Below are 59223 nucleotides of genomic sequence, written 5' to 3'. Positions count from 1 at the left end.
TGTAAAAACAAGCCATACTATCATATGGGCTATCTTTAATAGCCTTAACAATATTTGTACCATTATCTCTAGCTATTAAATGAATTTTTGAAGGTGATATTTTAAATTCAGCCATAATATCTTCAATCAATTCAGCAATATTTGCTGCTGTATGCCTCTCAGGAAAAGGAGCTACTCTAAGTACAACAGTTTTCTGATTAAATGTATTGTCTAAACAGTGACCTGTCAGGCTAATGAAGCTTTAATTTGAACTACTGGTCCATATATCAGTAGTAAAGTTTATGAATTCAGCAACTGAGTAAACATGGACAGCCATTTTTAACATAAAGTATAAAATAATTTCAGCAACTGAGTAAACATGGACAGCCATTTTTAATATAAAGTATATACTAATTTTTATTATTTTACATACCCTAATGAAACAATGCAACTTTTTAACGTCTAATTTCATTCCCTAACGAACACTCCTTTGACCATATTGCGCATGCGTAACGCATGTGCAGAACTATTTGTTAACTTTTTTAACGACTAACTTTTTTAACGCAACACCGGTTCTTTGTTCTATTATTCGAAATCTTTAATATAAAAAATAAAAACCAGGCTGTTGATACTTTGAAAGGATAACTTTTAAACAAAAAAAAATCACTTTTCAAGATGGCGAATATTAGCGATTTGTGGTATATTTTTGTACTTTCAACTTCAGATTAGAGCACTTTCCGTTGGTTTTGAGACCCATGTTTTTATACGATTCTTAATCAGCATAAAATTCTCTATCAGAATCAATTGTAAAATTAGGGGGAGGGGGGGGAAGAAAGTGGAGTAGCGCCTATTAAGCGTGCGTGTACTGCAGAAGAGTTCACAATTTTCATTAAAAAAAGCATTAAATTTGTGTAAAACGATCTTTGCTACCCTCCATATGTCAGAGATGAGCTTCAAGGTACAGTTTCTCAGAAGATGATGCAAAGCATTCATTCGATCTAATAAAAGAAGTTATTGAAAATTTTAATGGTGATGCAGAAGTTTTTTATCCACAATTTTACAAAGTTGCTGGTCAGAAAGGTTTTATGAAAAATCTCACAGATAAAACCTCAACTCTTGTAGGATATGACCTTGCAAATCACATTTTGGCTCACATGACTAAGTCTAAAAATGCCACCTCAGTTTTAGTTATTGGACAGGCGAAAAACACGAAAACACGGAAGCCGTGTTTTCCGTGTTTTTCGTCATTTGTCGTGTTTTCCGTGTTTTCTGAGAAATCCGTGTTTTTGTCAGATTTACCGTGATTTTCTGTTGTTTTTTTTTAATTAACTCGCTCTATTCTCTTACTTACTTGCTGTTAGTGATAACTGCTTGACGTCAATTCATCTGTCATTTCCGGTTAGTAATTACCATTTTTTCGTAAACAAGTTGCGTGTCAATCAATAAACATCTTACTTTTAATTATGTTGAAGAACGCCGTGAATGTTTCTTGTGCCGAGCGCGCAAAACAGTATCCCAAGGGAACTTTGCACGCCGACGATGGCCGTCTCTTTTGCACAAGTTGCATTTAAGGCGGTATCTGAGTCACGTAATGCACGAAATCTTGCTCAGTTTGAATTAGTGGAGGCATTTACTGCAGCTAACATACCGCTAAACTAACTTGATCATCCTAAGCTAAAGAAATATTTACAGACGAATGTGAAGAACCTTGGGGCACTACCATGTGCAAGTCACCTACGGCGCGATTATCTACCGAAAGTTTTTGATGTTACTCATCATGAATTGAAAGCCCGTGTTGAAGCACCATCTTAAGTTGTTGTAGCCACTGATGAGGCCAGCGATTCCCAAGATTGTTTCGTTCTACATATACTGTTTATGCTACCAGTAACAAGTTCTGATGAAACGCAGATGAAGGCGGTAATAGTTAATCTGGTCTACTTAGAAAACGTTAATCCACAGTCAGTCAGTCTGGCAATTATTAAGACCCTGAACAAGTTCAACGTTAACTTCAATAAAGTCAGTGCATTTGTTACAGACAATGCCAGTTACATGACGAAGACTATGAGAAATCTCCAAGGGATACTCCCCCACTGTGTTTATTTGTCATGTAGTGTTTTTAATTCAGTAAGCTAAGAGCTAAGTGAATAATTTCAATTTAGAGACTTCAGCAACAAAGTTGAACATAAAATCTTAGTTAAAACGCAGTTTTTGCTTATTGAAGTTATTTCACTATGAATAAAAATGTGGCATTTTGATGCCGTGTTTTTTACGATCTTTATTAAAGTAGGCCGTGTTTTTCGCACTTTTTCACCGTGTTTTTCGCCTGTCCCTATATATTTCCTATATTTTCTATATATATATTCAATCAATGATTATGTGATTTTGTATGATTTTTAGCACCTTATAGTTAGGGAATGCTTTTTTTAATTTTTGTTTCAACTTGTTACTTATAAATTGGTCTTATTTATTTACTAAGATAAAAAAAATTATCTATAGTTGCATACTAAATGTAGATGGTTTTTTACGAGCAAAAGTTCATGCAATCATACACTTTTCTTTAGTTATTGTTGTTTTTTGATAGCCCCAGGCCCCGATTTACGCGTTTACGAGGCCTGTTAGTCAGAACGAATTACATTTTAAAAATGCCACTAATTTTTCTTTAGAGTTAAGGTAAATATAAGTTTAAATGTATTTGTTCAAGAAAAATCTGAAGTTTTACAATAAGGAATATTATCAAAAAAACATCTGAAAAAGGAAATATTTTTCAGGAAGGTATAAAATTTTAAGCTTGAAAATTACATGCAACATGATTTTCGTGTTTTTCAAAAATGCATTATTTCGTGCATGAAATAATGCATTTTTGAAATGTTTTCTTTTCATCTTTAAAACTGCGTTTTAAGTGCATTTTTAAAGTACAGGAAATAAATTAATATTTAACATTTTAGTTGAGATATTTAAAAATAGTTTTTTTATATAAGAAAATTTGCAAATTTGGAAGACCTTAAATTGAATGAATTTATACATTGTGTTTTTTCAATTAACAGAAATTTTTTCAAAATTTAAATTTCTATTTTTATTCAAAAAAAAGTCCGTGTTTTATTTCATAAATTTTCAGCTAGTGGCTTAGGGGACGTCCATAAAGTACGTACGCAGTAAAACCAATGCTTTTGGACCCCCTCCCCCCTTGTACGCACTTGTACGCTTTTAACACCCTCCCCCTCTGCGTACGTACGCGTTATTTATTAAAAAAGTATGACCTCCCCCCCCACCCACCCAAAAAGAAAAAGTTTTCAAATCATTAAATACAAAAAAGATCAATTTAGCTATTTATATTTCCACAAATGATGACTTAAATAAATTGAAAATGCTATGGACAACAGGCATGAACTCTGCTTCTAATCTTTCATTAGTAATCTCCTCACTGACTTCTTCACTTTCACTTAAATCACTCTCCATATCAATATTTATTTTTTATTTTTTATGTGCTTTCTTGTGCCGTTTCATTGCTGCCTCGCTCGGCCAGTATTTATTGCATTTGTCGCAAATTCCGTTTAAAAGCTTTTTTTCCAATGAAGGACAATACAGATCAAATGGTATAATTTTGTACTTTAAGCCTTCTGTAGCACCTTATAGTTAGGGAATGCTTTTTTTAATTTTTGTTTCAACTTGTTACTTATAAATTGGTCTTATTTATTTACTAAGATAAAAAAAATTATCTATAGTTGCATACTAAATGTAGATGGTTTTTTACGAGCAAAAGTTCATGCAATCATACACTTTTCTTTAGTTATTGTTGTTTTTTGATAGCCCCAGGCCCCGATTTACGCGTTTACGAGGCCTGTTAGTCAGAACGAATTACATTTTAAAAATGCCACTAATTTTTCTTTAGAGTTAAGGTAAATATAAGTTTAAATGTATTTGTTCAAGAAAAATCTGAAGTTTTACAATAAGGAATATTATCAAAAAAACATCTGAAAAAGGAAATATTTTTCAGGAAGGTATAAAATTTTAAGCTTGAAAATTACATGCAACATGATTTTCGTGTTTTTCAAAAATGCATTATTTCGTGCATGAAATAATGCATTTTTGAAATGTTTTCTTTTCATCTTTAAAACTGCGTTTTAAGTGCATTTTTAAAGTACAGGAAATAAATTAATATTTAACATTTTAGTTGAGATATTTAAAAATAGTTTTTTTATATAAGAAAATTTGCAAATTTGGAAGACCTTAAATTGAATGAATTTATACATTGTGTTTTTTCAATTAACAGAAATTTTTTCAAAATTTAAATTTCTATTTTTATTCAAAAAAAAGTCCGTGTTTTATTTCATAAATTTTCAGCTAGTGGCTTAGGGGACGTCCATAAAGTACGTACGCAGTAAAACCAATGCTTTTGGACCCCCTCCCCCCTTGTACGCACTTGTACGCTTTTAACACCCTCCCCCTCTGCGTACGTACGCGTTATTTATTAAAAAAGTATGACCTCCCCCCCCACCCACCCAAAAAGAAAAAGTTTTCAAATCATTAAATACAAAAAAGATCAATTTAGCTATTTATATTTCCACAAATGATGACTTAAATAAATTGAAAATGCTATGGACAACAGGCATGAACTCTGCTTCTAATCTTTCATTAGTAATCTCCTCACTGACTTCTTCACTTTCACTTAAATCACTCTCCATATCAATATTTATTTTTTATTTTTTATGTGCTTTCTTGTGCCGTTTCATTGCTGCCTCGCTCGGCCAGTATTTATTGCATTTGTCGCAAATTCCGTTTAAAAGCTTTTTTTCCAATGAAGGACAATACAGATCAAATGGTATAATTTTGTACTTTAAGCCTTCTGTAGCACCTTATAGTTAGGGAATGCTTTTTTTTATTTTTGTTTCAACTTGTTACTTATAAATTGGTCTTATTTATTTACTAAGATAAAAAAAATTATCTATAGTTGCATACTAAATGTAGATGGTTTTTTACGAGCAAAAGTTCATGCAATCATACACTTTTCTTTAGTTATTGTTGTTTTTTGATAGCCCCAGGCCCCGATTTACGCGTTTACGAGGCCTGTTAGTCAGAACGAATTACATTTTAAAAATGCCACTAATTTTTCTTTAGAGTTAAGGTAAATATAAGTTTAAATGTATTTGTTCAAGAAAAATCTGAAGTTTTACAATAAGGAATATTATCAAAAAAACATCTGAAAAAGGAAATATTTTTCAGGAAGGTATAAAATTTTAAGCTTGAAAATTACATGCAACATGATTTTCGTGTTTTTCAAAAATGCATTATTTCGTGCATGAAATAATGCATTTTTGAAATGTTTTCTTTTCATCTTTAAAACTGCGTTTTAAGTGCATTTTTAAAGTACAGGAAATAAATTAATATTTAACATTTTAGTTGAGATATTTAAAAATAGTTTTTTTATATAAGAAAATTTGCAAATTTGGAAGACCTTAAATTGAATGAATTTATACATTGTGTTTTTTCAATTAACAGAAATTTTTTCAAAATTTAAATTTCTATTTTTATTCAAAAAAAAGTCCGTGTTTTATTTCATAAATTTTCAGCTAGTGGCTTAGGGGACGTCCATAAAGTACGTACGCAGTAAAACCAATGCTTTTGGACCCCCTCCCCCCTTGTACGCACTTGTACGCTTTTAACACCCTCCCCCTCTGCGTACGTACGCGTTATTTATTAAAAAAGTATGACCTCCCCCCCCACCCACCCAAAAAGAAAAAGTTTTCAAATCATTAAATACAAAAAAGATCAATTTAGCTATTTATATTTCCACAAATGATGACTTAAATAAATTGAAAATGCTATGGACAACAGGCATGAACTCTGCTTCTAATCTTTCATTAGTAATCTCCTCACTGACTTCTTCACTTTCACTTAAATCACTCTCCATATCAATATTTATTTTTTATTTTTTATGTGCTTTCTTGTGCCGTTTCATTGCTGCCTCGCTCGGCCAGTATTTATTGCATTTGTCGCAAATTCCGTTTAAAAGCTTTTTTTCCAATGAAGGACAATACAGATCAAATGGTATAATTTTGTACTTTAAGCCTTCTGTAGCACCTTATAGTTAGGGAATGCTTTTTTTTATTTTTGTTTCAACTTGTTACTTATAAATTGGTCTTATTTATTTACTAAGATAAAAAAAATTATCTATAGTTGCATACTAAATGTAGTAAATTATCTATAGTTGTAGTAAATTATCTATAGTTGCATACTAAATCTTATAGCAAAAGCCTATGCGTCAGAGGTGAAAAGTTTGAATGGTTTGATATGTTTTTAAAATATCGAGACGGTTCCATCGCTTTGTAACCATTCTCGCAGTCCTCGTAGATGGCCGGAAATGGAATGAAACGTTGGGGGATGGTATTCAGCCAATTTGTTTCAAACAATGAACAACATAACTTGTCCTGGCATTTCACAATTTGTAGACAGTATCGCGATTGCTGGCAATGTTTCTCTACCCAAACAGGATCAGGATTCGGCGGTTTATATGCTTTTCCAACTGGTACTGCCCGGCAATTAACAAGGTAACCGTCGATGACGGTTTTCTCCCAAACTTGGGATAAAACGTCAGCCGCTTTTTGGAAATTTTCTACCTCCAGTTCTTGGTTGATTGTCTTCCCAGAATAATTAAGGTGATCGCCAAAATAATCATGGGGAAGAACTATTCCAGCCAAATCACGAGAAAGAGGTGCCATTCTTCTTTCAATGGGGTTGAAGGCTGAAAGCCCAGCTGCATTCACACCGTGAAGCAAGACATCTAAATCCAGCAAGCAGAAAAGATCAACAGCAGTTGCTAACGTTTTAGGGAAGCGTGGTGCCTCATCTTGAGCTCCATCAGTCTCCATTAACATAATTGGTTTACGTCTAACCATCTTGGTTTCAAAAAGCTCCCTAACATCAAAAGCATGTGTAAAAGCATTCGATGTATCGTGTTTCCCACTTCTTATGCGTATGAAAGTGTCTCCACTGTAGGATACATTTCCATTATTGTTAACTTCGCATACGCCATACACCGATGGGATTAACTTGTGCTATGGGCCAACGACAAAGTCATGATCCATAAGTTTGACCTTGTATTCCATATGTATCAGCAACGGCGCTTGAAGCCTTGCAGCAGTAAGACCCAGCGGTACCCTGGCTTTATCATCATTGGACATGAAAAGCACAGCTTTTGGTCCAAACAATTTGCAAACTTCAAACATGTCATCAACAAAAGATTTGGCAAACATTCTATCATCATTTCTTTTTCGCAGTGAATTTTCTGGACGTACTAGCTTCACAGGAACTGTTTTTGCATGCTTTTTTCCTTCATCAGTGTTTTCACGTCATGGTAAAAGACGAAGGTACAAACCACTTCTACTCAAGTTGAAGCCTATTTTCGTCAGCTCTTTCTGAAGATCATCCAAAGTGGAGACACTGCGAAGACATTCTGTTCTTCGACGCTCATCTGCTGCTGATGAATTTTAAAAAATTTTTATGATTGTTGATAAAAGTTCTGGTTGATCAATTTCGAGCCGTGGTCGTCCAGCATGGTTTCGCATAAACTGTTTCAAAGCACTTGATACTTCAGGGTTGTTTTGACAAACTGTTTCGATGCCCTCTTTAAGTTTTTGTCTCCGTTTTCTTTGTCGTGCCGATTCACGAATCAATCTGAAAACAAAATATTACACAAATCTTTGATTCCGTTATAAAACCTTCTATACTTAAGGTTTCCTGGATTCTGCGAACTTTGTAAATCCTCAATTAGAAGTTCTTATTGACAATTTGAAAAACAAATGTAGAGAAAATGGTCAAGTTGTCCAATTAAGATGAATAAAACTATGCAATTGCAATATAGTTGTACAATGAGTTTAATTACCAATTCGGTTGAATTCAATACATAGAAAATCACGAGAGAAAAAGTTTGTAAATTATTACAAAAAATGGCTTACTAAGTTCAATCCTTTCAGGTTCTGTCGTAGTTGCGTTCGGAAAACTTTGTATTTTATTTGACGAAGACGGCACTGGATGGATATCTTTTTTCTTTTTGCTAGGCGGTGATAAAGCATTTCCCCAGAATGACATGATTGATCCTTTTGACTTTTTTGCTTTCACTTTTAATTCGTTTACTTTTTTTTCATACAAGACTGATCATATTTTACTATTTTCCACAACTCCTGTGCGTGCTGATACTGCTTTTGTTTTTCAAGTGTTGAATATGCTTTCTTATACAACTCAAGGAGTTGAAGATACTTTTTCTCATTCCCAACAAATTCGTTCGACATCTTGGGAGTAGTGATCGACCGGAATTCGGTTCGGATCCGGTTTCCGGCCAAAATTACGACCGGAACCGAAATTCCGGTTCCTGTTCCGGGTATATTTAAGATTTCGGTTCCGACCGGATTTCCGGTTCAAAATGCTACCGAAAATATATATTATAAAGCTTTATTTAGCATAATACCGTTATGATCATTTTGATAAAAATGATTAAAAAAGTTTTTAAATTAGTTGTTAAGCTTGAGAATTAATGTTAATAAAATTTGGCTTTGTTTGAAAACTAATTAATTTTCTTGTTTAAATTAACTTTAAATTAATATTCATATCTTGTAATGTTTTTATCGCTATTATTTGAGCTGAAGTTACACCATTCTGATTCTTACCAGCTCATTTTCTTAAACATATTGTCATGATCCAAATGAACAATTTTGAACCTCCTAAAGATGAATTTGGCTCCTGCAGCTCATCTTTTTCGCACATTGTAAAAATTATTGCGCAACTTCGAACAGGGGAAAACGATTAATGTGCGTTTTGACAATCCAAAAAATCATTTAGGTGTTAAATGATTTTTTTGGATTGTCTAACTGCTTCTCTATGCCTTGGGTTTCGGAAAAACTTTTTTAAAAAATGTAAAATTTTAGTTATTTTTACTACATTAATTTTTGTTTAAATTAGAACTAACTTTTTAAAAATATATTACTTATTTTCGGTTCCGGTTTCTGTTCCGGTTTGGATTTATTTTCGGTTCCGGTTCCGGTTAGGAATATTTAGAATCTATTACCGGTTTGGTTCCGGTTCCGGCAAAATATCTGTTCCGGTCGATCACTACTTGGGAGTAAACAGTTTTTTTTTACATGGAAATAAACGATTTAATCATAAGATTCAGTGTCGTTAAAGTGAAGAACGTAAAAAAATAACCCGACTCAAATTAATTGCAGTTACATTTCGCAATGAAAGGTGTTGGTCTCTATTAGCATTAAAATTGTTGTTTTTAAAAATAATTGTTTTTTATAATCAGAAAAAATACATTTAAACTTTAATAATAATTTGAAGTAGTACATTGTTAATAAAAAGTTAATAATAAAATATTAATTTAAAATAATAAAAAATTAACTTGTTGCAACGTTTTAATTGAAAAGATAAAAACCAGGTTGCGTAATTTAAAAAAAAGATTTTTTACATTCGAAAAGTTCATTGCTTTTTATACAGATCAAGTTTTAAAAATAATTCCTGAGAAAGATAGTCAAACCGCATACGTACTCGCTGTCTTGAACACTCCTTCTCCCCTTGTACGCATTTGCACGTTTTTTGGTAACCCCCCTCTCCCCATACCTGCGTACGTACTTTATGGATGCCCCCTTACTTTACATGTATTTTTTGTAGACACATAATTTTGATTATTTGATACTCTATAAAGAAAATGGGATAACCCAAACACTGTTTACTATTTTGTGACTAAATTTAGGTGGTTCTCTTTTGAGATGATAAAGCAATTTTTAAGCAAGGTATGGATACATGGCTAATTACGCAATGGCGATGGTTAGATAACCATTTATCGAAAGTAATAAATAAAAAATAAAAAAAAAGCAATAAATAAAGAAAATTTTTCGCAAAATAATAACTTGAAAAATTAACTATTTTCAAAATTGAGTTTAGAAAATCAAAAATGTGATAATATAGTGAAGAAAAGCTTCATAGCAGAGCATAAAATCCTCTTGTTACTTGCTCTTAACTAGAGCATACTCTCACATCTTAGAAAGAGTAGAAATCACAAATTGATCCGTTAAGAGCAAAATCCTTTCAAGGAAAATATAACAACCTCGTACAATCCTTTTATAATGTATAAAAAACATTAATAGTTGTTTTCAAAACTTTTACAAAGATCACAAACTGATCACAAACTGCTCTTTTGCTTTAAAAAGTTCTAACGAAATGTTTCATCTGCAATATTTGAATTCGTTCTTTTTGCTTTTGTTTCCTAGAAGTAAAGTTTTTTGTAAACGAAACAATACAAATTAAGTATTGAAATAAAAATGCTGAACAAATTTATTTCTGAATAAAAAAAGCATTAAAATAAGATTATTTATGCAATACGAAAGACAAATCCAAGATCGTACAACTTCAATTCATCGGGAAAAAGCAAATAGAACTTCTTATAGAGTTTGGTTTAAAAAAGAATTTTTGTAGTTGAAAATTCATTCATTAAAATGATATGATAACCTACCTTTTGAACGGAGTTAACACGTTGATTGTAAATCTAAAGAGAACTTTACAGCTTTTAAAATTTTCCAAGTGAAAAATATTAACATGGCAGGAAAATGAGAAAGTTGGTTGAAAAGGGTATTTTTTGAGTAAATTCAATTAATTGCATTCGGTAACACCAAGATCGTCAGGTTTAACGTACTCCAAATTTTTATTTATAAAGATAGCAACAAATCCTAAGAGTATAATTTTACTCTAATAGAATTCTACTCTTAAACATGATTTGTTTTTAGATAAGTCTGAACTAAATGTGTATCTCTGCTAAGTATGTATTATTATTTTGTTCTTCTTGAATTTTAAAAATTTCTTTATTAAATCAATTTTAGAGTTTTTATTCCTGATTTTTTTCTATTACATTTTAATGAAGTTAGATTAAATGTAAGCATAACATATTTTTACATGTTTTATAGTAATTATAAGCTATCATTAGGTAGAGCAGTTTCTAATAGCCGAAAGAGCAAAACTGTAAAAAAAATATCATAGATATCAGTGGAGAGATAAATGCTGACAAGAATCTTAGTGAATCACTTAGAGAAATAAATGGTTAACAAGAATCTCAGTGAATCATATAGAGAGATAATTTCTGAAAATTATGGTGAAAAAAATAGGGTCGAAAATTGAATATCGTTGAACAACATTTGCCGATGCTTATCCTGTTGTACCCCCCTTAACTAGGTTAAATACAAAATTTCAGCTGCTTTGATCCTTAGGAATCGCTACATGTAATTTTCCAAGTATTGGTCGAATTCTATGCTATTTTGACGGGTTAAATTATATTTACAAGCAATTTCTTGTTTTATCTTAAAAATAAATTATTTTTAAGATAAAACAAGAGTTAATTTATCTTAAGCATGGGAATTTCGGCCTTCGAAATCGACGAAATTAAACGAAATTCGTGTTTCAATTTCGTATCGAAATTTATATTGAATTTCGAAAGACGAAATTTTTAAACATTACAAATTCACGAATTTCGAAATTAAAACTTGTTTAATTTCGTGTCAATTTCGTTACTTTCAATGACCCGAAATTATACGAAATTTTTTCGCGAAATTAAACAATCCAAAAAATCGAAATTTCGTTCTCAATTTCGATCCGAAATTGAAACACGAATTTCGTTTAGTTTCGTCGATTTCGAAGGCCGAAATTCCCATGCTTAATTTATCTTTCAGTAAACGATAATCTTACATAAACTTTTCAAGCCTTGGTTTCAGGTTTACCAATTCAAATTAGTGTATCCCGCCATCGGAAATTGCGTAAATTCCGATGTGAGAAATAGTTTATAAAGGTGACTCCGATGAAATACGATGGTGAGGAATGTTATCACATCAGAGGTGCGATGTAGTCCGAGGCCGATGGGGAGAATTTCACGCACTCTCCGATATATTTCGAGATTTACGCATCATCGTACGATATTTTCGCGTTATTTTACAATAAATTGTATATACAGTGTAAACTAGTAATATTGTGACATTTCCGATGTATTTATCTATAATTACGAGGTTTTCGCAAAATTACAGCAAAAATTTGCAAGCCACCACAAACCATCGTAAAATAACGGAAAATAAAAAGATTAAATCTTTTTTTTTTTTTTTTTACATTTTATTTACATTTCGCAAACCTTCTAAATCTAAATTACTTTTTAAAGTAAATTACTTTCACATGACTTACTTTAAATTGATTTACATTGACAAAGAAAAAGTAAATAACATTTTTATGTTAATTACTTTTACTAGTAATAATAAATTACTTTGACAAGTAAAAGTTACGCATTTTTAAAATTAACTTTATGTAATTTTTACATTTATTTTTTTACTATGCTACTTTTTAAAAAATGAATTACTTTTAAATGTAAATATACTTGATAATTTAATCTAAGTTATGTAAAGTAATATTTGTTTAAAAGTAACTTTTTAATATCAAAGTAAGTAAAAGTGCCATCGCTAATAGGTTTCAAGGAACTAAATATAAAAACTTTAATCAAATTACAGCTTTTACAGCTTTACCAGTTTTCTCTCCTTCGGAAATTAATTTCCAATTACAGGTATAGTGCCCTTAAAAAGACAAAAAAATTAAATTGCCTATAACTTATCTTGAAAACCATTAAACAAAAGTTGGGAAATTCAAAAATGTAAACAGACCATATAACTTTCAGAGAAAAAGTCAATTTATAGTGCAGAAATTTAAAATTTTTTAAAATTTTGTTCCAAAAATTGTTTTTAAAAAAAATTGAGAACATAAAATGACTAATATTTAACCTAAAACAAAAAGTATTTAATTTAAGTCGGTAAACAAGAGTCTAAAAAGAGGCTATGAATAGGGCCCTTATAAGAATAGTAATTGTTTTCACTTGTTTAACAGGAACATATAGTTTTGGTTGCTTAAAAAGCACTGCTAAAATGTTAATATTTTTGTCTTTTTAAGGGCACCATATATTTTTAACTTTTTTTCCAATTTTTTTATACTTTTGAAGGAGGAAGGTCTCAAAAACAACAAACAAAACACTTTAATTTACAATGAATAATAAAGAAGATTCTCAATAATGAAATCTATTGGATTCCAAATCTTCAGTACTGTCCTCTTTATCATTAGACTTTCTAAATAAATTCTTTGCAGCGGTTCTTTTTTTTGATAAACATTTAGGTAAAATCATAATTGGTCTTTTACCATCTACGATGCACTTTGATTTACCACATACTAATTTCATAACAATTCGACACATGGAACATTGTTTTAGATTGCAGCTTTGCAAATGCTATTGTCTGAAATGCATCTTTCCTTGCATCTATAGAACAACTCAGTTTCTTAACTCTTTTTTTGTTCTCAGCCTTCTGTCTCTTGCACTTTCTTTTCTTTTGAGTTGTTAATAGATTCTATGAGTTTTAGCACATCTTGACCTTCCATGGAGCCATAGACTTGAGTTACCCTTGTAGTTGCTTTGTGCATACCATTACTTTGAGTTGACTTTATTTTTTGGATTGTCAAAAAACCTGGTATTTCATTAAGATTGATGCTTTTTTCATGTAAGTCTGTAATCATGCAATGACAAACATTTTTCTTTCCAGTTTGAAGCTTTCTCTTTCCAATACATTTGGCTATCTTTTCATTTCATAAATATAGGAGAACTTATTTTGCTATTTAGAACTGTTGAAATATCAGTAACTTTAGACAAAGCAGCTTCCTCGACTAACATAAAAGCTAGGTGGAATTTATTACTTTGCATAAGTGCAACATTACCAGCTTTTTGTATCAATTCTGGTGTAGCCCACTTGTCCCACATACTTGCAAGAGACAACATAACAGCTTCTCTAATAAAAGTTTGATGTTGATTGAACAGATTTTCTTTTGCATTAGCATAGTGTTCATGAAGTGCCTTGTTAATTTGATCAAGTAGTTATGTTACCCTAGTAGTGTCTGGAGGTGATATATGTAAATGTATTTCTTTTCCTCTAAGAAATCGTGGTAAGGTATAATGGAAGCGAGAACTGCGACCATCGCTCAGTACAACAACAGGGCGAAGTATTTTTTTTGCAACCAAGTGTCTGTCAAATAATTTATAAAATGCAAGTAAGGATTTGTGATCTGTGATCCATTTTCTGTTGTCGAAACTAATAAGTTAGGAATAATCCATTGATTTTGCACCACTCTACAGCTTGGTTTATCTGTTTGTATCTTTCATCTCGGTTAAACTGCTTTACAGCTGCTTCAGATTTATTCCTTGGCTTTTTTATTATAGAACTTGCATTTGCTGTTACTCTTAAGCTGAATTTTGGTTTCATTTTTATTTTTATCTATGATAATAAACATTTTAAACTATTAAAACAATTACTCTACAAGCACTTTAATGTAAAAATGCAGCACATAAACAATTGGATTTTTAAGTCTATTTTCTTTTCAATTTGCACTAAAATAAGTAGCTATTAATTGAAATCGTAAGATATAACAATTGTAACTATGTTAAAATAAACTTTAAGATATAAAGAGAAGGAAAAAATATAAAAATACTGAAACTATTTAAGAAAATGATGTTTTTGATGCTTATTAAGAAATGAAGTATTTAGGTCAAAATAAATGATTTTTCTAATTATTTTGAAAAATAATAAAGTAATTCCACATTTCCTTATATTACAAGATACATATATCTAGCAGATAATACAAAAAAATATCTCCACGATTGAGATAATCGTTAAGGAGATATCAACATAAATAAGATTGTCTTTTTAAGGGCACCCAGCCAAAAATAGACAATTTTTAAATACAAATAAAATAGTAAAAATAAAGTTGAATGTTTTTAACCCCCAGGAAGAAATTCTAGACAAAATAAAAATATAAAAATTTCGAAAAAAATACTGCTACCAAACTTTTAAAAGCAAGTTTAAATTTGTTGTCTTTTTTAGGGCACTATACCTGTAATTTCCGATGGAGTGTTAAATTGCGGAGGGAATTTGCGAAAATCTAATTCGGTTTTGACGGTTAATTCACTCTTTTTACAGATTACCATCGAAATTTAATCAAATACCTCGTATTATTAGAAATACTTCGTATTTACAGTGAAATCTCGTGATAAATCATCGAATTACATCGTACCTCGAGAAACCTCGCAAGAATTTCGATGATTTTACTTTTCCTAAAATTCTAATAAGGTTTTTCCGATTAATTACCGTACTTTATTTTGATCATCGGTCGCGTATTTTTACGATGGAAAAAAAATCCAAATGCGCACATTTGCGTATAAGCCGATGCATCGCCATCGTAAATCTCGTAAATCTCGTATGAGATTCCCGCCGAGTCTGATGCACAGTGACTCAAAGTCAAAAGAAAAAACGGCAAAAATTATATAACCATCGTATTTTAATATATATTAAATTAATAGTTTTTTTTTTTTTTGTCTAAAAATCAATTATGTGATTTGAAGTTATTTTTACGCGCAACAACCAGCAAAACGTGCGCGTATCTAAAAAACACGCGCGTATGAAATTTTACACGCGCAAGCAGATTTTTTTTTTAAATTTTACTTCTTAAATCAAGTAATAGTTTGCATTATACATAATTTATTTTTAAATCTTTTTTTAACTCACACCAACTTGTAATCAGGCGTGATCACACCACCATCCAAATTTAAGCCATAATTATTACCGGGCCCCTCCCCTTTTGCTAAAAACAAAGATTTAAAGGATTTTCAAAAAAAATAATAACGATAATAATTAAGTCATCAACAAAGAGTATATAATAGATCTACTCTGAGCATTACTATTATAACTATTTAAAATTTTAATTCATAGAAAAACTTAATTTTTGATGGAAAATTTAACTACAAATAAAAAATTTCACAAAAGAATCACGACTGTTTAAGAAGAGAAAGAACTTCTACTGGAAGCAATTTCCCATTTTCACATCTATGGTTAGTGAATTGGATGCTCGATATAACTGGATCACTCCTTATCATAAGATAGTTAAACTGGTTTTTCATAACATTTATCCTTGAAATTTTGCATGAATGGTTTAATCTTGCATTTCTAATCTCTTTGTTAAGAGCCTCTAGTGATTCTTCTGAATAAACTCCAATGGGAAGTTCTAATGCATCGGCAATCTGTAAACCATGTTCTAAAAGTTTTTGAACACTTGGAGGAATAACATACCAATTATATTCAGAAAGAATTTTATCTGTTGTATCAATACAATAATTTTGAAAAGAGCTTGGATCTAAATCATATCCTGAACAAACTGCTTTTAAAATTGTTTTAAGTCTAAAAATGATGTCAACATCTACACCAGTTATCTCAGAGAAAGTATTCGATTCCTCAAAGGCTCTTCTGGCAGTATTACCATCAAAGTACCTAATTTTCAATTTATATCCAAGATGGAGAATGTACTCAAAGCATCTTATCCAAAGGTGAAGAGGTGAAAGGCCAAAAGATAAAGCTTCTTTATTGACAGGTTTAGATCTAATCAATTTAATATCATTCATCTCTGCTGGCTTTGCTGAACATACATTACAGCTTTGAGAAGAGGTAGTACTTGTCAGTGCATTAACAACTTTTCCATCAAACATAGTCAAATCCAAATTATACTTGCTATCATCATAGATGACTCAGCCGGTTCTGACTCTAAACTACAAATGGTTTAAGTTTCTGAATCTCAATTCGTAATCGTTCCTCTTCTTCTTTAACTAGCATATCTGTTTCCTTTTTGTACTGCAAACATACTGGTCTGCAGAAATGTGTACTAGATGGTTTTTTGTTGTACCATATCACTGAATCATCAACAGTCAGTTTAAGAGGCACAATAGATGTTTGGAAAATACTCTCTTCATTTTAAATAACTTCATCTAGAGTTGTATCTAATATTGTTTATACAGACTCTGGCTAGACGCTCTATCAAAACCGCCTTTGAAATGCATCATTCTATGTTGATTGATATCTTTAACCAATAATTCAGAAAATATTTTGTTGCAACTATTTAGACTCAAGATTCTACACAGTGTGTGATTAAAAAGAGATTGAAGGGAGCAAACTGCAGATGTTTCTGAAAAAATCATATTATCAGGATAGCATTTCTTTTTTTCCATTAAAATTTTATGAAGAGACGGATAGATGTTTGCATTTTATAATAAGGAGCTATTTTTGATTATCTGGTATTGTTCATTGGACAGATCATATTGAATTTTTAGGCTGAGAGCATCTTCAACTTTCATTTTAACAGGTTCAAGCATAGACATGTTATTCCTAATATCATTTGCTTTATCTGGGTACAAAGCCTTCTTTACTATAAAAATAAAATTGTTTCTATTAATGTTGGATTCAGTTGTTGCGTTTTTTAAAGAAGCTAAGGCCAATGCTTCGTGATTGTTTTCAGCTAAATGGGCAATTTTAGCTCTTTTGCTTCTTTCACTAAGATTTTCCCAAACTTTATTTTTTCTACCTGGACCTTCTTTAAATTTAATTCTTTTAACAAGATCGGGAAAAAATTAAATAGAATGATTGCATAAAGAAAATTAACAAATAACTCTGATTCTTTACCTACAGCCAAACATCTTCTCTTAAAATCAATCTGTCATAGTTTCTATTATGCTTATCTAACTTAGCTCCCACTTTTGCTTTAAAAACAGACAACTTATTCTTTAAGTTGGTAAGCTCTGATTTATCGAAGTCATCTTCATGAAGGTTACAAACATTTAAAACTTCTTTAAACAAAGATTCAAGCAGATTAACTTTATTAAAACCTAGCTCTTTGATTTTTTGAAGAAGATCAATTCTTTTCATGTTTTACATATTATCTATAACATAACACACAAAAGTTATCAATAGTTTAACAATCTTATTGTCATTTACATAATAGCTTAATAGCTACAAGTATTTTGAAAATCAATATATATATATATAAATGAATTATAAAAAAATTATACAGGAAATTTTCTTGCAAACGACAATATGTATTTCCTTGGTAGTTCTTAAAAACAATGTTCTGAATCCTGCTGTCTTGAAGCTTGACTAATTGAATGGTTTTGTACAGAAGTTGACAAGCATCTTTGTATTTTCCTGAGCGCTTAATAGCAAACCACATTACACAATAGACTTGAACAATATATTTAGTTATTACTAATAATTCAGGAGATGGTTTATCAGTCCTAAAATAAACCATCATTATTCTGAAGACTAGAGTTAGTCATCTAGCATGAAAAATTGGTCCAGGTTTTTTTGCAAGAAATTTTTTAGATATAAAACTTTTTGAGATACCCACACGGTACTCATAAAGCATACGCTAGTCTGTACTAAGATCGCTTGTAACCTCACTGCTAACAAACAACTCTATTTCCAAATATATGGGAACAAACTCAACCAATAGCTGTTCATGAAGAGTTTGATGAGATGCAGCATCTCCAATAGGCCCCTTATAAGACTTAGGAATATTTGTGTTTCCGTCTAATTCACATATAATGTGTCGCAGTGGAAGTTCAACTTGATGAAGCAAACATCCTAAAAGATACAAACTTCTTTTAAGAATTTTTTTGAGTTTTATAACCAAACCGTTATCTGCACCTGTATTAGAAGTTGTGTTATCTACAATAACAGCGACTAAGCTCTTAACACTATTGTATTCTGTTAAAACATTTGCAGTAGCGTTTGCCATGGTAGCGCCAGTTCCATTAAGTATAACTACATGAGTCAAATAATTTTGTGCTGTTGGAGCATATTCTTCTGTAAATGTAAGATGATGTTCTTCTTTGGTTGAAGCAACAATAATAGGATTTTCATCAGTGTTATAACTGACAGAATGTACTAATGTAGACTTGTCAATTTTTCCATCAATTCCAATAACCTTTAATTGTTTAACATCAGCTAAGTGTTTAGAACTTATGATAGTGCTGATTCTTTTTTTTTTTCAAAAATCTTTTTTTCAGTTATTATTTGTGATTTATTAAATTTTTTTACAATACTATAGTCTATTAATACAGCTGTTGCAGCATTGCTTATTTCAAACCGCTTTTGCCAAATTTGTTAAATGAGTGTAATTTTTTTCAACTTGCACAATCATAGAAAAGTCTGGATCAGATTTAAACTTATTATTGTTATCAAATAACTCAGTATTCAGATTGGAATCACATTGAATTTTGCAGCAGGCAACTTAATACATCTTTTTATCTGCTCATTATTTTCTCTCTCTTGCTTTCTTTTTTCTCTGGCAGCTGTTTTTTTTATCTACTGTACCAATTTGAAATCTTCCTGTTATTCCAATTTTCAATTTTTGATCTTTTAAATATTCTCTATCCAATGGTGGTACCTAAAACAATTTTAAACTTTTTTAACAAGGTGTTTATTCAGTTCAATAATAAACTTGTTAAAGTAACTCAGAATAGAATAAATACAATAAAATAGTTTCAAATATATTTTACAATATCCTAAACACTTAAGAAAATCACAGTTCAAACCATCTCTTAGGCTTTTTTATTATTAACAATAAAACAAAATAAAGTATTTTGCTGACGAAATGGAAGAAAAGTACACTATTTTTTCACTCTGGCGTGTATTTGATTATTACTACTTAAGATTAAAGAATTAAATAAAGTCTAATTTTTAAAATTAAAATTATTTACCTTTTTGCTGCTTTCACAGAGACAAGCAAAGTGTGTTGTTTTGCAATCCAAAGGATTCTTATGCTTAACAGATCTATGCATAAAAAAATTGCATGCATTATAAAAATATTTAAAATCTATTAGAATAATTTTAATATCATTTTTATAAAAAAGTATTACAGAAAAACTGAAAACAAAAACATCATTAAAATTATAAAATTATGTAAAATTATCCAATACAATCTTTTTAATTTAGCATTTAACTTATAAAAAAATATCATATCAAGTTAAAAACAATTATTTGTATAAAGTTTACCACAAACTAAAAAGAAGTATTGCATATAAAAATGAAATTAACAATTTTCCTAACCTATTATTGCAAGCTACTACTGGAAGTCCACAACCACAAGAAGACAAATCAAACATATGCTCAAAGTTGTAATCAATATATTCCTTGTTTTTGTGTGCATTTTTGCATTTTCCTTCAGCAGATAAAACTCTCTTAAGGGGTCTAGAAATTTTTTTGGCTACTGACTTCTCGTGGATCAGAGGAAGCTTAGGATTTACTCTACTCCACAGACTGATCAACTCATTTGTCACTTTTGAAATTATCTCTGGAGAACTAATACTTGCTACTTCATAAATATTTTTAAAAATAAGATATGAATATTGAATCACTTGTCTGTAGGTCAGAAGATCGCTTATTGGAATATATATATATATATATATATATATATATTGGAATATATATATATATAATATATATATATATATATATATATATATATATATATATATATATATATATATATATATATATATATATATATATATATATATATGAATATAATATTTAGCGAGTAAATTATAAAAGCTCTATTTTAGATTGGAGCAAATTAGAGCAGGTAAATTTTATTCCATTAAATGGTATATTGCTGACAGTACTCAAAAACACTAAAATCAGCGTGGAGTTATGCGGAAAATTAGGGGCATTGGCGTCTTTTCATTTTTTAGTGTGTAAATGGTTAATTTTGAGTGGTTAGATTGTTACAAATGGCGTTTTATTTTGAATTCTGATTAGAATAACTCTTCACAGAACTAAAGGTCATGCTTGTTCATAATTAAAATACAGACATCTTGTCGGCAAAAAATCGTTCATCCAATGCCATGTCCCAGTTGGCACACAACGTTGTATTAAAGTTTTATTTGCGTTAGATTTCATGTTAGTACAACGTTGCCAGTTCGGCAAAATGGAAAGGTTTTGTAACGTAAAATTTTTTACTAATATTTTTCTTCATGCTGAGTAATAGCTTAAAACTAATAATCTTTAGAAACAAATCATTCATTTACATTGTGAATTTTAATAAATTAATTAAAAATACTAACACTTTAACTACAATGTTTCCATAAAATAAATTTCTAAAACTGACTATTTTATCGAATATTTCTGTTTTTTTTCCATCATAAAAAAAGCATTAATAAAGTGCTTCAAATTAATACACAACCTTGTAATGGCTTCAAAAAAAGTTTTAAATTGTTATGCATCTGGCCTTACCATCATTAAGAGTTATTTGTATTTAGAAACAAAAGACTTTTTTTTTTTCCTTTTTTGCCACTTTTTAAGGATTTTGAGCCACTGTGCGATGGCGGGATGCTCTAATTCAAATAGCAACCTGACTACCAAGTTAATGTTCTGTCTTTGATCCTGATTATGGAAACTATGAACAAAGCTTTCAATTAAATTAATTTTTTTTTTCACGCAATGATTGGTCAGACTAAGATTGCTAACTACCTGAATGAAATGCTTAAATGAATCTAGAGCTAAGAAATCATTTGATGAATACCATTCTCAAACAGATTCTGTGTGTTTTTATAAACAGACATCATAAAGAAACCATGAACACTCAGACATCAAAAACTTTTTTGTAGACTTCCTATGTTTGGTAGAACTGGAAAACCTACTGCAGTTTTTTTTTTTTTTTTTTTTACTAATTTTGTGTCACCCTACTGAATTAATATTAATAGAATTGTTAAAAATTAAAACGAAAAATATTCAAAAAGGGAAAAATTAAAGATATCGACTTTTTTCATAAATGTACTTTGAAATAAAAATTGGAAAGTTTTGATTGAGCAAAATTTTTCATTTTATGTTTCAAAAAATATTTATGAAAGAATTTTTCATTTTTTATTTCAAAATACATTTATGAAAAAATTTTTCATTTTATATTATTAACTTTTTATTATAGTTTCAATTGAATTGGACAAAAAGAAAAAAAAAGTTATAACTAAAAAAAAATTTTTAAAAAAGCATTTTTCTCAAATTTTTGCACGCTGTTGTACTTTTTGTTAAAGTGAAAAATATTCTCGCGTCACAAAAAGTTTTCTTATAATAAAAAAAAATTCATTTCAATTAATCAATATTCATAAGTTCATTAGAATCAAAATTAATGCTGAATATTTGAATAGTGAACATATTTTCCTACAAACATTTTTTTCTTTCAGTTTTTGATTTGCGAGTTATTGATTTTTGACAGTTTTTGATTGTGAGTTATTGAGTAAATAGTAACACAATTCTCAATAATAACTTTGTTTTTTTTTCGCAACATAACTATTTAAAAAATTTACTTCTTAGAATCATGGTGCATTACATTTTAAAAAAATAATTTTTACTTCTTCAGCTTCTTTCCTTTCCTCATCTGCATAAGGATCTTGATCCAACCTCTCTAGCCTACGCAATATTACTAGCACTTCAATGCGATAAGACTCTTCATCGCACACTGGGTTATCTACAATAGTTCATGTCTCATAAAACCAAATTACTCATTACAAAAATACAGCAACAATATAATTATGATGATAATAATAGTGACTCTTAGGATATATAAAAAGTCTATAAATATATCAATTTTACTAATTTAAAAAAAATTTTTTTTGCCTGTAAGAATAAGTGCTCGCAGCATGGGTAAACACTTTAACTTGTTTATCTCATTTATTTCACTGATATTGTTCATTCTATATAAAAACGAAAAAACAAAAAAAAAAATGTTTTTATGAAAAATACCTTTTTCTATATAAGCTCCTTTCTATATAAGCAAGTATATAAGACATTTTTTGTAAGCATGTATATAAGACATTTTATGTAAGCATGTATATAAGACATTTTTTTACACTCTACAAAGTTTATTTTAAATAAAAAAAAACTTTGAAGCCAAAAATTAAAAATTTTTTAAAAAGGTTTCAAACCTTAAATTAAGATATTGTAAATTTTTCAAATCTTCAGAAAATCCATCTAACTTTGATATTCTATTATTTCGCAGATGAAGTGTATTAATGTGTGTCAGTTGAGACAAATCTTGAAGCTGTTCAATTGAATTTTCAGCTAAATACAGCATCTTTAAGTTTGGGGGATAAACACCCTTTGTACTTGTGAGCTTGTTTCTGCGCAGCTCTAACACAGTTACTTGTGTTAGCTTTGAGGGATTAAAACCAGATATTTCAAAAACCTCATTTCCTAGAAGAATATCAGTTAGCTAAATTTAAAATATAATGAATCATTCAAATAAAACTTTTCTTGATAATACAGCAACACAAATACAATTCTGGAGCTACATAAACTGAACATAGTAGTGTGAACATGCAGTTTTGATAAATTTAACAATCTACCATTAAGATTGAGTTTCTCAGTTAATGGGTGGTTTATTCCAAATAAGTCAGTAATTTGGTTGTTGGAAAAGTCAATATGTTGCAGGTATGGTAACTGTAAGAAAAAATATACTTGGCACTCATATTAATAAAAAAAAATTATACATACATACATACATACATACATACATACATACATACATACATACATACATACATACATACATACATACATACATACATACATACATACATACATACATATATACATACATACATACATTACTAAATGTATAACAATAATAAATGTACAATAACAATTGTACATATATTGCAGTCCTTTTAAATAATTAGTTTAATGAGTTGCTAGTGAATTTGATGAATGGGCTTGTTTCTTAATATCTAATACTTGATTATCTGGTTTAGTTTTTGCCAATTGAACCTTCAGGTCATGTTGCACATACTTCAATTTATCTCTTTGTTCTTGATATTTAATAAAATGCTGAAAGAGCTGCCTACAATGATGTATCTCATATAAACTTTAATGTTAGATAATCTTTTTGTATTACAAAAACACAAAAATGTTAATTTTTTTTACTAACTTCGAGGTGATATCTTGATATTAACTTAAGTATCTTTCCTTCTACTGATAGTGTATTTGATGAGATAGATTTTAGCTTTTGAGTACTTTTCAATTGCAGAGCCCGGCTTAGCTCTACATTCTAAATGTAATCAAAAACTGAAATGTACTTATTGCCCAGCTGAAGTTTCTGGGCACTTAATTTTTTGAGAACTTTTTATATCAATTAATGTTAAATTTTAAAAGTATTTATTAGCCATGAGATGTTCAATTAAAACTTATATTAGAAATCATTAATTCAAAAATCTTTGATTTTCATTTCATATTTGTAAAGTATATTTTGCAATAAATATTTTAACATATTTGGTCACAAAAAGTGTAAAAAAAATTAAACTGTTATCTTTCCTTCAAAAATCCATTTCTTTGTAGTTTTTATAACTTATTCACCAGTATCAAGATAAAATGAACTAGAAAACTAAAGAAATAATAATCCAAATAAGTTTTTTTTGTTAAATATGAAGAAAAATTTATACTTTCAAAATTTTCTTTTATAAAAGATGAAATTTAAGCTGTTTGTGTTCAGATTTTAAAAATCCAATTTATCACTTGAAACATTTCTTTAATAGTCACATAGACAAATGATGTATTTCTAACTTCAATTAGAGATAGGCAAATATGTGTAAACAATAATAAATAATCTATCAAAACCTATAAACAAGTCAACTATACTAGCATCTAAATAAAAGAGATTAACAGCCTAAGAAATAACATCTAGCTTAAATAGTAGTCATACTAAAGATATTTTTGAACAAACTGTACAATGTTGCTTGAAAACCATAGTTTTGAATTGTAGATTAGCTGTCTAGAAAATCTTTTTTCAAAAAACTACGATGAGCTCTTGCACATAAAAGCTTTACTTAGGTTGAATATTTAAATGTAGTCTAGACAGGCAAATCCAAATTTATTCTTAAAAGAACAAATTTGATCTATGCTGGAAAACATCTAATCAGTGATGATTTCACCTTGCAATAAGATAATAACATCTAAATATTTTACTAAGTATTTACAAAAAAAAACTCACAAAAGTGTTACATGTATTACCCAATTTAGCAATTCAAAGAAAAACTGTATAGTGTAAAAGCAGTATATTGCACCAACTTATGGTAAGTTTTTAGAAATAAGCATGGAAGAATCTTTCTAATTTACATTATTATTTATAATACACTTTGTGTATAAACATATATACAAAAACAATCTTGAATTGCTAAGTATTTTATTTCTTAATTGAATGATAAAATTGATCCAGAGAGACAGCTACATACAATTATATAATCCATGCAATGTATCACTAACAGACTGTAATTCTCTTTAAGCCTTTAAATTTTTGAAATAATTAAGACTGCCATTATTTATTATTTATTTAAACAAGTATGTATAAATTTAACACAAATTTAAGAAAATGAAAAAAAGATATTCAAATTTAAATACTTAAAACTCTTTTTTGTGGGATTACAAAATAAAAAAATATCATATTTTTACTTTTAAATCTAATCACTCATTATGTAAACTAAAAGAAAAATATTTATACTATATTATTACACTATGAGAACATAAACAGTTACAATCAAACCTAACTCTGACAGCAACAAACAAATACAACATTTTTTTGTTGTTAACAAAACTGTAAGTAATAACATTTGGAACAATTGCTTAAAAAAAAACATATGCTCAAAAAAAAAAAAATCTGCAGAATTTTCATAAGAAATCATAAGTATCAGAAAACCTAAAAGTTAAGAGAATATAAATTGAATACCTCATTTAACAGTCCTGACTTCAAGAGATTTTTATCAGCTTTCAAAGTAAGCAAATGAGTGAGATAATTCAGTGGAGATATGTCCTGAATCTTATTCTCACTTATATCCTGAACCAAAAATTATGAAACATTTAATAAGTGTGGGTAATGCAAGTAATGTTTATAATGTGTGTAATGTATGCAACATAATGTAATGTATGCAACATATGCAACATATGTAATGTATGCAACATTAGTAATGTATGTAATGATATGCACACAAAAAGATTACATCTCTTTTTTATCAATATTTCTTTTCTGAATATAAAAATTTACTGTAAGAAATTGATAGTTTTTATTGCAAATAGGTTTTTTTCGGTCAATTTTCTGATTTTTAGGTGGCAGTTCCAAAAACCAACATTTTGGGTATGATTGTGGATAAAGCTTGCTTTAATGGTAATGGTTAAGATAATACAAGAAAGTACAAGGAAAAGAATGAAGAACATATTTTTGGCCAGTCATAGGAGCAGGCTGTCAAGTGACTACTTTTTAAAAAAATGAAAAAAAAAATGATACTATTTTTTGAGAAAAAACAAAAAACTTCATTAAAAAAATGAAAAAAATTACAAACTATTAAAAAAAAAAAAAAAAAAAAAAAAAAAAAAAAAAAAAAAAAGAAAGAAATTAGAATGACTTTTTTTCAAAATTATATTGCAACTTGTTGATAATCTCTTTTGATTTTTTAAAACGATTGATTAATCTTTACATTTCACTTTTTTGCTTTAAACCAATGTTTAGTCCCAACTTTTTTTGTTTGTTGATATGTGCAAGTTTAATAGCAATCATATCTTCTTTATTGATTGTACTTTGCATAAACTTAGTTGCTTCATTCAGCATTCTCTGAGTAAGTTTAAACTTCATTTTCACAGTTTTCTCATCTTTTTCTAGATTTTGCTCTTTTTCATTAAGATTAATTTTATTTTTTTCAATTTTTTGGAGAAATTCCTTGTGTTGCTTCTCTTTATAAATAAGTTCTTCCTCATGAACTTTTTTAAATCTCTTTTCTTCCTCTTCTTCAGTCTTCTTCTTACCCTGTAAATTCTATGAGCATTTTGAACTGCTTGAACAATATCTTTTGTAAATATATCAACATTATGTGCACCTTGGCAACTTCTTGCATATTCCTTTGATATTCTCAAAGCCATTAATGTTTCATCATTTAATTTTACTCTTCTGAAGTCAATGCATTCTTATTATTTGATAAACTTTAATTTACACTAGCATTTCCATTCTGAAGTGTTAAACAGCTCTTAACAACTTTATGAAAAAATCCATACTTAGTTTTTCCCTATTCAGTATTACCTTGGAACACTTTAGCCCAGTAATGGTCTACTACTTTTTAACTTATTTGTATTTGAATCTATATGCCAGTCTCCTAAGACATTATCTGTTTGGTATAACTTCCATTCATCCTTCACAAATGATACCTAAAAAAAAATCAAGGAAATAATTTTATTCAAAACACCAGATATTGATTTACAATCATAAAAGTATATATAACTGTATTAGGTGCATATTAAAACCTAACTAAAATTTAAACTAAAGTGCAAATGATTTTGTGAAAGAACTTCTAGAAAAATTTGTTAACACTAAAATTAAATAAAAGCAATTACCTCCCTCTCATTTACGTGTGGCTTCATAATTGTTATTTACTCAAATGCATTAACAGTACAAGGTTCAGATCTCATTTCAGGACCCAAACAAGTCAAGTCTTTTAGTAGCTATGAATCAAGAGGAAGATTCTTTTGTAAGCGTTTAGCAATGACTATATATCCATCTCTTATTTGTTCTCAGCAAATGTATCTTCTTTTTTTTCAAGAAAGTTTTTTAAACTAAAAATTAGATATTTTTTATTGAAACAAACAGAAAACTGGAAAGAATAATAATCACATTTCTTTTCTGTAAATTCAAATAATTAATCAAATTAACAATAGATTATATTATCTCTCAAATAAAAGCTGCAAGTATCAACAACATCAAAATACTAATCAGATTTTTTGCTTCCTCACCAAAATCCATTTTATCTATTTGAAGATGTATATTTGCATATGAGGAATCAATTTTTAAAAGATTTTTAGTAAGTTTTTCATCAACAGCAGGTTTAAGGAAAGCTTCATCAAAGATATTAAAAGGTTTTTCATTTTATAAAATAAGATATGAATAAGTGATCCTTCATTTTGGAATATCATTAAGTATTTTTCAAACAAGGGTGCAGCACCAATAAGGAATTTAAAAGACACAAGTAACTCCTATAAAAAAAAGTCAAAAATTTAATCTTCTTTGAAATCTTCTTTCAATCTTATTCTCTTTAAAACATAAATATCTAAAAAAACAATAATGTAATTCAATACATTTTTATTTTCCTTTAGACACTTCTGAATCCTTACAAAACACTTTTTGTTTGTCAGAGTCTCTTTATATTTTTTTTGTTTTGGAATGTATTCCAAAAAATATTTCTTTGAATCTTCCTATTGTAAGAGAACTTTTACAAGTGTAACAGAGAGAGTAAGCTATCTAGTACAGACAAAGCGAAGGAACCAACTTTCATCTTCAATAAAAATGGACTCTAACTTTTTGAAATCTTCAATTCTGCAAGGTGCTTTTTAAAATGAATTAGAGTCAAAGAATCCCTATTTTTACCTGGACTCCATTGTAACGAAGTGTTAAAAAATGGCTCCAGGAATGTTTAGGAACTTCTGACCTCCCTAGAAAAAAAAACAAACTGAACTTTAAGAGTCCTGGAATCATTTAGACCTGGAATTCCTAGTTACAATAATACATAAGGATTGTATTATTGTAACTAGGGAAATAAATTTATTATTAACAATAAAATTCTTTACCTTAAACCAAGCATGTAAATTAAATGCTAGCTGCTCTGCATCCTCACCTAAAACCATAATTGCTTTTCAAAGTCCATTATGCACTGTGTGCAAAGTACAACTTATATATAGTAATAAACCATTAAAATTATTGCCACAAAGCTCCTCATTTTACAACTTCCAAATAACCTTGCTTTTGTTAGGACCATCTGTTGAAATATTAAAAAGACAACCCTGTGGAAGTTATATTTGTCATTGTGGCATAAGGATGCTGAACTTTTTTTTACATTTTCAGCTGTTGCTCTTACAAAGAAAAATGAGATTTAAATATTTTGTGATAACTTGATTTTCTTCTTCTGACCAAAAATGTAATAAAATATCTGTTTGTTTTCGCTGCTATGTGGTAGTTTCATCAAAGATCAAAATGAAGCAGCAGGGCTTGAGGTTATATTGACACAAAGTCACTTCTCTAACAATGGTCAAAAATTATTTTGAAAAATATATGAAGCATTATGGCAACTCATTGTAAAACCCTGACAAATCTTACAATCTGGAAACATCCTTTGAAATAGTACTAATATATTATCACAATGTCTTAAAGCAAGATTTTTTTTTTCAGCCCATTATTTGATTATGACTTGATTTATATCAACCTTCTAACCACACATCAGTCCATTTAACCATTTTGTATAAGAGTTTTATACAAATAATTACAGGTTTAAATTAGTAACTTTACTAAAACTTTACACCTACTGCTTTCTGGTTTACTTAAAAACTTGTTTTTGAATTTTATTTCTCAACAAATAAAGTAAATATTAATATAAAAATAAAATTTTAGAAAACAAAGAACACAATTATTCAAAAATTATATTTAAAAGAATATTATACTACCCAATAATATTGATATTTTAAATAAAAAAAATTGTTTTATAGTAAAAATAGTATGCAATTCTAAAAGTTAAAATTTTTAAATGAAAAATGTCTCACATCTTTTGGAAATTTTAATACTGAACTTTTTATGAAAAATATCTCAACAATGAGTAAAACTCCTAAACTTTAAAATGTAAAAAATAACAAAAAAAAAAAAAAAAAAAAGACAGAATTGAGAAAATTGGAAAAATTGAAAAAAAAAAAGAGAGAGAAAAGAAATGATATAACAAAAAAGACCAGGAAAAAAATGAAAAAAATGAAAATGACAACTTGACAGCCTGCAAAAGATATGTTATCTTGCATCAAAGTTGCATTTTTAGGCACAGGAAATAACTTTTTATTATTTATAATTTCTTTATAAATTGGTAAAATACTTTTATAACAATCTTTGTTTACAGAGACGTTTTCATTAATGAAATGAAGCTGAGTTTTTTATTGTGTAGAAACTTTTGTGCCATCCTTTAAAATTATCATGTTTTTTACAATTAAAGTCTTGTACCAATAATTAGGTAATTAATAAAATAAGCACTGTGGATCATCAGTTTTGTGTGAAAGTGAAGTTTTCAACAAATCTCCCAAAGAACTCTTTGGGAGATTTGTTGAAAAAAAAGTAAATATCTTTGTTGCAATCAACAATTTTCTGTAAACTGAACCTTACCAAAATGCATCTTAATTGCAAAGCAGCTTAAAATCTGACATTTTCAATGATTTAATGTTCTTTCACACAAATTATCTGTATATTTAAAAATGTTAACAGAAATAGCACAAAAATAAACATGTCTTTTCTTCTATACTTTTTAGAAAAGCCTATAACCTTAAAGTTTTAAAACATTTAGCACAGTGAACCCTGGCATGCTTGCCAAATTTAGCATTTAGGCCCAAAACAAGTGGCAAGCAGCACACATCTGCCATTTCAGTAAACTCTACTTTATGAATCTAGTCAGTTGCTCAGCCAAGTCCCAGCATTCATTGAAGCAACTAAATATGTGCAAGGCTATATTAGTGTTGTTGTTTAATCAAATAAGTTAAACGCTACAAACTAAATTACTTGAAATCAAACTGAAACATCTGTTTTGTTGTATTCTAAAGAACACATACACAACACACAAATAAAAATATGCTATTATAGCAGATTTAATATTCATAGCTATTTGTTAGCTATATCTTTTTCACTTAATTATGCAATACTATATAAACTTTAAATAGAATTAATTTATTTGATTGAATTTGTAGCTGCTAAAACAAAATTACTGTACTTAAAAGAAGAGAAGTATGTGATGAAGAATAAATACATTTTCATGATGCACAATCACAAATTGCCTATTATGTGGACAGGTAAAAAAGTTCAAAAAAGTTCTGCGGTAAAAAAGTTCAGAATTGAGTAAAATTACAAATTGCATGCACCTTTTGAATTGAAAGAAAGTATCCATTGAATTCTAATTTGAGACAAATCAAACTGAACAAAAAGTAAGATCCATTTTGGGACACCAGAGTTTTTGTAACAACTTGTAAATTTTAAAAATGAAATGGTTACACTATATGAAATTGCTTTCATGTTAGTAAAATAGAATAAAGCATATATAGACATTGAAATTGTAAAACCACCATTATAAGTTATTTAAAAATGCTAAAATGCTAGATTACAAGTTAATTACCTAGAAAATCTTCAATATTCAACTGTCAAAAAATATATTACTTACTGTATTGACAATTTGATAAAAGATATTTCAGACATTATTTTCATGCTGGAGCTACTTTTCATTGACTGTGGATTAATCTTGTGATTGTCTATTTTGCTCAGACCATTAATGAGAAATTTGAAGTAATTGAGGAATTTATTAGATTTAAATTAATACATGCACTACAATAGTAACTAATATTCTTTTAAAAATTGGATTGAAAATAAAAAGTTTAACTGAGATAAACTTGATATCTGGACTGATCGGGTACCTTGTTTAAGTGGAAACATAAATGGTTGTCTAACACTATAAGAAAATTATTTGGAAAGATGAGTATAATAATGCCACTGTATATTTCACTTGGGGGTACTTTGTGGCAAAATTCTCAACTTAAAACATATGATGGATGTGGTTTAAAAGATTTCAAATAAAACTTGTGCAAGAACCTTTAACAGAAGATAATTTAATAGTGAATAGACCCAAAATTATGGTTTTACATTGAGAAGTTCTACATAGTAAAGTATAATAGCTATTAAAAAGAAAGATTTAGCAATGCCAGAACCTTGTGAACTTATAGACCTGGAAAATCTTGCCACCATTAGAATTTACTCATCTACTTCAGACAGAATTTATCACCTTGGATCTACTTACAGGTGCAATCTTTTTTTATTATAAAGCTGAATAAAAAAACAACTGTAGAAGTTAAATGATAGCTGAAAATTTACATAACCAACTTCTTCTTGGTACAATGTATTTGCAACTAGTTTTGAATTTCTATTTATACTTTTAGGATAAAAAATTAACTTTACTATAATTGTGTGAACCTGTATTTTGTTATTACGCCTAATACTTTCAAACTTTAGTGCTAATATACTTGTAAAAATTTTATTTGGCAATCTTTTCCGAAAGCTTGTGACCCCCTGATAAAGCAGTTTAGTCAATAATTTTTTAATCAAATAACCAGAATTTTCTTTTCAAAAAACAAATACTTTCTTTTTAAAGATGGTAATTAAAACCAATTTTTCAGAACTACAGAACATTGAACACACTTCTTTCCCTTAGACCCAAAAGAAACTAATGATTTCTATTAAAGGTTTAATCAATTTAAAACAGCAAATTTTAAAGTTACAAAGCAAGAAGAAATTAAAAAAGAGGTGGTCCTAATACTTTGATTGCTACTATATGTAAATACATGCATATATGCATGTATATATACCTTTTATATATATATATATATATATAAATATATATATATATATATATACATATACATACATACATACATACATACATACATACATACATACATACATACATACATACATACATACATACATACATACATACATACATATACATACATACATATACATACATACATATACATACATATACATACATATGCATACATATACATACATACACATTCATACACATACATATATTATATTACGTTACATACATTAGGGTACATCAAACTCCCCTATATTTAAAAAAGAAGTTGTCCTTAACATTAAAATATTTCACTAGAATTACTAATTTTTGGAATGATTATACAGTATAAGAAATTATACGACTTGCTTACAAAAACAAAACTTTTGCCATTTATTGAAAGATCAGTACTTAATCTATTTAGGTGGTTTATTTTAAAAAACACTTGAACTTACAAACTATTGACAAACTATTTTCAAAAGTGTTCAACAATGTTTTACTTCCTACATTTTAACTAATGTTTCTATGTTGGAATAAGGCATGCACATTGATTTATTTTGTGATAATTAAGCACATAGCTTGTAAGAAAATGATAGAACTGAATGAAAAAGTTAGAGCTATTCTTAATAGTTGGTAAGCAACAAAAAACACTTTTACAAAAGTGAATTCCCCATATAACCTAAAAAGGTAATTTAAATCATCAATGTTCTGATTTTGTTTCAAAGACATATTTTTGCCAGAAAAATGAAAAACTGAGAGCATAGTGTAGTTAAGGTGATATTAAATGGTCTTTGTACAGATCTCATTACATTTATAATATACTGGGTTTTTAATTATACTTTTTTTATGCTTTGTTTAGCAAGTTAATTCATGTGACTTCTTGTGAGCTTTTCCCCATTATACAGAAAATGTCATTTTTGCACATGTAACTTATTTCAATTTCAACACTTGAGAATTTATAGGTTATCAACTTAAACAAATGACTGCACTGAGTATGTTATAGTGCTTCTATCAGATTTTTTATCTTTTGACAAAGTTCAGAAATACTAGTCAAATGTTTTACAAGATGCCAAACTGAATAACCAACACCACCTAAATTTCTACAACTATTCAAAAACATGAATAGTTATTGCCTCAATTTAATTAATATTATTGTTACAGTTTGTTTGTTTTTGTTGTTTTTTTTTAATTTTCCTTACTTTTTACTAATTTTTACATTTAAACTATCATTTAAATTTTTCTATCATCTGCTTTCCATTTGAAGTTGTTCTGTAACAAACTTTGGGGAAAATGATTGGTGGACATCTAAGTTTATTTGAAACTTAAATAAATCTTGAAGAATTGCTAAGTAAATTAATACAAAATTAAAAAGAGTAGAGACAGGAACTATTATAAATGTTTTCAAAATTACTTGATGCAACATAATATAGATATCTATGAAAACCAATTGAATGACTCCCATGTCAAATCAACCAATTGTACAACCCAGTCACATATATTTCATATTATGATTGATAAAATCAAAAAAAAAAAATTATGACTGCTTAAAGTTTTGTTTGCAACATCAAAAACCTCCCATATGAAAAAGCTAATATGAAAAGTGGCATTAGACTATTTTTGAAAAAATTCTATATTCAAAACAGCATTGAATTTTCTATTATAAATTAGCACATAAATTAAACAACTTTTTTCAAGCAAAAATTTTTAAAAACTAGATTTTTGATTTCTCATGTAGATGAGAACAATTTTTCATCTTGCATTTAAGAGTCATTTGGAATATACCTTAAAGAATTTATTTAAAACATAAATTCTCAACTATTAGAAATCAATATGGACTTATTTATCACAGGTTTAGATTGGATATGCTGCTTTCTAACTAATTCATAAAAAGTAGCTTTTAGTGTTCTAAACAAAACTTTGATTTGTCTTAATTTGTGAACAATAGTCATAAACATCAACTTAATTTGTGATGTGTGACATGATAGATGATTTGATATGTGAGACTTCAGAAGGTTCATGATTTATAAAATGAATCCTTACCAAATATCTCAGATAAATGAAGTTCTTTAAAATAGAAATATCTCCTAAAGATCTAAAAACAATTGGTGATCTTCAAATACATACCAAAAAACTTTAATGATATAACTGGTAATAAATTTTAAATTGAAATGCTTCATTATTTATCATTAAATTTAATCACACAAGATATTCAAGATATACCTTTGGCTAACATTTAGTTTGGCATATGCATGAGCAAGCCCATTCCCTATCTTGCAAAGAAGTGACAAACAAGAGGATACTATCTCAGCTGTTAATGGGACAACATGAGCTTCCTAGAAACCAACACTTGCTACAACAGCTTACACAAAATAAATACAAGTTTATGTAGGTGTAAAATTTAGAGATAAGCCTAAAAAAAACCTTTTTAAACATAATTTTGATGTAGCCTTCAAGTAATTAGTTTATATAAAGTTAGAAACAAAAACAGAAAATAATAATTTTGAACAATCAAGAATTATAGATATATAGGGCTAAAATTTCAGTGGATATAAATTAAAGAACATTAATTTAATTTTTAAAATCACTTATTATTAATCTTGATTATGTTCTATGCAGAAAAAAAAAAGACAACATGTTTTGTAGTTAAAATTCTATCCATCTATTCTTTCTAGGTTTTACTTTATAGAATTAAATAGTTTGCACCTCCAATAAGTTAGGCTTTTTAGAAAATAATTTAAGGATATTCCAAAATTAACTTAGAATGAGTCACCCATTTAAACTTATAGATATCTACTTTCAAGCTATCTCAACAAAAATTTTATTGATAGTATGACTTGTGAGCAAGTCATAAAATGTATCAGTACAAGTTATGTACTGGTGTGAGCAAACTTTATTACTTTTTTTTGAGACTCAGTTGTACTGTATACTTATTGTATATTAACATTTAAAAGAAACCTCTTCTTCTTTCTGAGTGACCTTTTCTACAGGTGAACCATCAAATTCTTCTTCTAATTGCTCATTTTCCTCTTCTCCGCCAGAAGAATTTGACATAATCTTGTTAAAGACTACTATTACACACTATTGCCTATAAAGGAATTAAATGAAACAGTGAGTTAAAGATTATAATTCTATTTAATGGTTGTATACACACAAGAGAGACACTAAATAAAAGTAATCATATAATTTAAAGTTTGAATTCTCTGATAAATGTATTTTAAATACATTTATCAGAGAATTATTATATACAATTATCAGATAATTTACACGTGCTTTTCGATAATTGTCGATACATGCATGTAATTTCGGAAAGTTCTAGAACATTTGATGACGTTAGGGATTTAATAGCTTTAATAGATTTACCAATAAGAATTGTAAATATGTGTTTGTGGTGATTTATGACGGTTTGTGGAAGGATATTTTGGGAAAAGCATGGGGTATATATAAAGGAGAAAATTTGTAAAAAAGGGAGAGTTAGTGAGAAGAGAAAATTATTGCTATTTAGTGACTTGTTGATTGCGAGAAAAAACTACAAGCTAACCGGGCCATGGAACCAAGTATGAGATTGTTTGATATGTTTGAAACGTATGATGGCACTTCGGATGCTGCTGTTTGGATTCAACGAACAAAAGTGATTGCTGAAATTCAGAACTTAAAGCTTGAACTACTTTTTCCGATTCTTCTCAGAGAAGCTGCTTATGCAGTGTACGATGCTTTAACCGCGGAAGTCAAAAAAGATGTAGTGGAAGTCGAGCGTGTGTTATTAGCGGCGTTTTCTATAGATGCCTACACTGCATATGAACTATTCACAAAACGAAAATTATGTGACGAAGAAAAAGTTGACGTGTTTTTAGCTGATTTAAGACGATTAGCCTATCTAGCTAAATTACCAGAGGAGTCTGTGCGTTTGGCGTTTGTTGTGGGTTTGCCAGAAGTCTTATCATCAAGATTTCGAGCCGTAATGGACCCGATTGATAAAATGTTACCCAGAGTGAGAGCTGCTATGAACTGTGCAAATGTGATTGACAGTGATGCTGTTGGCGCTGTGTCTAGACGCCATGCTACAAAAACTGCGTTAGTGTGTTACAACTGTAAAGGTTTGAATCACATTGCAAAGAACTGTTCGCTTGCGAAGAGCTTGTCTCCGAAGACTGTTAGATGTTTTAAATGTGGCGAGGAAGGACACATTGCATCGAAATGCTGGAAGCTGCAGGGAAACGATTGCAGGAGCGAGGTATCTGCGCTACCTCGCTCCTGAACATCGGTGGAATGAGCGCATTATCTGTTATTCGTTTGAAAGTTAACGGTATGGTTGCGACAGCGTTAGTAGACACAGGGTGTTCGAAGACAATTTTGAATAAAAAATTCCTGCCCAGAAGTCAATGTAGGTACTCAAACTCTCAAAAGGTAGTAACGTTTGAAGGAAAGGTTCATCAGTGCACTGGGTCAGCGGTCGTGATTCTTGAGGTTGATGGCATTAAAGCACGTGATCAGGTTATTTTAGTGGATTTCCAACCGTTTGGAGTCGATATGATGCTTGGAATGAGTTCCATTAAGTTATTAGGAGGAGTATCCATCTCTCCTTTGGGAAAAGCGAAGTTCGGATTAAGTTACTGTGGAGCAACGGCTTTGAACAAGAACAAAGTCGAGAAAATCGAAATAAAAAAGAAAGATCATGAAGCAGTTTTTAATGGTGCTGAATGGAGAGTCAAATGGAAATGGAGAGATGGAGAAGGCCCCAACCGATTGTATAATAAAGTGGCACAGTACGGAATTCCACAATACGCTAGAGCAGACTATGAAAACGAACTACAGGAATGGATTGATCGGAAATGGCTGTTAGAGTACAACGAAAATGAATTGGGGCCGCCCAAAGGGCAGATTCCGTTAATGGCTGTCATTCAGAGAAACAAAGACAACAAAATCCGACCTGTTCTAGACTGGAGAGAAGCTAACGATTTAATTGAGGCATACACGAGAGATGCAGATGTGTGTGTCGAAAAGCTTAGAGAATGGAGAAGGATGGGTAACAAACCAGCAATCATCGATTTACGCAAGGCTTATCTTCAACTAAAAACTGATAAATCTCTTTGGCCGTTCCAAACAGTGGTGTTTCGAAATAAAAGGTATTGCTTGACACGACTTGGTTTCGGATTGAATGTTGCGCCAATGATCATGAAATCTGTTGTGAGTGCCGTCATTGATCAAGACGAATTAGTGAAGAGGGGAACGTCCGCTTATGTAGACGACATTTTCGTAGACGAAAGTGTGGTGAGTCTTGATTATGTCAAGAGGCATTTTTTGAAATATGGTTTAGAGAGTAAAGATGGTGAGCAGATTGATGATAATGGAGTTCGTGTGTTAGGATTGTGTGTGCGCAAGGTTGGTAACAAACTGATGTGGTCCAGAGGGAATCGAGTTGATGCTATCTCGCAAAAGTTAACCAGGAGAGTTGTGTTTTCAATCTGTGGACAGTTGGTAGGACATTTACCCGTGTGTGGTTGGTTGCGAGTGATTTGTAGTCTCTTGAAGAGGAAAGCTGTCAGTCTGACGACGGGTTGGGACGATGATGTTTGTGATGAGAACGTTAAGTGGGTGCTTCAGGAAGTATTTGCTGAGGTGGAACGCTGCGAGCCTGCTTGTGGTGATTGGGCTGTGCGTGGTGATGAGGGAAAAGTGTGGGTTGATGCCAGTTCTTTAGCGATTGGTGCTCTTATTCAAGTTGGGGAGACTACTGTGGAGGATGCAACATGGCTGCGAAAAGAAACGTCTGATATTCATATAAACATGGCAGAACTAGACGCTGTGATACGGGGAATGAATATGGCTCTGATGTGGAAGCTGAAGAAAGTGACTGTTTTTACCGATTCCGTGACTGTGTACCACTGGGTTTCTGACGCCCTTACGGGAAAATCAAGGTTGAGATCAAAAGCGACGGGGGAAATGCTGATTCGAAGAAGACTGAGCGTGTTGCAACAACTAATTGAAGAATACGATGTTAGCGTCGAGGTGAAACTCATTCCTTCTAAAGATAATTTGGCCGACGCATTAACTAGAGTTCGCAGCAGATGGCTCAACAAACTGACTGTGCCAGAGTGTCGGAATAGTTGCATGGGAGTCGCAGCTACGAAGGCTGAAGCTATTTCCAATATACACAAAAGAACTGGACATTTTGGAGTGAATCGAACGTTAAACTTTGTTCGTAAAACAATTCCGACTGCTACTGAAAACGATGTTCGAAGTGTGATAAAAAATTGCGAACCATGTCAGTCAATAGATCCAGCGCCAATACGGTGGGAAAAAGGAAAATTGGATGTTAAAGGAAACTGGGAGAGATTGGCCATGGATATCACGCATTATGGCACTGACAAGTTTTTGAGTCTAATTGATTGTGGACCTTCAAAATACGCGTTGTGGCGACAATTATCGAGCTCATACGGAAGTGTTGCCATAGTCCGAATACTCCGTCTTGTTTTTTGTGAACGTGGAGCACCGTCTGAGATATTAACTGACAATGAGCCAACATTTAAGACTAAAGAGATAAGGAGTTTCCTTGATAGTTGGGGAGTGCAAATTAGATATAGAGCCGCTTATTATCCTGAAGGAAATGGAATTGTGGAAAGAAACCACCGTACGATCAAGAGAATAGCAGAACGATCAAAAATGTCGATACCGGAAGCACTATATTGGTACAATGTCTCAGCCGACAAAAATGGTGCAAGCCCGATGGGCAAAATATACAGCTACCCCATTGGTGTGAAAGGATTGAAAAAAGAGAATCTTCCTGTACGAAATGTCCTGAACGAGAGATTTCGAATTGGCGATAAAGTCTGGCTGAAACCACCAAATGCGAGGTGCCATACAAAGTGGCAACCAGCTACGGTAACTCGGAATGCGTTAAACCAAACCGTAGAAGTGAACGGCATTCCACGTCATGTGAAACATGTTAGACCTCGAACTGATACTCAGCCCTACATTATCCCTGATGAGGAAGTAGAGATGAATGTTGAAACTGATCAAGTGGACGCTGAAAACCAAGGAGATCCAATTAAAGATGTATTAGAGACGAACGAGGAAAATATCGACGCTGAAGATAGACCCCAAGAAATCGACATGCTTTTGCGACGGAGTGGTCGGGAACGGCGCATGCCTTCGAAATACCTTGATTACTATTTGGATGATCCGTAAGGATCAAGGAGGAGTGTAATTTCGGAAAGTTCTAGAACATTTGATGACGTTAGGGATTTAATAGCTTTAATAGATTTACCAATAAGAATTGTAAATATGTGTTTGTGGTGATTTATGACGGTTTGTGGAAAGATATTTTGGGAAAAGCATGGGGTATATATAAAGGAGAAAATTTGTAAAAAAGGGAGAGTTAGTGAGAAGAGAAAATTATTGCTATTTAGTGACTTGTTGATTGCGAGAAAAAACTACAATGCATGAAGCGTAAGCTCTTTACTTCTAAAGATTTTTTTATTTATTTTTTTATTTTTTGTTTGCTTTTTCTTTTACTTATAGAAAAACTAATCTTTTGAAAGAAGGCTATGCTTGATATACAACTGAAACCATTTTTTTATTATTTTTTTCAAGCAAAAACAAAAAACCATCATTTTAACAGGTAACCATATCCACCGCGAAAAACAAACAGTTGAGGGTAATCTCTTTATTCAGAGTTCCTGGGGTCGACCTTATAAACATTTTTAGCGTAAATTTACGCTGTAATCTAAGATTTTTTAACGCTTTTTTGTAATTTCAAAAAAAATGGATCTTGCAAAAAATTTACTCCAAACTTTTGTTAAAATCTACTCCGAATATTTTCTCAGATATATATAGCGTAAAAGTTAAAAAAAAAAAAAGCTGTAAGAAAATATTTCAGAGCACTGTGTTTTAAAATGGCTATTTTTAAGATGTTTATAATATATTATTTTGAAAGTAAACAAATTTTGATGAAGATATCTTCAATTGAAGTATTTAGAAAGATGAGCTATGATTTTATTAGAAATTCACCGATTATTCATCGGACGGAGACACTGAGTTGGCTGTTGCAGCTGTTTGTTTGTTTTTTTTGTTTTTTTGTTTTTTTTACAAGCTATTTTATTTATACTTGTATTTAAGTCGTTAAGATTTTACTAAGATTTCTTGTGGTGATGTATGTGCTAACATTTAAAAAGCTGTTGCTCTGATGATGTTTGTAAATTAAGAATGTTGGTATATTCATGATAGCAAATAAAACGCAAGTTTGTTGAAATCTCTTCTGATCACATAGCTCACTGTTAGAAAATTTTAATGTGTATCATTGATGAAAACACCCGAAAAAAATCCTTTTGAGGGGTGGTAGTACATACCAATGTGATATCATTCCAAGTATTTTTAAAATCCAGGATTGGCGTCCGTGAGAGAAATTTGCATTTCAATGTTTTCCTATAATAGTCGTAATTAAAACCCATATTCTTGATTGGAAAACTTTATAGAACTTTGTTTTTTTCTGTATTTCATTCAAAAATTATACTTTTGCAAAAATAGCAAAGCAACACATGAATAAAAGAGGCCTCTAAAGACTAGTTTTAGAAAATAAATTAAAAATAAGCTTCTATTCTACTCTATTCTAATAAATTAAAAATAAGCTTCTATTCTACCAAATTTTTTCTTTTTTCTGTTTGGAATGCCATTACACTAACTAAACATGCTTACTGTTAAAGTCAACAACACAGTTAAGCAAATGCTTTCCATATTCTGGGTGAGTTGTCTGCCTCTTGAACCATTGCCAGTGAGGCTTAAATTTTGAATGAAGTACTTCTGTGGCTTGTTCACTATAATGGCCAAGACCTTTATGAATCTGAGAGATGAAAAAAGAAACTGAGACACATGAAAAAATACAGCATGAACCTTTGGTGTGATGGTTGCAAGAAGTTCATGGTATGAACTTCTGAAGTTTTCAATGTGCTCTTGGTAATTTTTATCAAGCTGCATTCCAAAACAAGCCACGACCACCGTTTCAAACTTTCTGAATGTATCAATGAATGGAAATGCTGCAAATGCAGCTGCAGCTTCAGCCTTTTCCTGAAGAATGTCTACATTTTTCAACAACTTTGGCAGTGGTTTCCTTGAAAATGTCCACCATGGAAGGGCTGCAGAGGGATGTTTAATGCCTGAGGCCAAGCTTGCATTCTGGCCAAATGTTGGCCAAGTTTTTGTAGAGATGGTTGACAACACCAAGAAGCAAGTGAAGTTCCATGGGTGGGATTGCATCCAGAATGAGGGACTCATCTGGGAAGTTCAACAAAGGTGAGTGGATGACATTTCCAAATTGTTTAGCTTTTTTCACATCATTTCTATGAGCAATGAATTCTTGGTGTGCTTTTTTAATGCCTCCAAATGTTCTCAAAGAACCACATAGTCCAAGTTTTGAAGAATCAGCATCACACCAACAACATGGATGTTTACTGGCATGGGATAGAATTCCACAGATGATTTTTGCAACTTTCATGTCACAAGACGAAACAAAGTGAATTGAGTTTGACTGTGTCAGTTTCAAAAGGTTTTGTATGTTTTTATATGTTTCTGGCATTCCTTCAGAGATGGCAATTAAAAGCTGTTTTTTTACTCCAGAGTCTTTGAAGGAAGAGCTGCAAAGCTTTGGTGATTTTAAGACTGGACTTGTTGGTTCTGGAGTTGTCTCTAGAACACACAGACTCATCTTAAGAAAGTCTCCACCCCCATCAATTCCAATCTTAACAAAAGGCTGATCAGAAACATTTCGTGCAGATAACACAAACTGCAGTAAGCTGGCAACATCCTTGCTATGTACAATTTCTCTGATTGTATCACATTTGGAAAATTTCACTTTTGAAACAGTGAAGTAGTCATTGAGCAACTTTCCTTGTTCTGAAAATTTTTTAGCAAAGTAAGGCTCAACAACTCTTTGAGGGCTGTTGAAGTTTAGTGTTGAAGCAAGTTGTTTCATGGGATTGTTGGATAGCCCTGTATTAAGATTTTCTTTTATGTTTTCTATTGTATATATATATATATATATATTATATATATATATATATATATATATATATATATATATATATATATATATATATATATATATATATATATGTTAGAGCGGCAATCATCAGCCATGAAATACCAATAAATAAATATAATAAATAAATAATGGTATTTCATGGCTGATGATTGCCGCTAGGCATGAAACTTTAAGTACCATACATAGTTGTTGTTTCTTCGTTTTATATATATATATATATATATATATATATATATATATATATATATATATATATATATATATATATATATATATATATATATATATATATATATATATATATATATATATATACTGCGAAGAATGACGACTTTGTTAGTACTTAAAGTTTCATACCGGCGTACTGACAATCATCAGCCAAAATACATAATGAAAAAACTCTACAATAGAAAACATAAAAGAAAACAAAAAAACCGTTAAAAATGTCATCAAAAAAGAATTGTCCTTATTAGAGTCATTTTCTCATTCCGTCAACTCCGTTACTGAAATTTTGTCCTACAGCTATAAAAACGCAATTCTTGTACAAGTAACATAAAAAACAGCACCGTGGGTAGTAATACTTATCGTTAATATAAACTAGCATTTTATCGGATATTTCCAACTAAAATTTAAAACTTTGTGTGCACAATTGTTAATCAAAAATGTCCACTCCGTAGATGTCCTGCATCTAGGACAATATTGTTATACTCAATATTTTTTTTTCTTTTGTATTAAGGCTAATCGGGGACATAATTTGGTGCTTTAGACATGCTTATATATGGTATTTTAATACATGTATCAATTTACACCTTATCCTGTTGTAGCTCTTGTCAAAAACTTGCTGTCCCCACATTTTTTGTCCACTCCGTTATTACATTTAAAATAGCCACAGGTTTGTAGTTTTTACTTATTTACTAATTAAAATAATGAAAAAAAGTCCAGTTCTATGGAATTTATTAACATTTAAAATTATATCGTGCTGCAAGCATTATTTATGTAAAAATGAGAGCCTAATTACCTTATTTTAAAAATTATATTCTTATTCGAAGTCTACTCCGTTACGCGTTTTTATTCCCTGAAATTACAAATTTTTATATGGCGTGTTTTAGTACTCTTTTGGACAATATAGCAATAAAAGATTTTAAAGATGTTTTCCAATGAGTAATAATGAGATATTATTGATTATGTATAGTTATGTCTACTCCGTTACTGTCAACTCCGTGATTTCCTCTTAATAGCGGAGTTGACAACAACATAACGGAGCTGACATCACGAATATAAAAAAAATCAAAAGCTTTAAACTAAGTTATTTTCTGCATTAATGCAGAAAATACACCAAAAGTTTATTTATTTATTATTATGAAAATATATTTCAAGGTTTACATTTATTTTAAAAGCCAAACGTATTAGAGTCAAATGTAAATAAAAACCAAACAATAAATGAAATCCTAATACTAAAATACTTACAAATTACTCTTACAATAAATTAGACTTACAATATTACTCTTACAAAAAAAATTACTCTTATAATAAAAATTACTCTTATTACTCTTACAATAAAAAAGAACGCAGCGTATATATGGTAACCATATTAAACGCTGCAAGGTAATCATATTTTATCGTTGCAATAAGTCCCTAATGGTTGACGTGTTTATTTAATTAAATAAACATCAGTCATTTACAACTATATCCGACTCTTTGAGGCACGATCCTCCTTCTATATGGGCACATCTGGAACCCGTGCTAATTGAACTCAAGATAGTTAACCCACAAATTACAGATCTTCATTTTTTTTCTGATGGACCAACCACACAATATAGGAATAAGCAAAACTTCTTATTCTCTACATTGATATACGAATTAAAATTTAATTTAGCCAGTTGGAATTTTTTTGAAAGTGGGCATGGGAAGGGAGCACCAGATGCGATAGGAGGATCTGTGAAACGTCAGGCAGATCAATTGCTTAATATGGGTTGTGACATTCCAGATGCAGAAAGTTTATATAATTTTCTTAACAATGGACATTCATTAATAGTCGATTGTTAAGAAAATTATATAAACTTTCTATATTGTTTATATAAGTTTTACTATATTGAGGGATCTAAAATTATTTCTTTTGACTCAAAATGTTCCAAAACATTAAAGGCTATTACAGGCACTATGAAATTGCATCAGCTGCACACAGACAGAAAATTTAATGTTTTGTATCGAGATTTAAGTTGCTTCTGTAAGAGGGCTACAGTTTGCACATGCTACAATTTAAAGCGATATTTGTTTTCCAAAAACACTAGTACGGTAAAAAAATATTTGTGTATTTTATTATTTTGCTTATTTATTTACTTCTATAATAATTAAATTTATTTTAAGTACTTCCGTGAATTTCTTTTTAATATTTCAGAATTTTAACAGTGATGAAAGCATTACTTCGGCCGATGCGACGGATGTCAATGATGACCAATTTCAACATTTAAGCAACAATATCATTGATCTGGTTAATTTCGATGAAAATTTGAATATCTTGTTGATTGAAGCAAATGATGTTGTGAGCGATCACGACTTTCTTCACATTAATGATGTATGGTAATGATCCAGTAACGGAGCAGACAGTATTTGTACAATTTAAATCCGAAAAAGATTTTTGTCGAGTTAGTTTCTTTTTTTAAAGACGCTTTACCTTTTTTTAAAAGACAATATACTGAATTTATTTGTATACTAAGATTTTCCCTTTAATTTAAAATGTGACTTACACTGTTTTGCTTTTGAATAATAAATAATTAGCAAATGTCAGTAACGGAGCAGACATTGTCACATAAATTAAATTTTTTATGTCATTAAATTTGGCTAATATACTTAACATGTAGGCTGTAGTTATAGTACCCAGTATATTTTATTACAAAAATAGAATTTGTTACAAAAATAATAATAATTCACAGATGTAGTTACATTTATGTTACGGTAACAGAGTGGAAAAAATTATTGGGCCTCATTACTTGATGATATCCAAAAACATTTAAAAAGCAGATTTGTGCAAAACCAAATCTATTTTGTACATCCCTAATGATAAAATTTACCATACTTGTTAAAATTTTATAGATAGTCCAAACTTTATTTTCATGCAACATTAGTTGCGACAAAACCGTCTTATGAGAAATTGACTCATTAATGGCTTCAAATTCATCTTTATTATCAAATGACGCAAACATGTATTTATTCATACGCCTACACCAGCTCCTGTTTTTTGTTTAATAAATTTGCGCCCCTATAGATGCCAATTTCAGTTTTTTCATTTAAGCATAAGATGCATCTTCTTGTGACTGGTTGGTAAGGTTGGTATTTTCTGATTATACTCCATTTAATTACTGGTTTACCGTTTTTTCTTTTATGCGCCACACTTCCTTAGATAGTTCGGTGTCATTTTTGTACCTTGCAGGTTAAACGACTTAACATGGTTTGCATATCGTAACTTAAAAGATGGTTCACTTATACCAATATATACTTTATCTAAATAGTTCGGAAGGTCGGAAGAAATAACAGCTTTGTATAGTATGTTGCAGGATTTCTTATTTTGATCTGCAATTTCGTCGATGGTTTTGTGGTTATGCCAGTTTGTTATAGATTTTAAATTCGGGATGCAGTTGTAACTAACTTTTAAAGTGTTTCTGTTGAATATCTTACTAAAAATATATTTTGTTGGAAAATGCTTGTTTACCAAATCAAAAAATGATTTGCCAGTATTTGTGATGACATTTTTGCTAATTGGTGGGTTAAACCATATAATATTACGCTTTCGATTATACTTCTTTCTGGTATTATTAGGAGTATTATTATATTTTAATTTATAACTATAGACTGCTTTATTTAATGCTTCTTTACAACACTTAATTGCTTTGTCGAATATTTTCTCACTGGATGAAAGTTTTGATAATCTGCGTTCCAATGAAATAGGTATTTGCCTAATAATATTCGGAGGATGATTTGATTTCTTATGTATATAGTTTATTTTATTTCCTGGCTTGCTATAGGGTTGATAAGTGGAATCGTTTCGGTTCAAACTGATATCAAGGTAGTCAACAATTTTTAACTTACATTTGATCATAATAGTTAATCCAAATTCTTTAAACATTTTTGTAATTGTTTTCTTAACTCTTTCTGATTCTGGGTCACTTAGATTTTTAAAAACCGTCAAACCATCGTCTTTTTAAATCCCTGTAAAATTTTTATTATAAACGGATGAGAGCTTATCTAACAGAAATAGACAAATACGCAAACTTCAGCTCCATCAAATCCCGTTGCTACATTAAATAGACCTCATCCTTTTTTCATCCATGTCTCATTTCTATGAAACAGAGCGGATTTTCTATAGAGGTAGACTATTCTTTTTTCTTTAGTTGTAATACAAACGTGTTTCTCAGCAAAGGATATCACAATTCTCAGTAGTTCTTCACTAATTGATGGATAAAAGTCGTTAATATCGAAAATGACGAATTTTGGAAGTTTCTTATCCTGAATACTTTTAAATCAATCAATCAATCAATATATTTCGTGTTAAGGATGTTACAAAAAACACAGGTCATTGCAAATAGTAATTCCTTAAAAAGACGCAATGACCTAAATAATATAAAGAAAAGACAAGAGAAAAACTTAAGAAATAAACTTGTCACATAGTAAAAGTAGGACTTTACAAAAATTTATAAGTAACACTTATAAAACAGACTTTTAAAAGAGTTAAAATATAGGTTAAATAGTTATTATAATGTATTTACATGTACATACATATATACAGATATACACAAATAAGAAATTATAAAATGTACATAAACATAAAGAAAAAAGTTATAGAGGTAAAGTATAAAGTTAAGCATAACTTTTTAGGTAAAAATGATGGAGTGACTTTAAGAACAGATTCTTGGATTTAAGGATAAAATATGTTTTTAGGGTGTACGGAAGGGTTTTCCAAGAAAGAATACACTGATATTTAATGGAATTTATTCCATGTTTATTTGTCTGATTTTGTGGGATGCTTAAGTTGTTAAAAGTGACTGATCTTAGGTTATACCCACACGTTGTCCTACTATTAAAGTAGCTACGAAATATGGAAGGAAGGAGACTGTGTTGTTGATCCCAGACAAATGAACAATTTAGAAACTGGATTAAATCATAGAAACGAAGAACTTTGGATGTAAGATACAGGATGTCAGTAGGGAAGTCTCTTAGACAGAAATGAATTATTCGTATTGCTCTATTTTGAAGCGAAACAATTTTAGAAAGACAAAGCTCACAAGACTGGCAGGATATCAAAAAATGTATGGTGATCATTCTTCGCTAGAAGCAAAATTTCCGCCGTAATTAAGCATTTTTACCGCCGATGCTTAATTATAATCTCTTCAATATGATTAAACATTCAGTTTCTAGATTGTTCAGGCATCTTTTGGAGAATGAAGTTAATTTTATTTAAGCTTTGGCGCACGAGCTACGTGTTAAAATGCATTTACTAAATCTATAACACATATGCTAATATATGAATAATCCTGACATGGATTATTCATATAGCAATACCGTTTTTTCTCAGTCTCTTGTGATTCTGACAGTTTAAGTTTAACATATCAAGTAATTACAACAGAATACCTTTTAGTGAATTAATCCATAACATATACTAAAGTTCTAAGATATAAAATTCCACACTATTTAACTTTTAAACATTTTTAAATATAAAAACAAAACCATTAATGCAAATATCAATAACTTTCATCTTTAAAAGCTCAGATTAATGTTAAAGTCTCCAAGATTAGGTTAACTCGACAAAATAATCTATATGCTACTCAAACGTAAGAGGTAACGTTCGAATACCATCCAGCCATGTCCACAACTTCTTTCTCGTAACGAACTAAAAATGGGTGCTCCTAAAAAACAAAAATTTTTAAATACAAACGAGCGTTAACAGATTATATTCATTTGTTGAACTTTTTTAAAAATTCCCAGAAAGTAGCAACGTCTTACAAGTAGTAAATCAAACTTTGGACGTTTATTAAGATCTTTTTCAAGACATAAATTAATGAATGATTGAAACTGCTCTGAAAAACCATCATCCTTAGGAAGAGAAGGTGAAGGTTCATGCATGATCTTCATGAGGACTTCAAATTCGTTGCGACATCCACGGTATGGAAAAAAACCAGTAGCTAGTTCTACCTAAAATTAGACGATACATTTGGGCTATAAAATGTACGAAAAGTAAATTAAAAGAAACTTACTTACGATTAACTTTATATAGATAAGCCAAAATTTAAAAAGAGTTTTAGAAAATTACAAGTATTAATTAATCAATTTATGAGACTAAAAATCTAAGATTAAAAAGCACATATTTATTAATCTTAAATACCAATGAAATTCCAAGTGACCAAACATCTGCTCGCACATCATAGTCTGGATTAAGTGGGTCAGGTGGCTCAACACGTTCAGGCTATATATATAAAAAAAAAATAATGAGATGTAGTTTATGTAGTTATATATTTGCTGCTGAGAAAAGTAAGAATTTGCAAAAACAAACAAACAAAAAAAAAAAAAACAACTATAATTACTATACTATTATAATTATGCAATAATATGAAACTATTAGATTATGCAATATGCAAAAAAAAAAAAAAAAAAAACATCTTAAAAATTGTTTCAAAAAAATGAATTGCCCATTATATTATTATTATTATTTTTTCATTATTATATTATTATTATTATTTTTTCATTATTATATTATTATTATTATTTTTTCATTATTATATTATTATTATTTTTTTTTCATTATTATATTATTATTATTATTTTTTCTTGATATCTCATCAAATATTGTTTTAACAACCTATTTGTGCATTAGTGAATAAATTGCTTAGCTTAACTTATTGAATTTTAGACATAAGATCAAATGATGGATAAATATGACCGCAAAAAAAAATCATATATTAACAAAATAGCTCATTATTTTTGCGTAAATCGAGCGAATTAAACAAACAAACCGGTAAAATTGAAAATTGCAAACAAATACATTTTCACTCTAGAAATTAAAATATCATTTTTCAGCAAAATGGCATCAAGAAAACAACATTTGTCTTTCCATCAATCAAACTTAATAGTTGATTTGAAAGATCAAGAAAAATCATACCGTCAGATCCAAAATGAAATAAGAATTCCTTTTACCACAGTGTTCTCAATCGTTAAGAATTGTTGATCTGATTAGAACTGTTGCCAGTATGGTTGACTGGAACTAAAATGCAAGACTACCAGTGCAATTGATTGCAATATCATCATTAATGTGAAAAAAAGTAGATTTATTTCAGCAGCTAAACTAGCTTTTAAATTGCAACAAGACTACATTATCACAGTGATACCTCAAACAATCAAAAATCCATTTGGAGAACAAGAATCTAGAGGTAGAGTAGTTAAAAAAAACAAAAAACTGCAAAACAAAATGAAATGTTAATTGGATTTGGCAAAGAAGTATGAAAAAGTGCCAATATAGTATTGGAAAAATGTTTTCTGGTCAAAGAGGAAATGGATGCTTCAAAGTATTTTGAAGTTCTCAAAGCCAACTTTTGACTATCTACTAAAAAAAAACTGAGAATGGGAAAATAATCTCATATTCCAGCAGGACAATGACCTAAAACATACTGCTAAGATAATAAAGCTATACTTTGGTACAAAAAAAACCTTAATATTTTGAAATGGCCATCTCAAAGCCCAGATTTGAATCCAATAGAACATTCAAAAGACAGAAAGATTGGCTGCCAAGCATTTAAACACAAAGATGACTTTAAAGAAACTATAATGAGCACATTGGATATTTTGTTGTTAAATTTCTAAATTTCCATAGTTCAAAAGAAAACTATATTTTTTCAAACCATGATAATATTTTGATATTTATATTCTATTGTATACTTTAGATATAATTTTTGTTTACATTTACATTTTAATATTAAAATATAAATGTAAATAAAATATTTTAACATTCAAAATATAAATGTAAACAAAACTTACAAATATTTTGGTTAAAAATTTAAAAGATGAGATCTTTATGTGTTTTATTTTTGCATATTGCATGTTTGTTAATATTATGTTATACTAATGCTATATACTACTATATCATATACTACAATAGCATTTGATACTACGTTACATATTCCTTTACTGTTTATACTCTTATTATATACTCTTTTAATATTTATCCATTTTTTTGTAAAGTTTTACCGCCATATAAGCAGCACATCCAGCACCTTTAGTTTTGGCTTTTGAATCAACTAAGCGCCCACTGATTCCGAAATCACAAAGTTTTACACTACCTTTGTCATCTAATAGGATATTTGAGGGTTTAACATCTCTGTGCATAACACCATGTGTTTGCTTTAAATACTGCAAAGCTCTAACCACCTGTCAAAATTCAATTCAAAAGATTAAAAAAAAGATTTTTTAATTGTAGATGTTTAAATAGTTGACATTAAACCCCATATCATTTTGTCATAGAATTAATGAGATCAAAAAAAGGAATATTTATGTATATAAATATTTAAAAAAATTTTAATCTTATTATTCTTACAAACCACTTAAAACTTTTTGGCTCAGAACTTTTTTGATTTAGAATTTTTTGGCTTAGAACTGAATTATACTGAAAATTTAAATGCTTTCTTAATCTATTCTCACTCATGGTACTTAATTTTTTAGTAATAATAAAATATGGATTTTCAAAGTTTGTATTGTAAAAAAAAAAAAGAAAAAAAAAAAAAACTTCTACAAACCGAATATGCAACCTTCCCAAGGATTGGTTCAGGTATAGGAGTTTGTGTTGTTCTTAATAGTTTTTCTAAACAAGTTCCCATCAGCTCCATACACACATAAACATCTGACTGTACCATAAATCACCATAAAATGTAAAACTTTGAAGTCATTTCTCGTAATTTGTTTTAAAATAGTTTATAACACTGGCTATAAGATTATAATTTAGATAAAACACAAAATACTTTCACAAATTTAAAATAATGATCATCATTTTATAGATTACATAAAAGCTTAGTAGTTTTACAACTGTTAAAAGATGTAGCCTAGAGAAATCAAAAAAACTAAATATAATTCCTTATATCAGAAGAATAATTTTTCACTATGCAATATTATATCACAGATCAACAATTAAGGATTTCTATAACTTAACACTATGGGCTGTTTAAGAGTTATTTTACAGAAAGTATGTTATATAAAAATTTTAAGTTAAATTTCATTATAAAAATGATTAATTTTACTTTCAAGGGATTTTTCAGTGAACTAGTTATGGTGATAATTTTTTTGTTTTTAGAATATGTATACACAATACTTAAAACAGAAAATATCTTCTAAAATAAAAACACCAAACCCATTGAAATCAACAACTAATGAGAAATAATTCAAATGATTGAATTCTAGATACGTTTTTCTTTAAAAGACATTTAAGAATTATCATGATCTCTGAATAATTCATAAATGAGTAATTTAAATAAATTAACCTTTAAAGCAAAATATGTTTTTTAAACTGCATATTTACTGGATTCACCCTAACATTAATTCTCATTCATAACAAATAAATATTTTTTCACCTGTGAAATGAAAAGTCCAAAACAGTTTACAATGTATGAACAATCATTGCATTTAGTAATAACATCAAGGTCCATAAGTATTCTTTTTTGTTCTTCCATAATAGGTGTTCTACCCATCATCTGAAATGTAAAGAATGAACATGTCAAACAAAAGATTTGTAACTCCATTTAAATGGAAGATAATACAAACATTCAGTTTTCTAGACAGCAAACTAAAACTTTACCTTAACTGCCATGATGGTTTTACTCTCTTTATGATACATCTTATTTACAACACCACATGTCCCTGAGCCAATCTCTTCTATCCATTCTAAGTCGTCTATTGTAAAAGGATATTCCTAATAGAAAAAAGCAAACCAATTTTTAACAAAATTCACTATTTAAGAATTTATTTTCCTAATTTTATTAAAGTAGACTCATTTATTAAAGATTATAAACTATTTTTTCATAGAAAGTTCAAACATTAAAATTATGTTATTTTATATAACAAGAATATGTTGTGCAAAGCACACTTAACACAGAAAAACTGACTCAGTTACAAACATTTTTTGTTTGATTTTCTTTATTTTCTTAATTGTAAATTGTATAATTGTACATTTACTCATTGAATCTGTCGAGAATAAACTTGTTAAAAAATATAAAAGGGTAACCCCAAAAGTGACAAAACTAATAAATCTCTTTTTGTAGTATTGAAGAAAGTATAAAGAAATCTATTTATTTATTAAACAGTTTTATGCAGCTACAGTTATGAAATTATAATTATTCAATTATGATATTTGTGGATTAATTATGCAAGAAGGATTAGCAAGGATGTGCTCTTTTAGAATTTTTGAACAATTTAAAAAAAAAAAAAAAAAAAAATCTTAATCCTTCAATAAATATTAACTTTTAAGTTAATATTTATTTAGGGAAAATTTCTTAAATAACAAATTCTTCTGCAAAAGTTCTTGCAATCCAAGGTTTTACTATTTTAATTACAACTGTTCTACAATTTTTTATTTTCACTTAATTTCTAAACTACTTTATCTAACTACAAACTTTTATTCGAAGTTTTAAACTTTTTGGTTTCTTGATTTAACAAAATTATCAAAAACTGTAAATTGTAAAGCTTACCATTTAAAGAAATTGCTATACAACAATTGCAGTATAAAAATTACTGCAACATGCTTTAAGCTAGGTAGAAAAATTTTGTGATATTAAAGAATGCAGATTTTTTACAGAAGTACAAATTTTCATAAACTTACTTTTCCATCAATACGAAGTACAGATGATTTTTTTATTAGTTCAGAGAGTTCACGTTCAATAGCAACTCTATGATGAAAATTATTGATAAAAATAAAAAACATTTGCCATTAAAAAGACATAATTTGTTTTTGGAAAACTCTATTGATCAAGAAAGCAACTTACATTCGTGCACTCTTTCTTTTTTCACATGAGAATGTAAGATTCATTTTAGGTCGCCCAGAACGAGGAGCAGGTTGCGAAGATAGTTCTTCGTCTACAGAGGAAATTAAAATAATAGCGCACAACTTTATACAAAAATTCTATGTTTTTTACATCACACATTTTATGCAAATGCATTTACTAAAGAGTTATGGATCAAATATGCATAATTGTTATCAATTACAAAAACCTAAAGTTTGTACAGAATGTGAAAGACTTTTTTCCCCTCAGTTTGCTGATACTGAAACCCAGTTCAACATCACGACTTACACAATTACAAAATATGAGGCAAATACAAATGAATTTAAAACTACAGCTAATCCAACAGGAAACTTTTCAATTACTTTTTGGACCATTCAGTAATAACCTTATTGCGATGGTTTCTACAAAACTTAATAAATACTTTCTAAAGATAATAGATTCAGCTTTAGTAATGTTGTCAACCTGCAATAACAAAAAATCCTACCAAGTATTAAATTTTAAAATAACCTCAGGTTTTGTAAACAACTTAAATTCTTTTTTAATGAGAATTCTATATGCAAGAGGTTTGTTAATTTGATACCTATTGAGGTTTAAATAAACTTTCAATGGAACTAAAAATCCATATCAAGCAGACTGTATTTTTACCAGGTCCCGCATGAACCAATTTAGATTTTGATGAAACTTGTTGGAGTGATATACCAATGTGATGTGTAACTCCAGAGAAAGTCAACAAAATATCCTATGTGGTTTTTTGAGAAACATTTTTCCAATCTAGTGAGTATTGTGTATACTTTCAGATTAACAAAAATTTTAAACTTGGATATTTTTCAATAAACGCAGACTAAACTTGAGATTTTCCTTGCTAAATTGTAAATTTTTATGATTTTGAAGAAATTGCACTTAAAAACTAAATTTCAAAATACTACAAACCAAATTGGATCTTGATCTCATGCTAGATAGACATTTTAAATAAATTCAGGTGACTAGAGCTCTTTATTCAAAAGTTGATTCATTAAAAAGTGCCAAAATGTCCATTACCAATGATCACATCTTTTTTTTTTCTTATAGTTTTTTGTACACATAAGTGTACTTAAAAAAATTTGTCTGCTTCTAAAGTCAATTTCAACACATGTTCCTCCAAAAAACTGAACTTTAAGCAATTGAATTTTGCAAAAACATGCATTATAAATACATACAGAGTTTATCTTTTTATGGCCAGCCTAATATGCTGGATATGGTAGACTTTTTCATAAATTTGACACAAAGATCTTGATTTCTTCCTGAGATCCTAATAATATTATCTAGAAAGAATAAAGAATCAAAAACTCATACCCCAGGTGCATAACTTGCAGTTTTATTAGTATTAACTATTAAAAGTGTATGAATCTTTTATTCTTAATGAGGCAAGCAATGCTGTTAAACATAATTAACTATAACAAACAACTTCACTTTAAATTTTAAAAATCTAATTTGCTTTTAGAAAATTAATCCAGTATTTTTTGCAAGATTTTAGGTAATAATTAAATAATTTACAAATTAATAATATTTGACTATCTTTGAATTTTTAGCAAATAACATTTAATAGTTAAAATTTATTGCAATCTTATACTTTTTTTTAAAAAGATTTCTGAGTTTCAAAAAGATACATATAGTTTTTTATTTATTTATTTATTTTTAAATTAAGCCAAAAATATACAATCTAATTGGGAGAGGGGGTTGGGTGGTGGTGGTTAAGAATAGGAACCTGGCTTTTTGATGTGTTATTTGTATTAACTATTAAAGTGGAAACCCTCAAAAAAAAATTTCAAGAAAAAATATTGATACGATCATAGGTAGTAGACCCTTGGAATCAAAGACATAATTTTAAAAATTCTGGTTAAGACACTTTATGAAGACTGAACTTTTTAATAAAGAGTTCTAACCAACTGAATTTAAACAAAATGTCTATGTAGTATGAGTTGATCAACAATTTAATATGTAGCATTCTAAAATCTAGCTTTTAAGAACAAGTTCTTCAAAATAACAATTTAGAGAGGAAAATTTCAAGTTTTTTTTGAAAATATCCACAAAGCACTCACTAGAAAAATTTAGGTATGAAATCAATTTGTTCAAAAATTATTAACCTTTAAAAATAAAAAAACAGTTTTTGCTTAAGGGGCAAAGTTCACACAAAACCGACTATTTTTTAATTAGCTGCTTTTCAAGAACCACATATTAGTTGAAATATTTAAAGACTTGCTTATCTCATTGATATACATCATCCCAACAAATTTCATAAAAATCTGAATTGGTTCATGTAGGGCCATTAGTCCACTTGGCTTGGAATGACTCAATAATAGAACACTCTAACTTTTAATTTTCTTTTAATATATTTTTAAAAGCTCCTTAGAGGAATTGCATAATTCACTGAAAATTTTGATTTGTTGTTCAAAAGTGTATACGATTTGGCAATTCTACTATCTGGAATCATGGATTGAAACCATGGGTGGAAAAAACCCAGCCCATGGATTTTTTTAATTTTATTGGGCCTTGCTTGGGTTCTTCAAAAGTATAGAATTTCTATCCCTAACTTTTGTCCACAGACGAACCTAAAAATGATATTTTTTAGACTTTTATTTTTAGATTTTAGATATAGATATAAATTGAATGTTTGGAGACTGTTCTTTTTCAGCAAAAAAAAATATTCCAAAATTTTAAGCATAATTAAAGAAAAGAATGCCATTTGGAACTGGGAGAAAAAGAGCAAGTTTATGAGGTTGATAAGAAAACAGTTAACTGTGATCATTGTGAACTGAAGATCAATTTCGATCCCAACTCAAGTAAGTAAACTGAAACCTTCTAATCTAAACAATTTTGTTGTCATAACATCTATCTATCAAAAAGATTCTTTAGATAAGCAGGTTTGCTTGCTTTTTCTTCAGCTAAAACCTATCATTTATCTCAGTTGAGGAGTCAGAATTTCAAAAGCTTTGTTCACTTCTTTTGCCAGGATATGTTCCACCAAATCGCAACAAATTAAGAGAATAGCTGCTAGATGATGTGTACAATTATCTTCTCAGCCCTCAATAAAGCAATTGTAAAGATAAAAACACAGAAAGGAAAAGACATGTTTGCAATCTACACAGATAATGAGGCCAAGATGGTGAAGATATGGGAGCTGAAAATCAATACAAAAAAAACTTTTTCATTAAAGTTAAGGGATTGAAAAGCTTGATTTAATCCAAAAGAATCCTTATTTTTAAAATATTTATAATTCAAACTTAAAAAAAAAAAAAAAACCAGCACTTTTTGGTGGGTTTTTTAATGCAAACCCTGATTTAAACAGTAATCAAGGTTCGGTAGAAAATGAACTACAAACATTTTAGAGATAATTTCAACCATCAAAAATATTTACAACTATTTTCAATGCTGTTTACATTCTTTAAATTTGGATTGAACTTGGATTACATTTTTTGAATTTGGTTAAAGGAGTATTAATTTATTTTGAATTAGATCGAAGAAAGATTCTGAACAAATGAAGAGAAGTAAGGATTTCTAAAATTTTTACCAGATGAAAAAATACCTAAAAATAAGAAAACCTTAGATTATCGGATTAAAATTGAGAGCTGAGTTTCAAGATTTCACAAAGTTAGCGGACAGTTTAAACCAGAAATAACTTAAGAGTATATTATTATTGAAAATTTGCACAATGCAACAACAATGCACATAACAACGTACAACATGCAATAATTCAATGAAATCCATGAGAACATTAAAATTGAAAAACTTTTAACTCTTTAAGGTTCTAATTTTTTTTGCTGGGGGTCATAATTAAAAAAAAATTAACCTGCCACAATTCTATTTATTTTTTTACCTCTATTTATTGGCTAATCACAATTACTTTAAAGATAAAAAATTTTGGATTGTAAAAATAGAATTCAATATCTGTACTTAACATAAATTCATGTGTAAATATAGTATAAGTATAATATAAATATAAGTATATTATACATATTCATAGTGTAAATATTTAATATATAAGTATAGTATAAATATTCATAAAGTAATGCTTAGATCAACAAAAGATATTTAACAATGTCTAGGTATAACAATTAACAACTTTAATGCCCTGAAATTCAATTACAGAACATTTTAAATTTTTTTTCTAAATATATATCCAGAACATCAATATCTAGAAAAAGTTATGAACAAATAATACCCATTAAACCAATAGTAAAATATACTAAACAATGTAAAGATTTTAGGCTCAGTGGTGCACACATCTATAGAACATAAAAAGAATTTCAAAGAGGATAATAAAAAATGGAGTACATACCATTAGCCTAAAATCTACATAGGTTATAAATCAGCATTTAGTTAAAACCTGAAAAATACTTTCCACATTGGTAAAATTTCAATTTACGCTAATTTTACTGATGCTGTCATTAAACTTTTTTCTATAGGTTTGATCATTAAGAAAATGTTTTGAATTTAGTTAGAATAATCAAATACATTTACATAGAAATTTGAATTTTCTCTATGGCAGTTATAGAAATTTCTAAAAATTTTTAAACAAGAATTTTAGAAGATTTTACTATAACTGACACAAAGTTGTTCTGTTTATAGTACTCCATATTATAAGTTTGTAGTACCTATTTTTATTGAAATGTAGTGTTCATTATATTATAAAATTAATGTAAAATATATAACTTTACTAAGTTATAAAACAGAATGAAGCTAAACAGAGTCGATAATGCTACTCTGACAGAATTCAGCCATGTTGAATTGACAAAGCATTGCTCTGTCTAAGAACACTAACTTATATGAAAAATTCATCTGCTATTGTTTAAATTGTGCCTGAAATAGTATCTGAGATAAATGATATTGCTAAAAACACACTTCACAAAAAAGATTCTTCTGTGTCTAAGAGGGCATCTTTAACAATATATGAAACCTATAGGCAGGAATTAGGAAAAGGGATTGTTCATCATGTTCAATTTTGAAAGCCTCCAATAGTATTATAATTTAAGTTAAATCTCTTCCAGGTGTAAATGATGAATAAGTAGTAAACAGGTTTCTGAGTAACCTTGAAAAAGACTAAAGTGCATCAGAGTGGTTTGGAAACCATAAATTGGAATTATCAACCAAAAGAAAAAGAAAATTATATATTAGTCTATCAGATTCTGGTGTTAAATTGATCACACATAACAATCTTGATTTTTACAAAAAAAGATGCTTCTGATTCAACAATTCAAACACTAACTTCCTGGATAAGATATGTGGAAGGTAGAAGTTCTATTGAACCCTATTACATGAATCATGTAGATGAAAGGGGAAATGGTTTAAGTGGTCTTTAAACAATAGAAAATAATCAAACATAGGCCTGCTGTTTTTGCTGAGAGGAGATTATTTGGTTAAAATTTATGCTGATGAAAAGCAAAAATTCTTGATAATTTTTCTTTCAATCATACTTATGAAAAGAATAAATGGAAATAGAAGACTTTACAGGTGATAGGTTTTTTAAATATCCTGAGAAAAAAGAGTTACTAATAATGTTATGTGGATATCAGCTTTTCCACAAGAAAGATGAAAGCTAACCCTTAGTCTTATCTTGTGGAGTTGGTGATCTCATACTTGTGACTTTCAGCCTCACTGAAGATTTATGCTTTTTTAAATCATATAATTCCAGTTCACTAAAAATAGTGATCTTGAAGATGTATCTTAACAGCTGGGAGAATCTATTTTTGAAAGGTTTTGAAAAGAAATTTTGGCCTAGATATAAATTTAACAGTATTAAAAGCCAAAACTGATAGTGCCATCCTATCTGCTGTAATAGACTTAAACTCAAAGCATTTGTAAAAACTTAATTTTTTTAAAAT

General features: G+C 29.4%; 4 protein-coding genes, 1 long non-coding RNA gene and 3 pseudogenes across 9 annotated transcripts in view; 1 reads left to right on the top strand and 7 right to left on the bottom strand.

The window, feature by feature from the left end:
• Positions 1 to 6218: 6218 nt before the first annotated feature.
• On the bottom strand, positions 6219 to 7294 carry LOC149879017 (uncharacterized). Its single transcript, XM_090071259.1, has one exon. The coding sequence runs from the start codon at positions 6870 to 6872 to the stop codon at positions 6219 to 6221; it is 654 nt and encodes a 217-aa protein (XP_089927385.1). The 5' UTR covers positions 6873 to 7294.
• Positions 7295 to 10035: 2741 nt separating this feature from the next.
• On the bottom strand, positions 10036 to 35974 carry LOC145181752 (leucine-rich repeat-containing protein 23-like). Of its 4 annotated transcripts, none has more exons than XM_090071334.1 (11): positions 35841 to 35974; positions 35258 to 35387; positions 34523 to 34635; positions 34343 to 34394; positions 25624 to 25731; positions 23252 to 23345; positions 22832 to 23099; positions 22524 to 22600; positions 22259 to 22374; positions 10481 to 10523; positions 10036 to 10234 (listed from the first exon to the last, which is right to left on the bottom strand). In XM_090071334.1, the coding sequence occupies exons 2-10, from the start codon at positions 35351 to 35353 to the stop codon at positions 10494 to 10496; spliced, it is 954 nt and encodes a 317-aa protein (XP_089927460.1). In that variant the 5' UTR covers positions 35354 to 35387; positions 35841 to 35974; the 3' UTR covers positions 10036 to 10234; positions 10481 to 10493. The 4 variants fall into 4 exon arrangements, with proteins under 4 accessions (XP_089927460.1, XP_089927459.1, XP_089927461.1 ...); XM_090071333.1 differs by having other exon boundaries at positions 10481 to 10513; XM_090071335.1 differs by lacking the exon at positions 25624 to 25731 and having other exon boundaries at positions 10481 to 10513.
• On the bottom strand, positions 12959 to 21247 carry LOC149879016 (uncharacterized). The gene is made up of 3 exons (XR_016446813.1): positions 21226 to 21247; positions 13326 to 15305; positions 12959 to 13175 (listed from the first exon to the last, which is right to left on the bottom strand). It is a non-coding gene; the product is annotated as an uncharacterized LOC149879016 (long non-coding RNA).
• Positions 18049 to 20299, bottom strand: LOC145191647 (uncharacterized; annotated as a pseudogene). The gene is made up of 3 exons (XR_016446966.1): positions 19959 to 20299; positions 19610 to 19682; positions 18049 to 19296 (listed from the first exon to the last, which is right to left on the bottom strand). The product of XR_016446966.1 is annotated as an uncharacterized LOC145191647 (transcript).
• On the bottom strand, positions 26312 to 27053 carry LOC149879015 (uncharacterized; annotated as a pseudogene).
• Positions 27485 to 29151, bottom strand: LOC149879014 (uncharacterized; annotated as a pseudogene).
• Positions 35975 to 36568: 594 nt separating the features above from the next.
• LOC149879013 (uncharacterized) lies at positions 36569 to 39487 on the top strand. The gene has a single exon (XM_090071258.1). It carries the CDS (start codon positions 36569 to 36571, stop codon positions 39485 to 39487), a length of 2919 nt encoding a protein of 972 aa, XP_089927384.1.
• An 8470-nt stretch (positions 39488 to 47957) lies between these two features.
• LOC145199894 (dual specificity mitogen-activated protein kinase kinase 7-like) overlaps positions 47958 to 59223 on the bottom strand; it is a 12173-nt gene continuing 907 nt past the window's right edge. The window contains exons 2-10 of the mRNA XM_090071379.1: positions 53348 to 53438; positions 53185 to 53251; positions 52165 to 52278; positions 51941 to 52060; positions 51113 to 51220; positions 50568 to 50747; positions 48712 to 48792; positions 48333 to 48521; positions 47958 to 48235 (exon numbers count right to left, since the gene is read on the bottom strand). Coding sequence (XP_089927505.1) covers positions 48155 to 48235; positions 48333 to 48521; positions 48712 to 48792; positions 50568 to 50747; positions 51113 to 51220; positions 51941 to 52060; positions 52165 to 52278; positions 53185 to 53251; positions 53348 to 53438 — 1031 coding nt within the window. The 3' untranslated portion in view covers positions 47958 to 48154. The remainder of the gene's footprint in view (positions 48236 to 48332; positions 48522 to 48711; positions 48793 to 50567; positions 50748 to 51112; positions 51221 to 51940; positions 52061 to 52164; positions 52279 to 53184; positions 53252 to 53347; positions 53439 to 59223) is intronic.

The sequence above is a fragment of the Hydra viridissima genome, unplaced genomic scaffold (genome assembly GCF_058129835.1).
Source record: "Hydra viridissima isolate aposymbiotic clone 2 unplaced genomic scaffold, HvirCarnegie_v1 scaffold_14, whole genome shotgun sequence".
NCBI lineage: Eukaryota > Metazoa > Cnidaria > Hydrozoa > Anthoathecata > Hydridae > Hydra > Hydra viridissima.
This window is presented reverse-complemented; position numbering and strand designations above follow the sequence as displayed.

What these genes read in the sequence shown, in the direction of transcription:
- LOC149879017 (XM_090071259.1), bottom strand. Translation starts at nt 6,872, where the DNA reads ATGGTTAGACGTAAACCAATTATGTTAATGGAGACTGATGGAGCTCAA.
- LOC145181752 (XM_090071333.1), bottom strand. Translation starts at nt 35,353, where the DNA reads ATGTCAAATTCTTCTGGCGGAGAAGAGGAAAATGAGCAATTAGAAGAA. An exon ending in AAACTAAATGTTAGCCAAAG is followed by an intron (nt 34,395 to 34,522) that starts GTATATCTTGAA and finishes AATTGTTTTTAG; the next exon opens with ATCTTTAGGAGATATTTCTA. An exon ending in TCATTTATCTGAGATATTTG is followed by an intron (nt 25,732 to 34,342) that starts GTAAGGATTCAT and finishes TTTTTGGTTCAG; the next exon opens with GATATAAGTGAGAATAAGAT.
- LOC149879013 (XM_090071258.1), top strand. Translation starts at nt 36,569, where the DNA reads ATGAGCGCATTATCTGTTATTCGTTTGAAAGTTAACGGTATGGTTGCG.